The sequence below is a fragment of the Chamaea fasciata genome, unplaced genomic scaffold (genome assembly GCF_029207755.1).
Source record: "Chamaea fasciata isolate MVZ Bird 193981 ecotype frontalis unplaced genomic scaffold, bChaFas1.0.hap1 SCAF_6, whole genome shotgun sequence".
Classification (NCBI taxonomy): domain Eukaryota; kingdom Metazoa; phylum Chordata; class Aves; order Passeriformes; family Sylviidae; genus Chamaea; species Chamaea fasciata.
In genome coordinates, this window is record NW_027094091.1 from 32,234,485 (window position 1) to 32,305,987 (window position 71,503).

At 41.0% G+C, this 71,503-nt stretch overlaps 3 protein-coding genes across 3 annotated transcripts; 1 reads left to right on the forward strand and 2 right to left on the reverse strand.

The window, feature by feature from the left end:
- Window positions 1-10,619: 10,619 nt before the first annotated feature.
- Window positions 10,620-11,459, reverse strand: LOC136290771 (uncharacterized). Its single transcript, XM_066185078.1, has one exon. It carries the CDS (start codon window positions 11,457-11,459, stop codon window positions 10,620-10,622), a length of 840 nt encoding a protein of 279 aa, XP_066041175.1.
- Window positions 11,460-28,160: 16,701 nt separating this feature from the next.
- TRAPPC11 (trafficking protein particle complex subunit 11) lies at window positions 28,161-51,357 on the reverse strand. Its single transcript, XM_066185917.1, has 29 exons — window positions 51,054-51,357; window positions 49,909-50,078; window positions 49,430-49,500; window positions 48,455-48,569; window positions 45,988-46,087; window positions 45,177-45,250; window positions 44,857-44,953; window positions 43,921-44,054; window positions 43,578-43,725; window positions 43,038-43,131; window positions 42,617-42,696; window positions 42,442-42,520; window positions 42,305-42,359; window positions 41,091-41,236; window positions 40,001-40,062; window positions 39,766-39,898; window positions 39,033-39,163; window positions 38,363-38,518; window positions 37,680-37,867; window positions 37,330-37,478; window positions 35,663-35,784; window positions 34,881-35,000; window positions 34,453-34,518; window positions 34,197-34,353; window positions 32,506-32,614; window positions 32,170-32,261; window positions 31,147-31,280; window positions 30,601-30,768; window positions 28,161-29,129 (listed from the first exon to the last, which is right to left on the reverse strand). The coding sequence occupies exons 1-29, from the start codon at window positions 51,258-51,260 to the stop codon at window positions 29,085-29,087; spliced, it is 3,402 nt and encodes a 1,133-aa protein (XP_066042014.1). The 5' UTR covers window positions 51,261-51,357; the 3' UTR covers window positions 28,161-29,084.
- Window positions 51,358-51,641: 284 nt separating this feature from the next.
- RWDD4 (RWD domain containing 4) lies at window positions 51,642-59,402 on the forward strand. The gene is made up of 7 exons (XM_066185918.1): window positions 51,642-51,811; window positions 52,069-52,149; window positions 54,476-54,585; window positions 54,695-54,839; window positions 55,601-55,715; window positions 57,038-57,087; window positions 58,392-59,402. The coding sequence occupies exons 1-7, from the start codon at window positions 51,788-51,790 to the stop codon at window positions 58,422-58,424; spliced, it is 558 nt and encodes a 185-aa protein (XP_066042015.1). The 5' UTR covers window positions 51,642-51,787; the 3' UTR covers window positions 58,425-59,402.
- The last annotated feature ends 12,101 nt before the right edge of the window (window positions 59,403-71,503 follow it).

Consider the following 71,503-nt stretch of genomic DNA (forward strand, 5'->3'; position numbering starts at 1 on the left):
TCAAGAAACACTGCAAAGCTTCATTCCCCTATGAGCATTATGTTCTCCCATGCCCGCGTTGCAGACACGTCCCAATCTCCTTAAAGATGGAGATAACATTTAGCTAGACCTCCTAAGAAAATGCATTAAGTATAATTTAAGTCTCCACTTTTCATAAAAACAGAGCAGACCTGACACCTATCAACCCTGCCTCCCAACCACATGAAGCACTATGTCCAAGAATATCTGTTCATTTAAAAGGCTGGCTGGCTTCCCTTCTCTTTTGGTCTCCCACTCTTTCCAGACTTTCATACTCATAAAGGAGGATTCCCTACAAGGCTGACATCTTGTCTGAAAATAACTGTTTGAAAAACAAACTTTTTTCTAGAACATCTAAGATTGCAGAGATTTGGAGTTATTTTTCTTCTCTCTGTTTTTATCAACTGTCTAGCCCTTAATGACTTTTCTTCTCTGCAGCTTCTTGCAAAACTGTAATTTTTCCCTCAAGCTGCCTAGGATTTTTCAATTAGTAGCACCAATAAGATATTTCTTTTTATCCACAGGATAATTGTGATAAACCAGCATGATGGCAGCAAAGTTTAGAGTCCTCAAAGCTTTTTCCCTCCCCACGTCAGGGACAGTGGGTGAATGTGCTCCCTTTAAATTCTTTTTTCTATGATTAAACCAGGGGAAAAATTCCTTCCTCCTTTTATTTATTTTCAATAATCCCTTCTGCTAATAATGACTACTATGTTAGATACTGTATTTGCTTTAAAATAGATCCTAAAATCCTGGGTTTTAACTGGTTCAAACACCTTGTGTGCATGTGACTCATTAGGACATCCCTATAGCCCAGCTGAGTTGCTGACTTCCCACAGCCAGACCAGGGCCACTCAGGTGATATCAGGCACCTGTAAACATCTGTTCAGATTCATCCCGCTGTCCATACTTTTCTCCTCCTTTGAGCCAGAAAAACACTGAGTAAGGGGCAGTCCACCATGACCCTTTTCCTCTACTCTCCTTCCTGGTGCTGTTTCATTCAGCTGAACATTCCTGTGGATGTTCCACCCTCTGCTTTGCCTGGACCACCCCACTGGACTACTTGCAAAGCATTACCAGGAGTAGCAGGCACACCAAGTGGAAGGCAAACTTCACATGGGTGCTGACCTACTCCTGACTTCACAAGCCAGCTCATCTCAACAGCATCCTCAGACTTAGCAACGTGTACGTTACCCTGAGCAGAGACGGTGGAGACAAAGGAGGCCCTTCAGAGAAACCCAAAGAAAACACTCAGCTTTCTCTTAATGCCAGCTATTGTTATTTCATCTGTCAGTGAAAAGGGAACTTGTTTGGGCAGTAGCCCTGCAATATGCGCAAGCAGGAGAGCAAACATTTAATGCTGGTCTGCCAGAGTGGGAGTCAAGGACATGGTCCAGTTCCACACATGCCGAAGAGTGGCTGGAAGGCACAAGGGCAGGCTAAGGACTACTGGCACCCAAAAACCACATCATGAATCCTTTGAGTAAAACACCTCCCCTAAAAGAAAGCAATTTAAAAAAAAAACCAAAAAAAACCAAAAAAAAACCAAAAAAAACCCCCAACCCTCCCAAAAAGCCCAAGCCCCACCCCCGAAACTACAAAAAAGCCCCACCAAACACAATGAAGTTCACTGCAGCATCACATGGAGCTTACAGGACTTCAGTTACTTCTTTAGAATTCAAACACAATAAATTAACAGGCAATGATTGTACTAGTTTGAAATCAAACCAGTGGGAGATCATAAGTCAGAATTATAATTTTATAGAGAAAAAATTAAAAGAAATAAATAAATGCAGTAGTATAAGAACACTGACAAAGACAGAATACAACCTGACACCCTATGGTGGTAGCAGTCCAAGCAGAGTGGTTCTGTTGAAGCAGTGATCCTGTAGAAATAATGGGTCTGAAGATCCAGCAGTAGCTCTTGTCCTCTGGGAGTCCAGTAGGTAAGCACTGCTCTGGTGTTCAGAGTCTCAGCTTATATCCAGGTTGGAATGCTTGGTTCCTCCCTCTGGGTGGAGCATCTCACAATGGGATGGTGAGTCATGTGATAAGGCCTGATGGGCCCATTAACAGAAGATAATCCAGAGTGGGGGAGGCAGGGAGCACTGCCTCACCTGGTTTCAACAGTTCATGAAGATGGTGATAGAATATGCTTCAACCCAGGACAATGATAAACCTTATTTATGCCAAGCTGATGTCTTTGCAAAGGGACATAAATAATAAACTGTATGCACTGCTACTGGCACAGTAGCAGGACTCTGTAACCTCATGCATCCAAGGATCCTGTTAACACAAGGCAAGTAGACATGATATATTTATAGGCCATTACGCCTTTCTCCCAACAACCTGGAGAAAGGCTGCTGCATCTAGAAATCTATGTCTTCCATATTCCTTGCATATAGAAAGATATTCATGGATACTATGACCAAAGTGGAAAATACAACCATAATCTGAAAAAGCGAATATTAATTTTTCTTCTTTAGCTAAAAGTTTTCCTAGACATGCGATAGGGCTTCTTTAAAGAACAAAAAAATGTTTCCATTTTTTAGAAAAGAAATATTCATTTTACATCCCCTCAATAACACCTAAGACTCTGCTGCCAAATCTCAAATACACTGGCAGCACCCAGCTTGTTCTAATGCTAACAACACATTGCAAGTTTTACAGCTCCAGTGAAAACAGTCCTTGCAGTTTCACTCCTTCCCAGGAGCCTCTGAACACCCAGTGAGCGAAGGCATTGCAGCACATACAACTGCAAGGCAGCAGATAAGCAGAAGTTACTGGAGCTGCGGTTACTGACGAGGATGGACACAGCACTGCAACTGCCCTGCTACCAGTGAGGGAGCTGAGACACTTGCTCAGCCACAGACCAGCCCCAGCACATACCTTTATTCCCCTTCTGCTGGCACCAGAAGGAGGACACAGCCTGCCCCATGGGCAGCCCAGTTCTACAGGCCACTGTGGTTTAGGGCCATGTAATTGTGAAAGCCATTGCATCACCATGCAAGAGTCCAGTCTGCTCTCTCAGTGGCTTTCCCCATTCTGGGGCCAGCAACGGCTTCAGCATTCTCATCCTCCTTTAAGACATGCATGAGCCAGCATAGGTACCTTCTGAAGCACTAACAGATACCAAGAATTGCTTTAAAACTAAAGCTTCTGGAATATACCCAAACCAAACTCTTCAGGTAGAAGCATTTTACACAGTCACAGTATACTGATCCTGTAAAGAACCGATTTTGGAGTTGTTTCCCAGAGCTTAAATGAATTGGTTTGCACTCCTAAAAGAGCAATCTTTGATACACCTGCATGTTTCTTTGTTAATTATCTGATGGTGGAATTCAAGGTTAAGCTAAAAGGCTGCTGTGTTTTCCTCCAACTTCTGCTATTTTGGTACCCCATCCTGTCCTCATGTGCAAGAACAACAACAAAGTCTCATATTACATGGATTAGAATTATATCCAGAAAACCAGAAACACACTACAGAAGTGTGTCATTACTCCGTGCATTAATTTAGTGCACAGAATAGTAACTTGCTTCCATAGGAACACCAAATACAGCTTAATAAGTGCCGATGGTAATATCACACCATTGCTTTTCTGTTACAGGAAAAAAAAGTGCAACTAGAAGAATCCTTATTCAGGTTCCCTGGGTAGTTACTGACCTTTGAATGTGTGCTCAACTGCTACTGTGGCTCAGAACAGGGCCCCAATTTAAAAAGGAGGCATGAAGACCTGCTCAAATATCAACATGAAAACACTATATTTCATCAAAATATACATGTTTGTACATTCTTTACATTCAGATACTTCTCATCACAGGTCTCAGGTGAAATCCAGGTCATAAATAGAGGGATCAAGTACAGCAGACAGAAGAAAGCATGTTTACATATTAGGTGAAGGGATTTTATTCCAAGAATGTAATATCCTTAAAAATCTTTCCAGATCTGGCCCACCCAGGGAGTAGTTTCAATATCGGAAACCAGAAACTGCAATAACATTCCCAGCAGTCAACATCATTAGAAAATAATCAAAACATTTATGTTTTCGTATTTAAAACAAAGAAGAAAAAGTTTGAAGACAGATTGAATTTTCAGAACCCTGTTAAATTTCTGTTATTACAGAAAACTACTAAGAAGTTCCTTCCATCCTCACATTTCACAGCCTCAGTTTCTGCAGAGGAAACCACCATCTGGTTGCAGTTTTTATTTTCCCTGAACACTTCAGGCTTTCCTTGACTACTAAAAGAAAAGAGAAGCCTGCCTATCGTGTTTGCCATAGCCATGGGAAGGAGTGATGTTGCTTGGGAAGCAACTTTTGATGCCAGGAGTCTTGGAAGATGCCCAATCCACTTGGGTTGCACCTTTTTTGCTACATTCTCCAAAAGTGTGTCTAAAATGCAGACAAGAATGTGGTAATGCTTTGGCACATTCTGTTGAGGGACAAGCTGTGATTCTCCTGGCCTGCAGAAAGGAGATTTACCATCCAAAATCATGGCTTGAGGAAACAGCACCAGAATTGCCAGGAGAGAGCACCAACTTTGCTATCATTGCCTTTACAAAAGAGCTGGAACAAAAACCTGCCAGTCAAGCCCAGGGACAGCAATGTTTGCAGACATAGTCAATCCTTCCTAGAGCCTTTCTCTGCGCACTAAATGCACATTTCTCCTGGCTCAGGAGCTGGAGTACTTCTCTCATAGAGACAGACTGAGAAGACTCCAGGGAGGCCTCCTAGTACCTTCCAGTACTTAAAGGAGGCCTGCAAGAGAGCTGGAAAAGAGACTTTTCACAAGGGCACGTAGTGATAGGACAAGGGGATTGGCCTTAAATCGAGAGAGAGTAGGTTTGGCATCGATACTATGACAAATTTCTTTACTGTGAGGGTGGTGAGGTGCTGGAAAAGGTTGTCAAAAGAAGCTATGGGTGTCTGACCCTTGGAAGCACTTAAAGCCAGGTTGGATGGAGCTCTGAGCAACCTGGCCCAGTGGAAGGGGTTGGCATGAGATTATTGTTAAGGTCCCTTCCAACCCAAGCCATTCTTTGAATCAAAACTTATTAAAAGCAAAATTTTACACTGAGGCAACACACATAGAAGGTCTGTACTTTGTCAACTAAAATCATTATAGTTTGGTAAGTAAAGTATTTAACAACATGCCTCTTATTAGCAAATTATAAAGATGGACAAAAGGGGAAACACAACTGAGTTTTCAAGCCACAAAATGGTAAAAATGAGCAGGCAGGATGGAGGTGCCTGTGACTAGCAGCTCCATGGTTTTCCACTGCATGGCCCCTGGACACCTCATTCACCTCAGTCTTCTGAAATCCAAAAATGACCATGTAAAAAAGAAGAGTGGGACAGATGGAAAGGTGATTTAGTAACTGGTCTGGTGGCACATGATGCTGGCAGCCCTTAAGTGCTGGGAATAACACCTGACAAGGGCTTCATTCAGTGCACACCCACTGTGCTGCTCCCCAGCAAAGACAAGGGCCCTTTGAGGAAGGGACCAAGAGGCATTTAATTAAGGACCAGACCCTCATGCACAAAGAAAGAGATGAAGAGAGTGAGAGATCTCTTGCTTTGTCAAAGCCCCATGGCCAAGGGCTGCTCTGGCCACCACAGTTCCCTTACAGCATTGCTTTTCACATAGAGCGTGCACTTAACTTGCAAGGCTGTCTGACTTATTTGCCACCAAAAAAGATGCTTTCCTATACAATGGTGCGCCTTGTGGTGGCGAGGAAGGAGGTGGGGAGACAGTACTAGCTGGCTATTAACCTTATAAATCCTTCCCTTGAGTTGCACAATGAATACCACAGATCTGTGTATTTGACTTTGCTTGTTCAAGAGAAGCTGCTTTGAGTGAAAAAAAAATGAAATTAAATAGGCCATATCTTTCTTTCCTTTGTGTTCTTTTTACTTTCACAACACATTTTTGATGACTAGCACTAGCCTTGCGGGCCATCCACAGTTTTCTTTAAACAGCAGAAAGCAATTCTGACTCTAAGACTTCATTCCCACAACACAAGCACAAACCACATACTGAGAAATCAGGCACTTTATATGCAGTCCATACTCATTTAGCTCTTGTCTCTGTCTCCCCAGCCTCTGAAAGCTGCTTTTACAAATTACATTAAAGGCCCAACCCAACACTTTTGAGTAGTCAAGCTCTTTACTCAGAGTTGGGAGTAAATTCATAAGCACTTCAGCCTGGCCATAAGCTTAAGTTTACTCTTTTTTTTCCAGGCTGCAATAAACACCTCACAGATATAAAAGGTGCTTAGTGAATCCCTAACTGGCTCTAGGTTGGAGTGGTAGAGAAGAAGAAAAAAAAACTGTTGTTTAAATCCACTGAATTTCCCATGGTAATACCACTAGGCATACAAAAGTGCAGCTGAATGTGTGGTAAAGTCACGGGAGGTTTTATTACTATGAAATCTAATGGTCCCTTACTGAAGGGAAATTTTCATTAAATAAACGAGATAATTGGGAGGGGAAAAGGGAAATTATGATTTATAAATGTCTATAGATGAATAACATTAAACATCCAACAGTCTACACTTCACTATAATCATCCACTAATGATTGCAAAACTTTTGTGAAAATTACCGAACCTAAACTGGTAGGGTGTTAATTTAATTTTTTGGTGGCATGAGAGAATATGGCAGGGAGAGAAAAGAAAGGGAGCACTTAGCTCCAACTCCCAGCGTGGCAAAAAAAGTTTCCCCCCCTACGCTTGGCCAAGCAGGAACAATGACAACAGCCCGGCCCTGGCGACTTTACTGAATTATAACTCCTGCTAGTTAGTTTAATTATTGCACATACATTTCTTAAAAACTCCATCTAAACATCAGCTTCTAATTGGAGAAATTGCTCTGGGCATGGCCAAAGGGTTATTATAAAGTTTGGTCACTTCTTTTCAAGCAATCTTTACAAAAGGGCATGGCCCGTCTGTGAAGCGTATGAAAGCCTCTCAAAGATGCCCATTGTCCATGACACAGAAATCAAGAGCAAGAGACACAGAAGGAAGTCTCATCTGGGAACACAAAAGGTGGTGAAGACGTGAAAATGAGGTGGAACATCCTGCTTCACTGACAGCACCTAGCACAGAAGAGCTGAAAGGTTAAAAAAAAAATCAGCTTCCAGGATGACAAATATTAGTGAGTGCAAATAGAAGGTGTGTCAAAAAGAGAAATCTTATTAAAATACTAACGCTCATTAAAGACTTAAGTTGCAAAAGTCTTGCAAAGTTACAAGAGAGCTTCTGAAGACAACGAATTTCATCACTGGACCCATAGATTTGCATAAGGCTTCCTTGACCCCCTAAATCGACATACTAAGCAAGTGCTAGTTTGGGGATTCTGTTTATTCAAAGAATACTTATGTTTCTCAAAGTTTCCCATCTGCCAACTTGAAAACCTCAATGCACCCAACAGTTTCCTAATATCCAAATAACTTTGGTCACTGCAAAACTGGTCACTGAGCAAGCTTTCATGGTGTAACCATTTAGTTTAAGAAAACTGCCAGAGGAGTAAGTTTAAAAGTCACACGTGAACCACTTCATCCCCCATACCCTCCAGCCCTAAGATGTCAGTGCTATAAGCAAATTTCTCATGTGCTTCATATTCCTGCTGTATTTAATTCTAAGGTCTAAATGTATAATTCAAATCTTCAAACACTGCAATCTCATGTGGATTTTAATCCATTCACTTTGTGGCACAGGTACACCTGCACTGAGCACAATAGGACTGTCCAGTCCAGTTAACTACAGATTATACCTTCATGAACTTTTCATTATCAAGCCAGAACAACTTAAAGGTGGGAAGACTATTCAGCAGTGAGTCTCTCCTGGTTTACATTTTATAATTCCAGCAGCAGGAAATATGCTATGAACTAGAGGTTTAGTATTCCCTCCTCCTCACCAGCTACTTTTTCCTCCAGTTATTATCTCCACATCCACCATAACCCACCAGAGCCAAGGCTCTGGACCACAATGAAAAAGAAACACCAGCAACATCAGCCGAGGTTTGAAAATCAGGCTGCAGTTGTGATTTCTGTGTCTTGATAGCACTTAATATAGGGGAAGGGAAGTGTTGTCCAAGGCTCCCTACTACCTGTGCACGGAGGTTGTGCAGCTGAGGAGACCTTTCTGTCCCTTGCCCCATGCTGGACAGCAGCAGGAGGCTGGGATGCTCCTCCCACACCGACCTGGGATAGACAGCTGGTCATCCAGCTACTCCACCTCAGCTGGACACCTGGGGCAGGTGAGGCAGGAATCTGTCCCTTCCTGTCTGCAAAGAGACAGCCAGATGAGAAACGAGACAAGAACGAACTCCACAACTTATCACAGCATTTTCCAGGTATTCCAATGGCCCTGGGGTGCAGAGAAAGACCCCCTGGTCAGTCCCCCCAGGCACCCCCCTATGCCCAGGCATGGCAACCCCTATTCCCACCACAGCATGGGGACTACCAGCTGGACCAGAGCAAGAGAAAACAACATCACCTTCATCAAAAACACTCTGCCAATTTTTCCCCTTGACCCTACCAGTTATTTATTAACAGGAGTAAAATATTGCTATTCTGCAACTCCCAGCAGGCAAGTTTTCCTATCAGCCTAAGATACTAACCACATTTTTTAAAGCTGAAAAGCATTGCAACTTCTTCTTTTTGTCTATGTGTTATTTGCTGCTTTAATGAAACAAAGTAGATTATAAAGTGTGGGAGAGTTCCTCAATAAATCACAGCCATTTATACATTAGGTACCTAATTATGTTGAAAATACAATTACACGCATTTAAGCAGATGCTCATGCCCACAGGCCAAGCCCATTATTTTGACAATTCTTTAACTTTACAGTAAGTGCAAGTTGAGTCTACTTAGATACAATGCCTGATTTATCAGTCTGAGAGTGGAAAAAAAAAAAAGTGGGAAAAAAATAAAAGTCAATCAATTCCTCCCATCATATTTAGCATAGCTAAGGCACTACACAACGGGCAAGACTCCAAGAGGTCCCTGCTCTTCTGTCACAGCCTTTAAGCAAATGCTGAGAGGCATTTGCTATTTTTAAAGCCAAATGAAAAACTCTGGCTCCAATCTTTTGTAAATCTGCAGCAAAGATAACCCCCCAAAGGAATGCCTATTATTTGCACACCAGTGAGCTTACTTATTAACATGAACTTCTAGCATAAGTTTTGTTTCCGTATTTTAAGATAGGCCACAAAGACCTGTTTACATTCCTTGGGTGGCTTTAGTAAAGTCAAGGTCAGAATGTACCTTTCCACAGCCCTCCTGGGCAGCAGGCTGAGGAATGTCACCCAATGAGCAAGGTCCAGGAACACCCCAAAAACCAAGCACTGACCCTGATACTCCATCAGGTGACAGGGCCAATTCAAAAGCTCTTCATCCTCCAACCAACTGCAGCCAAAAAGCCTGGATAAGCTAGGCTGAGCAGCTAGCACTAACCACTGTCCAGCTTCTTCCCTTCCCCAAATAGTGGTGGACCACACAAAACCTTTCTCTCACCAGAACAGGATTAACCACTTGCTCTGCAACACAGTTTTGTCATCTGAGGTTCAAAGGAATACTGGCTATTATGAGGAAAAAAGGTCCATCAGGTCATTTTTAACAGGGCAACTTGCCTTGACCTTCCCAGCACAGAAAAAGATGGTAATATTCAAGTAAGTCTGATGGGGAAACAGTGAGTGACAAACAAGCGTCTGAAAACTCTGCAACGGACAAAACTGCTAATAACTAGAATTGATAAGAGTTTGCATCGCTTGTTCAAAAGGACAAAGGCAGCTAAAAACATTCAAATGCCAGATTAAAAACAGGAAACTGGGAAACCTTGCATATTCATGTTCCATTCTTTTCAGGAACCTTACTCAGCTAATTTTTTTGGAAAAGAAATGCACAGAAGCATCCTGTTTTAAGGGTCTGAAACTTTGAGCACAGAGAGAGAGCATCTCTGGCTTTGTGACCTGTTCACGGTGCCTGCTGCACAGGACATAGAAGATACAAATTGTACACGAGGAAAAGACAGTTTGCCTCACCATTGCTGCAGCGTGGCAAGTAATGAGACATGCAATAAAGCAAATTCTCACAATTTCCCTTCCCTCTACAAGAGAAGCTGCATGTTTCAAGCTGTGATGAATGTTGAGTTGCCTTAAATCCTAAGAATACGTTCCACTCTGCTGTTCTTCACAACTCTTCAGTATACCCACCAAATAGCCACAGCTTTATATCTTAGGGTTTGGGGGTGGTGTGGTGGTGGTGGAGGGGTTGGGTTGTTTTTTTGGCCATGTCTGTTGCTTTTTTCATGTCAAATTAAGTGCTGAAACATTTTTGCTCTCCATGCTAGGATTTTTTCATTTCCTAGAGAAAAAATCAGGATGAGGTGTGTTTTGTCCTAGGCCTCTGCACATTGACGGGATTCCCTTAGGGAATCACACTGTAACTTGAAACTTCAGCCTACCACGGCATAACAGACCTGCCGTTTACAACTCCAAAAGTCACCTGCCTTGCACCGCAAACAACCAGGTTACTCATCTCCTACTACTACTTCTCGCTATAATAGACACCTTCACAGCAACTCTGGGATACAAGTTTGATCTAGCACGCAGAGTCGAATATAAAGTAAAATATTGTTTTAGCACACCTGGAAATACTAACCAGAACTTTTAACTCCCGAACCAAGCAGCCCCGGGAGCACGCTGCGGGCGGAGCCGGCCCGCAGGAGGCCAGCGGGCATTTCATCCTGCAGGGGGTATATTCCGACTCTTCCAGTTTATGTTTTAACCCTCGCCCGCTGAAGGGAACGGGGGATCGCGCCTCTCCAACCGACCGTACAGCCGTGGCCGGCGTCTCTCCGGAGAACACCATTAGCCGCATCCCCGTAATGCCACCGCTCCCATCCCGGCTCACCCCTTTCGCGCACACCCACATTTGGGAGCTAAGGCCCCGCGGCGGGGAGGGTCCCCCCTTTCCGCCCTCGCTCCCTGACCCCGCCGGGCACCTGCGGCGGGTGCCCCGAGGCAGCTCCGCGGGCCCCGGCCCGGCCCGGCGGCACCTACCCAGGCACTTGATGTGGAAGCCGCTGGGGGGCTTGAGGGAGCGGCGCGCCCAGCCCTGCCGCAGCACCTCCAGGTGCTCCTCCTTGCCCTGCACCAGCAGCACCTGCTCGTCGATCCAGCCTAGGAAGAAGGTCTCGGCCACCGCCGCCGTGGCCCGCCGGTCCCAGAAGTGCTGCATGTTTTCCCGCTTGAAGTCCGCGAAGATCTCGTAGCCGATGCGGTGGCGGCCCAGCTCCGCCGCCGGCCCCGCACAGGCACCGGCCCCGGCCCCGGCCCCGCCGGCACCGTCGCCCCCCGGCCGCCCCCCGGCCGCCGCGTCCAGGACGATGGCCAGGGAGTGCGGGGCGATCTGCAGGCACCTCTCCGCCCTGCGCGGCATGGCCGCTCACCGCCCGCCGCCGGGCATGGGCACGGACATAGCTCCCGCGGCCGCGCTGCCTCCCGCGGGCGGCTGTCCGCGCTCCGCGCCGCTCCGCCCCCGCCGCGGCCCGGCCCGGCCCGCTCCGCCCCCGGCACACCCCCGGCGCGGTCCGGTGCCGCGGGCGAGGCGGGGACGGGATCCCGCCGCTCCCGGTCCCGCAGCGGGTGGCCGTCGCTGTCTCCCGGCCGGGAAGTCCGCACGCCCCGCAACCCACCGCTCCCCGCCTCACGCTTCCCTGTCCCAGCACGGGAGCACCATCCCTAGAAAGGAAACGAGCCCGGTCACTGTCCTGCCCGGTGGTTTATGCTTCCCGGCATCATCCCCTCCCCGCCTTCGGGAGATCCTCACCTTTCCCTTCCACAAGTGAAGCATTCCTCAGCCACATCCCTATTATCCCAGCAAGTCTTATAATTCCTTATGGTTTTGTTTCTTCCAGTGGCTACACATCTGTGACATACACAGTGAACGGCATTGACCCCGCCGTGTCCAAACGCCCCTCTCTTCACCCACTGTAATCCTGAGACACTTTCTGTCTTAGGGGTACTGAAATGTGGAACAAGTGTTAGGTTCATTCCTAACTTCTGTAGCTTTTTTCCAGCAATTTAATATTTTGTCTCCCCTGTCTTCTCAATCACCAGCTGCCCGTGAGGCTCAAGGGAGAGCTCAGCAAAACTGTGCAAGGTGCAAGCACAACTGGAGGGGTCCTCGCTGGCAGTGCAAGGCTGACAGCTGGGTTGTGCATCAAGGTTGTAGGTGACTGCTGTGCTGCAGGTTCTGGCAGCAAGGTGCTGGTCAGGCTTGTGAGAAGGCAGATTTAGGAACGTCACTCCTCCTTTTATAGGAGCCCTCAAACCCACAGCAAAACTGAGTCTCAATTCTGAAAACAGGGCTTGAGTTTCTGAATGGTCTGTAGCGGTTGGATACCTTGGTGGTGTGTGAACTGTGAACAGCAGCAACTCTCACTCTGCCCCAGGGAGCAGGGCACCATGGCACTTGGGCTATGGGCAGTGAAGCATGAGAATGCGCCGGAAAGACAAATGACGCAAAGAGGAAAACTACCGTAGAGAAGATGGGGCAAGAGTGGAGGCAGAAGAGAGACAAGTGAGAGGAGGGGAGCAGGCAGCAGCCACTCCGCCAGGCAGCAATATGAGAGCTGCTACAGCCGCGACACTCCATGCTGTGCACAAACGACAATGTTTTACTTGCTGCTTCTGAGCTCACTCACATTAACATCCCTTGACATATTTGTCCCCCATAAACTATTACCCATTTGGTTCTAATCTCAATCAAATCCTGTGCCACTTCCCAGCTGGCTTCATCCAGTTCCTTCTCTGGGTCTCATTGAGTGCTGTCACTGTACTGTGGAAGGTCAAATTTACCACTATCCCAAAGAGTTTTACAAGGAAACAAGTTGTATGAAACCCGTGTTTCCAAAGGGGAAATCAGAGGTTAAATAAATTATTCAGAAACACTGCGAGTCATTTTGAGCCAGGAGCAGAGAGTATTAATACTCAGTTTGCAAACCTCTATCCCTTCCCAAGTCTCCATCACAGCAAGATCTCAAGAGGCCCCTCACTGCAGCCAGGAATAGTTTTAATGTTGCTGCTGTCAGGATTTCAAAGGAGCTCTTTTATTAAGCTTTGCAAGAGGAGCCCCCTGGCACCCTCATTGTCCTTCAAAATGCTTCCCAAAGTTCAACCGAGCCACTGGTTTTCTGCTGAAAGACCTAGTCTTAGTGTGTTGAAACTACTGTCATGATCTTGTCATATTCATGTTATTCTTACCTTGTGCCTTCCTCCTCTGCATTATATCAGCCTTTTATCTTGCCCATCATACCTGCATTTCAGTTCTCTGGGCAGGGCTCACCTTTGTGTCGCTTTTATGTGGAGCATATCACATTGACATCTCAACTGCTGAGCAGAGTCACCAGGTAACTTCAAGGCTTGGATGAATTTTTATTTCTACCTGCAGAACAAAGGAGCCAAATTAAGCCCCTTAACTGTTTTTAGGCTTTTGCTCCAGATGCATCCTGAACACTTGGGTGTGGAGCCCTGCACTTTGCCTACAGCCCTCAAATCCCAAGTGCTAGCCAAATCTGTGATCCTTCTGCTGCCTCTGACATAAACCCATGTTCAGTGTGGCATGTCTCAGCCTTTGGTCGTGGCATCAGTATAGCTCTCTCCATTAGCTGAGCTCCTTTTCCCTTCAATACTGATTTCTGAAGCAATTGGTCTGGAGAAACGTGCCACACAGTCATTTTCTTCCTCCTTGCAGTAATGTTTGTGGACTGTCATTCTTCTCTACCCCTGGCTTGCTCTCCTGTAAAGGCTAGCCCCCAGCCTGCTATCCTCTTGCACCACACTTTCAACATTTTTTCCCTCATGCCACTTCAGGCCTCTGTGCTCACAGGCTGGACCTCCCTCCTCCCTCCCTCCCACCCTTCCTCCCACCCTTCCTCCCACCCTTCCTCTCCTTTTCAGCATGCTGCCCCTCTCTGCAGCTTGCACACATGTAGTTTCACACACAAGTGTGATGACAAGGCAATGAAAGAGGGCATGCAATAATTTGTCCAACACTTCTCAGATGAAGCTGTGACACAAACCAAAATACACTGTGTGCTAGGAGTTAGTGCTGTCTCCACAGAAGCCAGTGCCAGGATTGCCTAAGCAAGATCTTGAGAGCCTGGTTAAGAAATGCCCAGGACCAGGGAATAGACAACAAATATGTAACTGAGTAAACTGTTCATCATTCATTGCTTCCCTTTTTCCCCATCTCCTTATTGAGTCAAACATTTTTTATCCTCAGAATTTGGGGTGTTTGGTTTATTTTTGTTTATTTACATTTTTGTGCTTATGAGTTTGGTGTTGAGTAGCATCTCCTTCCTTTTCATTCACTCACTTCAAGGGACTTGTTCCAAGATATCAACATCTATAGCCAGACTAAAGCCCATCCAGTATCTCCCAGTAGAAACACAAGCAAGAAGACAGCCTACAATCTTCTTATAGCCAAATTATGAAAGCAAGTGAAGTGGAACTTCTAAGTGCCTCTGAAGCGTTTGGAAAGGGGGAAGTTTACATTGCTAGCAGGACAAAACCCCTGAAGATTTAGACATGTTTCTCTGAAATGCATCAGTGGTGCAGGAGGTGTGCAACAAACGGTATTGTTCATTCTGGGTGGGAGCAGAAAGTCAAACAAACCTGGCAGAGCTGTGTTCTCTGGCTGTCTGTACTGACCCATTGCTCAGGAGTGGCATCTCTGTCTCCTGCAAACATTGCCTCATTAAAAATTTTCTGGGAAAAGGGTATTTCCCCAGAATTCATCCAAGGCCACAGAATGGAAAAGCAAGGCTGAGGTGGAATATACAGTGATTGTGCATCCCAGAATTGTACATAAGGCAAATTACAGAATTTCACAGCCTATGCAGTATGTCAGCAAGTGATCTGCTTCAGATGCAGTACTCAGGCAGTACGTCGGCAAGTGCCTTCCAGGAGAGGTTTTGAAAGACTGTTCACTATCAGAAAATTATTTTTAAATCTCTCTAGTCATTTTATACAAGCAGAAATTATACCTTCCCTCCCACTGTCCATCCAGTGTTGCCACCTATCGAGACAGTCCTGGATACTTCCCAGCCCAGTTGTCTCACTCCCAGGACGAAGCTTCTCTTACCATTACATGGGTTGTCGGGGGATTGAAGCATGTTTGGCACAAAACTGCCAGCTATAGGATGGTCTTTTAAGATATTTCTGACAGGATATTTTTTTTTAACATATCTACATGAATTCCCATGTGGAAGGCTGACTGAAGCTTCAGACACTGGTGGTGCAGTCACACAGCTTAGTGCAACTGCTGTTGTCAGAAAGGGCACTGACTGCAACCCTAATGAGACCAGAGCATGCAGACCTCAATAATAAATTTTGAGAAGTTTTACGCCCTCCTCCTGCCCCATTTGAGACTTACATGAGCCTGACTAGACTTCCCTAGACATGGAGTCAATGTAAGCTGGGTCTGGCTTTGCTGCTGCAGGTGTGTAGGAGAGGGCCAGCAACAGGTGTGTGGGTAACACATGGGCTGGATGCTGCTCTTCTTGTCATACTGTGAGAAAAACCAGGAGCAATCTTAGAAGAGTGAATGCTGTAAAATAGCAGGTTATGAACAGTGGTGGGGACTCGCAGCTAAGGAAAGTAAAATGGTGGAATGGGCATACTAGTAGTTGTTCCTTAAAACTTCCCAGAAATGTGGCATCCCTTGTAGGTAAATATAGCTCTACATTCACCTAGTTTGCATCACATGATGACATTTATTTGCCACCAAGAATTCCTAAAACACTACCTTGTTTAGCTTCACCATTTTGTTTTGGTCACCAGTTTTTGCAACGCAGGGATAGTAATACTTCTCATATTTGTGAAGTCCCTTGAGGCCTGCTATTAAAAATCAGGAATGGCCATTTCACTGTCTCTGCTCTGGTAGGAGCCAAGTACATCTGTGCTCAGTCCTGTCCTGCCATCCTCCATCAAGAAGCTCTGCTCAGAAACCTTTGCTCAGACAGTGTTCCCAGTGAAGTCAATGGGAGTTTCCCGCGTGAAGAGTGATGAGCTGGGTCCAAACTAAACACCCAACTAATAAACAGAGCAGGAAATAGCTGACTGCATCATTTTTAAGCTCTGTGCTTTTACCTGACTCAGACACGCTGGCATCAAGAAGGATCCTGGGGGCAGGATGCGACCCAAGGGAGGAGAGGAGATCCCGGGTTATGGGCAGGCATGTCTATCTTCCTCTTCAGGAAAATCTTTGGCAACAGTGTTAAACACCTTTGCAGCTAGGTGAGTGCTGCTTGGATAGGTGAACTGGTAGGTAGACTATTACCTATTGTCTGCTTAACAATAGCCTACACATACTGGGGAAGTTACAACTGACTAGGAGGAAAATCACCTCCCAGCAGACACTGAAAACAAGTTCCCATTTTACTGACAGAACATGAGCATTACAGGGTACAGGTTTTTCACATTGAAACTCAGGTGCCTATGTTTAGACATGTAAATAACACAGCACTAAAACACCTGGATTGGAATGCCCTTTAATTTTATTTATGTATGAATTTGCAAAGAGGGAAACAAGACTTGCAGATGTTTTTGAAGCAAAAAAATGGTGTTCATCTGACAACAGCAGCGTGGATTAAAGGGGACAGAATAGATTTTCTGCACAGGAAATTCTTGACTGTAAAATAATAGAGGCAAGAGAAGGGTACGTTTGTACCTTGACTTTCTAAATTTTTTTCTAGAGATGTTTTTAATGTGCCTTCCAGCCTATATTTGTGTCTTACCTGCTATGGTATTGACAATTGCTTTTGGCCAGATTACAGTCAGACACTGAGGTGGGGGCTTAGATGATGTATTTGACCAAGACAGGATTTATTTCAAACTCTGAAATTGTACTCTACTGAAGCCATAAAGGACTCAATACTTGGAGAAAACATACAATTTTAATTATGGAAATGGCACACCAGTTTGCCTTCAAAAATATCTGCTTGTCACGTTGCCTTGCAAGAACTACTGAAAACACATTGAGGCACCTCAGGCACTGACACGCAAAAAGAACTAAGGTTTGTTTTCATGATTCCCCTACCCGTAATGGAAAGAGCTTGTGAATGAAATGGGCATTAATTTTCATGAGTGCTTTGGAAGAAAGAGCAATAAAATCTATTTCCCCACCATTTTTCATATTTGCTTTTACAGCCTGTGGCCTGAGCCAGCCTAGGAAAGGCGTGTGATCGATCCCTGGCAGATCTTGTATCTCCAAATTAATGACACCAAAGTCAGAGCAAGGAGGTCAGAAGTTCTTCCCCAGCCTTGGCATAATCTTAAATTTCTCTGCTTTGAATAGACTGCTTTTCTCCTACCCTTCCCATGTAGTGCAAGGCAAGTCCTGTAGGTGCTGGGAGTAGTGCAAAACTGCACTCAGGAGAACAAAATTCCAGTGTGACACAGTGAGATACCTATAGCCCTAAGAGTGTGCAAATGTAAATGGCTTACATAGGCAAAGTGAGTTAAAGGGAAATTCTCGTTCATGTAATATGCGCAGCCAAGAGCTCCAACCCATACTGGCTCAGTTCTCCTGTAGGGACCCCATTAGACTGTGGGCCAAAATGAGAAAATGATGGCCTGTGACTCTGTGACTCCACACTTTCATTTGGGAAGTACATTTTGTACCTAAGCAAGAAAGCAAGGTAGGCAGAGCTGACCACTTCTAAATGGACAATTAAATGAACTCTTCTACCTTCCAGAAGAATTTAATCAGGGGCTGCTATTACAATGCCCACCTGGGGTAAAAAAAAAAAAAAAAAAAATTAAAACATGATTCTGTGCCACAAGGCACTCCGCAGGCAGGCTGATCAGCACACAGGGTGAGAGAACCAGAGCTGGGCATGGCTTTGTAAGCAGCCTTTGCTCTGCTCTGGTGGCAGAGCTGTTCATGACAAGTAGACATTGCTCTGGGCTGAACAGCTCTGATGTGAGCTTGAAAATGGTAGGAATACCACATCTCTAACTCAAACTGCAGCGATAAAGAACTGCATTGGTGGGAACCACACAGTCCATCCCTGCAGGCAGAGCTGAACGACTTTCACTGGTGCCCACTAGCATGGGGGGAGCTGGCACGAGGTGCTTGAAAGACAAATTGGTGCATGTTGGCCTGTCTGAGAACCCCTTGGTGGCACAAATCATGGGAGGCATTCCCAGATCACAGGGTGGGAAACCTCTACGGTCATTTGTCTTGACAATTTTTGGATGGCAGCTTCTCTTTCTGACTGGGCAAAGGGAAAGCGACCTGTGTTGGTCGTTTCATGTGAAAACCCTTTGAGATTTAGCCCTGCTCTTCAGACAGGCAGACACCCCTACAGATGCGCAGCACAGGGATACAGTATATCAAGATACAAGGAGGCTCCACCCCTGCCACAGCTTTCTTGCTCTTCCTGCCTGGAAGCCCAGGCTGAATGATGGGCTTGCTCTCTGCTCCCAGCCTGTGACGTCTTTCCACTTTCTGTGCACTGATCCACCGACCATGACTGAGTTCAGAAAATGTGACCCAGGCTTAAAGCCTCCTTCTGGGCCCTCCTAAACCAAGGGCTTGTCTGTCCCACCCACAGAGCTTTGCAGGAAGAGGATTTCTACAATCAAGCACACGAGAATGCCTGTGGGAAGTGGAACTAACTCCTACCACAGGCTTTGCAGGTAGGGAAAGGCTGGAGGCAGCAAACAATGTTGGATAAAATACCCACTTTGGGTTTTGATTCTCTGCTCTTCTTGCTGCTTTTCCAGCCACTACCAACCCACCAGCATGCTTTTAACTCATCTATGCTTTTTCTTGATCAGGACACCAATTTTTGGTGTTTTCTCACTTAATACAGATGCCTCTGGGAAAGGACAAAGTATCCCTGGGAAATAAACTATCATAATGTTATTCCCCTTCTTTTTCTTTCACAGAAAATTTTTATTTATTTTAAATATTTATTTTAAAGTTTTCTCAATTCAACAACCTTCTTTTTTGCCACTTCAGGCCCTAAGTTGCTTGCCCTTGATGAACTAGTTCAGTCAAAGCCATGTTTGGTTTACAAATATGAGAGTAACAGGCACCTTACAGCTGACTACAATAAACAACTATTATTTTTGAAAACAGACCAATACCTGTTACATTGAAACAGGTGAAACATTCCCTTTTGCTCTTTTAACTGAAGGGTGGAAGGTGATGGAATAGCCCAGCAAATGCTCATGTGAGCAGAGAGGGAGGTAACCGACCCCTTCTCCAACAGGACCTGTCACAGCTCTTTCAGCACTGGTTTTGTGCCCATTGGGTCAGTGCCAAGAACTGGCACGTGTTCAGGGTGGGGAGTCACCCAGCCATCAGCTAGCTTCTTCACTGCTCCATCATTTTCATTTCACCCAGAGCAAAGAGACAAATATGAAGGCTGATGGGCTAGGTGCTCACCTTCAGGCCCCCTTTGGCAACAAGGAATTGGTGAACAGGGTGGTGGAGTGGATGTAAGAGAATTTATTCCTCGTTTAATAGCCTGTCATTATAGCTAAACCTTTTGCATAAACAGCAATTTGGCTCCCATCTCCTGAACATTGCTCCCTTGTATTAGACCTCCTATAATAGCTGTAATTACAGTTGCAAGTTCTGCTTTTATTTTATGGGAGCCGAGGTAAACTTGCCCAAAGTCCCAAGAGTTGATCCTCAAGTACAGCCATGTCTGTGAGGCAAGGGATCTAATGGGTGAGTCACAGCAAAGACCTGCCAGTTTCCTCACTAGCCCTGCCTGCTCTCAGGACTGATCTCTCCTACAGGTAGTATTAAGCAGCCACTCTCCTGGTAAGTGCTAAGTAGCTAAGTGCTACTCTCCTGCCTCTTCTCTTTGCCTTGGCTTGTCAGGATTAGACATTTTAACCAACGACCCTGGCTGTCATCAATCTCAATATTGAGTGCACCAAGATAATACAGGCACTTCTCTGTGAAGACAGGCATTTATGAACTATTTGTGAAACCATTTCAGCTAAAGAAGACAGACAGCTCTATTTTGTACCTAATATTGTCTGACAGATGTGGACACACCCTGGGATGACTTTCTTGTCATCCCAACTAGAAGGTCAAGAGACTACATTTGACAGAGAATCGCCTTTGGCACTCCAACAAAAAATGAAAACACATCAGCATCCAGAAAAAAAAACCAAAAAAAAAAAAAAAAAAAACCAAAAAAAAAACCCCAAAAAACCCCCACCTTTGTAAACCAGATGTGCCGGATTTAACATCTCCCAGAGCTTAATTCCTTTTAAATTTTTTAGCTCCTCTTTGAAGATTATCCATGGACCCCAACACCAGGCTAAACCAGATTAGCTTTTGTTCTTCTATCAGCCATTATCAGCTTACTGTTTCAAATATCTCAGGCATGGTGGGCAGTGTCTTTCCTTTCTCCTCTCCCCTCTCCCCTCCCTCCATTTTCATGCTTTCCCTAGGGACCTCTGTGCAATACCACCATGCGTTTCCCTGCTGTCTCCAGAATGCAGCTGAGATCCACTGTGGAAGAAGAGAGCAGGGACTGACCTCAATCGCCACAGCAGTGGTTCTGGGGAAAGATCCCAGTCCCACCAGGATAAGAAGGTCGAGTTCAGAAAGGAAAGTTCACCAAAAGATCAAGAGCTCAATAGGGGGACAGTAAGACATAAATCAGGTAAGCTCTCCTGGGTTATTTCTTTGGCAATGCACATTTCAGCAACTAAATCTGAGTCCACTCCATTGGCAAATGTCAGACACAGGAGAAAATACAGTTTCCTGCTAAGGTAATAAAGATGATGCCTATAAATGAATTTTATCTTGGTTTTGAAATGAGTTTTCCTGTTTGTATAAAAATGGACACATCACTGCTTCATATTTATGCAGAAGAGAGTTACATGTTAGTACCCAATAATCAGATCCTTTCTTTGCAAGGAAGAGGTGGGAGTGAGTAGTTTTTGCTGTGGGTTTTATGGGAAGAGCTTTGCCAGGGTATGTGTTAAATTTAGAAAAAAACTCCTTAGGCTTTTCCTTCTCTTTGCCATAGGAAATGCTGCAAGTTACAGACCCCAACAGTCACCTTTTGTACTAACTGCTTCCGCACACTGAAAGGGCACATTCAGAGATGCTGCAGCAACCAGCAGTGGTCAACCCATACTTGACTTTTTGACCCTTTTTGAGGCCAACCTACTACAGCTTTCAAAGGCTGGATGGTTTCCAGGAGGATCACTGGAGGAACACCAACCCAGGCGTTGGAAGGGGGGAAGGAGAGAAGAAATCTTAGAATTTCCTTGCTTCCTTTTTAGCTCACACTAACTCATTGTACAAAACACTTAAGGCAGTGTACCTGGAAAGGCCCCTGTGCAGAACAGAGCTGGAGGTAACCCTGCTCCAGCTGGCTGGTGGCTGTGGCAATCCTGCTTCAGCGGCTGCCACTGGATGGTGCTGTATGGAGGGGAGCAGGAATAGTTTGGTTTGCTGCTAATCTGAGCCTCAGCATCTTTTGTTTTCAAAATTGATCTTTTTGACATGCAGAGCAGTGTGCATGAAGTCCGTGGCCACCTGTGGGGCTCGGGCAGAGAGCACTGTGTCTTGCCCCTCATCACAGCTATGGAGCTGTGGCCAGCCTTGGGGGAAACCTGAAAGTGCAAAAGGATGCAGCTGACAGCAGAACATCAACAGGAGCACTCAGCAGGCACTGAAAACCAAGGATGGAAGAAGTTGCCAAGAATGTCCTGGCAGACCCACTGCTCTACCAGTGCTGGTTTAGGTAATCTAGGAGTTTGGCTTCCATTCATTAACTTCCTCTTCTCCATTGCCAAAGGATAAGAAGGGGAGGAGGGAGGTGGCATCCAAGCCAGGGTAAAGAGGGGATGGCTGGATCAGCCCTCTTCTTGAGGATCACAGCCCCAAGCAAGGCTTCTTCAGGCTCCAAAGCAGGCAAGAGTACTCCACAGTTGGCATCATCACTACCCCTGGTCTACAGTCCCACAGGATTCCTTGCCTAGTCCTCTTTCCATGGCCTGTTAGGTTTTTCTTTCATGCTGTTTAACCATTACAGATCCCAGCATTCAGATTTCTCTGCATTAATCTTTTGATCAAACCAGTTTTGCTTCCAGTCTGTGTGGATGAGGTAGAGGAAACTCCAAGAGATCCTGATTGTGGTTTTCAGGAGACAGTCATTGGTTTTACAGCCTAAGAAGGCAGGCTACTTCCAGTAAAGTAATGCAGCAGAGTTCAAACAGCCTGCATTTGTAGATCTCCTCACGTGGATAAAGTAAAAAAAAAACCCATCAAAGTAATTTACCTAGAAGTGGGACAGTAATCACAAGCCAAAGGTCACCACAATGATTTGCATTACAGTAACAAACACAAAGCTTAATCATAGCTGTACATCTCTATTTCCCTTCAGAAAATACTATGCCCTCTGCCCATCATGGATAGCTCATAACTGATCATGCATGTAACTAATGCTGGTTTTCTTCTAGCAGTGAAATCCCAGATAAATCCCATTTGCTCTGTTCAGCAGTGCACACTTCATCTCATGGAGTAACCATGGCACAAAGAACATTGTGACTGTTCTCCCCAGGTGCAAATGTGCACAGGTCCTTTCCAGTCAGTGGAGCAATATCAGGTTGCTCCTGCAAAAAGCATGACCTCTTAGGGAAAAGTAACTAATGCAAGAATTAGAAAAACATTTCTGTTAAAATTAGCTGATGTGCACAGTAGTACACGCTGAGGGGATAAGAGCATTCCTCTCTCACTACCTAAAAACTCCTTCACCGAATTCATCAATCATTCTTGACAGCATACCTTTTGTTTCTGGCCTATAAGAATACTTGAACTAAAAGTTTCTCAAGTCCAAATCCACTCTAAGTGATGAGTATCTTTGAGGTCATAAATTAATGCAAGCAATTGTTATGTTAGCCACATGAAAGTCTTCAGTGGAAGAGCAGTGACCCCAAGAGAGAGTGAGATTTTACTAAAGATAACTTTTGTCTGACCTCTCTGCAACCTCCTGGCTAGGTAAATATCTTATAAACATCTTATCTTATAAGGTAATTTTGTAGTAGATAGAGAATTGGCATTTTTTCTGTTAGGAGGAGGCTGGTGCTTGAAAACTGGATTAAAACAACTTTATTTTGCTTTATAATTTCCTAATGTTGGTGCACAGAGAAATCATTGTATGGAAAACCAAAGAGAGAGCATTCTGATACCTTTGAGGACATTTCTATTCTCCTTCCCTCTGTAATTATCATATATGTTTTGATATTTATTGTTGCAAGTGTAATAATAAATGTAAACTATTTTGAGAAAGCAATCCACTACTGAGCACATATGTCCCAGTAGCAAGCTGCCAGGAGAGGCTGAGGTGGGATTCCTTGATGTCAGTTACAAAACAGAGGATGTACATATCTATAAACCTGTATGTGTATGTATGTGCGTATGCCAGGCTTACAGCTGGTGACACTGGAGGGACAAAGTACTGGCTGCTGTAAAGCAGCTCCACGGTTTTGTTTACACTTTAGGGCTGGAGCAGGCACTTGGAATGCTCCGGCTGAGGGTGCAGGACAGCCACCTCCACCTCTACTGCTCATGAAAACAGGTGCCAAGAAGATTTTTATTATGGCATCATGAAACCTAACAGTGAAGAAAAATCAGGCTAAGTTCATCCCAAGCTGCAGGCTATTGGAATGCCTTCTTTGTGGGACAGGGAATTGAAATAGAAGGGGTTTTAGCCTCATTTGGGTATTCATTGTTGTTTTACTGGAATTTATTTATTTCACTGGCATACATAGGCATGAGTACATATACATGTGTGCATATATAAAAGCTACATAACAAGAACCAATTGGATTCAATACATTTCAGCTAATTACTTATTAGAATAGTTGGGGCAAATGAATAGTTTAAATACTGGTTAGCAAAAAAAACCAAAACAAAACCAAACAACAAAAAAACCAAAAAAACAAAACCAAAAGCAAACCCACAAAAAACCCCAAACAAACAAACAAAAACAAACAAAAAACCCCAAGTAAAAAAATAGCAACCTCAAGGTTTACCCTTACCTATGTGAAATATTAAAACCCCCACAGTAATTGCTAAAGAATACAGATAAGACAGAAAAGTTAAACTTTCGTATGCAAAATTATTTACGTGGGGAAATATGTGCTTGTTCTAAAGTAAAAATACTGTTGGAGGAGGAACAGTTAGACTTCCAGAAAGATTAACTGAAACTTCAGCCTTAAGGTCAGCTTTGAACAGCCCAACGGAAAAGCAGGCAAAAAAGTGTCACCTACAAGTTTTAATTTACTTTCCAAGTATAAATTTCTGACTCTCAGATCTTCCCATCCCACTGGCAAACTGAGATGATGGTAACCAACATGCACAGTTAACATAGTTTTGCATAGATACAACACATCCTACAAGAACAGCCATATGAACTTGATTGCCTTTGCACAGTAACATGTTCCACAGCAAATTATACAAATTGTCTGCCATGGAAAATTTGACATAGTTTTCTTGAAAATAACTAGAATAAAGTATTTACATTTTGTTCAGGTAAGGGAATTAATATTGAATAATAGTCATGAATAAATCTTTGGGATATTTTGAACCTTTATTCAAATACATAAATGCCTGGGTTTACTTCTCCAACACTTGCCATCTCTTTGGCAGAAAAACATTGAGACAGGTAGTTTTTGTTTCGTAAAATCTTGTTCATTCCTATTCTTATTTGCAACATTTATTCCTTATCTATTCCAAATTAAAGCTAAGCTTCACAAAGGCTGCTGTCCCCATACCTCATCCTGCTGCACTGCACAGTCACAGCATCCACCACCCTTTGTGGGGTAAATGAAGACAAGTCTCAGAGATGTATAAAGATTGAAAACTTCTCTGAGCCCTGCATCATGCCTAGGTATTCCTACAGCAAAAGGGTGCATATGCATGCTCCCACATGGGACAATGCCAAGCAGTGTTCACTCCTAGTCTGAGGCTGAAGGAGTTATCTTACAGAACATTTTAATCATGGAAATACACAGGCACAATCTCACAGGAGGTTCCAACGTGATCTGCTGCAGAAACAAAGTAAGAGGGTTTTTTTTCAGGAGTACTTTGCCCTGAACAAGCAGAAAGCTAAGGCATGTCTGGCATTCAAGGTGCCAGGGATGTTCCAGCCAGAGTTCTGGGGCCCTGGAAAGGCAGAGACCAGTTAGTTCCCTGACTAAATGCAGAAATCAGAGTTCATTCTAGAAGAAATTTGTAGAACTTTTTGAGAAAAAAGTGTGTCAAGAAACACAGTAACATATAGACTTAAAACAGAAGGCCCCAGTGCCCTCTGGAAGCCAGCACCTATTTGCATGGGCGGGCAAGCAAGCAAGCAGGAAGGCAACTGCCTGAGTGTGAAGGGAACCTTCAAGCAATTTTCCTGAAAAGCAGTGAGCACACTCCTGTTGAACCCTCTCTGGGAGCAAGCGGAAAGGCAGTGAGTGACTTGCACGGGTGACATTCTTGCCAGTAGAGAACACTGCTGACAACCAAAAGCAGAGAACAGCTGGGATGAGTTTTGACCAGCTTGCAGTAAGTTGGGATGAGCCTGTATCTGTGTCATCTGAAGTCAGCTCTGTGGATTTTTACAAGCACACAGATGTAGCCCAGCTACATGCTAACCCTTAAATTTAGCAGGATTAAACAGGTTCTAGGTGGCATGTAACACTTCTACTAGGTTTCTTCATCTCTCGGGTTTACTCCAGCAGAAAACTCAAAGCAGATGAAACTGCTTTTCCCCTTATCTAGTTCTATCAGACCACAGTACCCAGAAGCATCCCTGCAGAGAGCTCTAAAGAAACTACTCTGAAATTACTTTACACATTATATAAACTTATCTTCTGAACTTTCTTTAAGCATAATGATTAATTGGAATATACACTATTTTTTATTGACAACTCACTTTACAGCTACTCAGCAACCATATTCCTGGTGAGGTAAGAAGCGTTATAATCATGAACTATTTTACAAGCCAGTGTGCTACTTGGTGAGCAGCAGCTGCCTCAGTAGCCCATTAAGTCCCATGTCTGTCAGGGCACATCTGATACACTGAAAGCTGAGATGTGAAGCACTCTGCATGGGCATCCTGAACCTGAGAGCTAAACAGTCACATGTCCTGCACAGTTCCCTATCCTCCACTTCAGTTAACCAGGTGGCATGCCTAATCCTTGGAATATAGCAGAGATTGCTCCTCAGCCCTTGAAGTCTCTTGTCAAAACCATCCCTGGAGGAGGATTGGGAAGGTACTTTGGTGTAAGATAGCCATGTTGCTTTCCTTTAGTCTAACTTCTTCCCTGAAAAGACAGGAAGGAGTTTATTGTTTTTAGAAAATGAAGCAGCACAGGAGGTTTAAGGAAGGAGCTGCTTTTGAGATTTTTTTTTTCTTTTTTCCTGCTTTACACACAGTAACCTCAAACCTGAAGGAGAGTCCTAGCAGAAGTATTCTTACCCCCAAGGGGTTTCCAATCTTCCAGGTGAAGGCAGTGAAAGCATGAAGAGAAACAACTTGTTCATTAGGACATTCAAAAAGGAAGCTGAAAGAACCTCAAACTCCTCTATAAATCAACAATCTGAGAATACTTCATGCAAGACCCTAAAACTGAATCTAAAATTAAAATCTTTCTTTTAGACCTTCACTTTTCCTTAACTTCCTATAACTAGAGCTTAGTGGTTGGAAGCATCAAAGGAGGAACAGAGTACTTTCTCCACTCCAGACTTTGCTGTAGGCCAGATCAGAGATGATGGGAAATGTTCTTCCCCTCCCAAGCGCTAAGATGGGACAAGTTCTCCCCCTCTCATGCACCAAGTAGCATAAAAGGGGGAGGAAACAACAGTGCTAGGGCTAGGTCTCCAGCTCAGTAGCAGTTTGAACATGTACACCTCCATCTTTTTTCCCTGAAAGCTATTTTTAAACTAGTCTATAAGTAGCTTCTCTTTTCTTTGATACTTAATTAGTTCCAATTAAAATAGACTACATTTATGTAGTATACATTGAAGTGTGAATGGTGCTCATCAGAATACAGTAAGTAATAAACAAACTGCACTTACACTAAAATATATGTGAATATATCTCCTTAAGACTTCCAAAGGGATTTGGGTTATGAATCACAAACATTCCCCTCAGCATTAGAATCTTATGAGTCAGAAAGATAGTCATCATTAATCACTTCTCGAGCATTTTTAACAAGGTGGTTCCTGCTTGCTGCATGTTTTCATTCACGTCAGTCATTTACATAGCATAAAAGGTGTGCCTAGCACTTTAGAGACAATTAACAAAAAAATATTTGCTTTGTAGTGTTTACACCTATAGTAATATCATACAAAACAAGAAAAGATTCCCTTTGTGAATGAAAGAACAGGAATCGCAACTATGGCAAAGGGGCAAGCTTTTTCCATGGTGTGGGATTTCTGCATTTCTGTGTTATTCTTACTACTCACAATTTTATGTAGGAATGTATTTATACAATTCCCTTAAGACTTCAACATTATTGTAACCATGAAAGTATTTTATGCCATCCCCTATCTCAAAGGGATAAAAACCACTGTTAGACTGTTTTGGGGGTGGGGGAAGGAACCCAATTCTCCACCAAACACACTACTTGCATCAACACGTCTTTTAAGAAGTAGTAACAGAGGTGCCAGCATTGCTGCAACCTAAGTGGCTACTCAAGCCAAAAAAAAAAAAAAATCTGGAAAAGAAACACATTTTCCACTCTTTAAAAAAAAAAAGAGAGAAAGATAAGATACCGATTCCATGACTGCCACTTAGTTCAGTACATTTAAGCAAAGAATAAGGAAAGTTTAATTTGTTCTTCCCAGCACAGTTTGTCAGTCATCTTCTTATCCCCATCTACACATTAGAAAAACCCTCATTATACAACTACCTCTGCACTCCATGGAAAAAACGTATATCCTCACACATATTTTTTCAGCACTCCACTCATGCTCTCCAAGTATCACAGCTGTTATTTCGGACTTCAGTGCCAAAGAAGGATTCATCAGTCCACAAGGGAGATCAGTTACAAAAAAAAAGGGTGAAAGCAATGCAATTAGGGACAGTTTCAGAAGTAGTCTGTCACAAGCAGTTTATTAGAAGTTCACTTTGACAATAAATAAGGTATTTCCCAAGCAACCAAAATTTAATTATTTAGAAAGTTAAACAACGCAAATTTTCACAATGCAATTTTTAATATATACATATTTTACTGTACTTTACACACCAGTTCATCCAGAGCTGTACAAGAGTAGGATGTCTATTTTTTAATAGTCACACAGCACGAGACTACCAAGACATGTCTTTAATCTGGAAACTGTGTGTGTAAAAGCAACCCCAAACCACATCAGCTCCAGGTTGGATAGTCCAACTGGTATGACTGAAACTCTGTTCTTTAGACTAGATGCTGAATTCAAAATCAGATGTATGGCTTACCCAGGAGAAATAGTGCCTTTTGAGAGTTATGGTTTTAAAGGACTAGTAAGCTGCTCAATTGCAACAGTACGATGCAACCATTTGTAATTTACAGTGCTACTGCACAACCTGCTCTGTCTTCAACACAAAGTGGCACAGGACAAACTTCTGTAAAAAATTATAATTTCCAATGTTGTAAATCTTTAATAGTAAATACAAACTTTGCACTTAAACTGTTAACTGTGAAAATGTCTTTCAAGTTTGGTAAAATGAATTAGCAATTCTTCACTTAAATACTCAAGACATTTAATATGCCTCAATAATACTTTTAAGAGTTTGACATTCAAAATTAACTTCAAAAAATGCTCCCGTTAAATAAAGCACCAGGATTTCCCCACGAGTTTATTCCTTAAAGAAAGTCTATGAAACACTAGCTTTTTTTTAAACATTAGTTCTGCTAAGAGTTGTAATTCCAAAATAAAATTTAATTCTTATGGTTTGATCAAAGCCATGTTTCCAAAGTGAGCTTTACATATTCTGTGCAACATCCCATTTCTTTAAGTGCAGAGGTACAGGTCTCCAAGTTATGCAGCTGCAATCGAGTTGTCATCTGCTTGACGACCCTGAGGCTTTAAGAAAATAAAGACAGAGAATTAAAAAAAAAACCCAAACCAAGAGAAACAAAACAAGCCACCCAAACAACTCCCCTCAAGAAACGCAAACCCAACAAAAACACCCACACCTGGATAGAAAAGATAGACTAGTAGGAAACTAACTGCAATACACTGTGTTGCCAATGTAGCTTTGGTACCCAAGTGTAGTGTTAAGCTTATCCTACTTCTAAAGGTTTCCAGTAGTGGCACAAATAGAGGATAAACAACTGAAATTTCAGTTTGGCCCCACAAGTACTTGGAAGAGGCCTCTGCTCCTCAACTGCCCCATTAAATACCTTCTCCACACGCATCTGCACAGCTTAGCACAAGGCCTGGCTGATCAGAGCTCTGAGCATTTAGTGCAGTATAGAAAGCTGATCAATGTGTAAAACAGGAATGAGACTGACAGTTTCTTGGAGGAATTTTAAGCAACTTCACTAGAGATAGAAGACAGCAAGAAAGAAGTTTTAAAGAAGAAAAGGCATCCTTACAGTAAGGTTTTCTGAGGTTCTGACAACTCCAAAACAAAAGCAAAGAATTCTGAAGCTTGAGAGTCCACAGGAGTTTTATGAACACAGTGCTTTTGAGAAAAAAATACCTCTTCTATTTACTTAGAAGGACCCCCTGACAACCAATCTTGAAGAGCCAGTGACTGCCAGCATACTCAAAAAGTAAGTTCTGCCTATCTCTTTTGGTTAAAACAAAACTGAAATAACACCAGGCCCATTTCCTAGAAACACGATTACAGATGTCTGAACAAGTCCATCTCAAATCATATAAACAAGTCTTTGGGCTCCTGGCTTGTTAAGAATGTGAATAAAAAGTGAACAAAATATTCTGGAGACAGCAGCTGTGGATTGGGCAAATGGATTTAAATGATTCTTAAGAAGTCAAAAGATCTGTTTTTCATGGCATGATTGGACTGTTTTCCACCATAAGTTATACATATAACATAAGTTACATGTGAAAAAAAAAAATCTAGACAGATTCACCACGAGAATGTGCTTTTAGAAGTTATTTAGGGAGGTGTGGGAGGCTACAGTGTCTCTGAACCTAGTCATATGGGTTACTCAAACACTTTTTTCAGAAGTGCTATGAATTATGGTATTAAAAGTATTTCATTATTTAGCTCACTCTCATGCTCAAAATAGAGGCAATTTCAAAACTCATTTTACAGAGTGAGACATGGAACAGAACAACAGGGACACGACAAGCACATTCAGAGTTCATTCATCTAGTGGTAACCAAATACATACTGCACCAAAACAGATTTCCTAAAGATTTTGGCTGACATAAGGTTTTTCAAAGCAAGTTAACCCTGTTACAAGCTGGACATTTTAGTCTGCTTAGAGACACTCAGCTTTGAACACAGCTGAGGTGGTTGTCCCTAGAATGTGAGCAGCCTCAAGGGGAGCCTTTGAACACAAGTCACTCCTCCCAGCCTTACCTTTACAAAAATGTGTGTCGGTATGAACCGTCTGAGCAGCTGATTGGTGAAGTTTGGGAATCGCATCAGGTTGACGTGAAGAGAAGGTAACTGCTGATAGCCAGCCATCAGAGGATAGAAGTTATACAACATCTCCTGCTGGGTGCCAGGAAGGATTCTCAGTCGGATCTTAAGAAAAAAGGAAGAAAAGAAAGCCACAACCATGGGTAAGTTCTGCATCCAAAAGCTCTGTTTACTTTCTATTTATTCACTGGTACTTTCTGAAGCTGGAAAGAACGCAACTAATTTCCAATTCTAGTTAAACTATTGCTTCTATACTGGAACACCATGTCACCCATAAATGACACGGCAAACAGCTCCTGGACAGGCTTCCATCTAGCCCTTTTTAAAATGGAGTCTGCATTCATATATTCTTCCAGACAGAATTTACCATACTTTAAACACCTGAAAAACAGTAAGTTTGTCCTCTCTGTACATCAGTGTAAGTCTAATCAATTTTCACTACCAGATAAACCAGCAGGATCAGTGGATGTGACAATTCTGTACCTGTTTAAGGCCAGAGAACATGAAGGCATCACTGGGTTCCACGGACACCTCCACATCCTGGACTAAATTTGTCTTATTTTGCAGGTGATACCTGACAGGTAAGGACTCTCGGACTCGACCAAATGACGGCAGATCTTTGGAAACAAAATAAGCAATCTCAAATACAAATCATATCTTCAAGTTCCACTCAAAAAAAAAAAAAAAAGTCCATTGCAAAAAGCAGTGAAAATTTAAGAAAAAAAGATACAAGAACCAGGCATCTAAAGCACTTCTGACAAGTTTTTTTAGAAATAGATTAAACAATAGAACACAGCTTCATTACAGTTTTTCAGTACCATGTTTCAACATCTAATTACAAACCTCCCAGCTGCTAACACTGCTCAGGAATACTAACTAGGAAGTCACTTCCACTGCTGCTGACTATTTTCAGCTTAACAAAATCTAATCAGATACTCTCAGGAAGCTCCTTCAAACTGTAACAGGATAGGAAGATAGTGGAAGAATCCCAGTACAAATGAAACCAAGCCGAGGAAAGCATTGAAATTATGTGTGTTTGGTGGGCATTTCAATGCCCCTCTATTCTTGTGCAGGTGAAGTGCTAGAAGAGAAATATTTCACATGCCAACAAGCATCTCCAGCTCTCCAGTCTGTTTCTTCCTGGGATGCACCCAGAATGTGGGTGGATGGAACAACTGTTGCCATAGGCATCTAGAGAAACCTACTGGGAAGGCAGGATCAGCAGAGGTAACTTCAGTCTCTGTGCTGCCACATAACACAGGTCGAGTACTATGTCAGCTCCACTGACAGCTTTTAGGAGAAAACATTTGTGTAACTACCTATCTCCTCTTCCCTTCAAGTGGGGAAAGAAGAGCAAGCCTGAGGCAGTTTCTTTCTCTAGCTCCATAATACTCAGCACCACTATTCTGTATTTTGCTACAGTAAATTGAAATTCTGGGTACTGTAAAAATTTTGGCAGTCTTAAAAATTATAATTGGGACGTGTATGTTGCCAAATTAATGTTACCTGCATTAACATGAAGGGGAATGCTCTCTACAATCACATGTGGTAGAGTGATGACTGTGTTAACAACAGGTACGCTTTCCACAGGTGAACTTCTGCAGGAAAAAGTCAAATACAGACCATGTTGAATATTATACTACATATAGTATCAAGTAATTACACAAACTAAGTAGTAAATAGTAGGTCCAAAGTCTAGACAGTGCTTGTTACAGGAAAATACAAAAGTTTTTTGTTTTTGCACTCCTCCCCACTCCCCAAGAAAACAAAAGCCAACAACGCACTATCATTCCTAAAAACAAATCAGCTTACTTCTTCTTATCAAGGCCAAGAGATGCTTACCTCTTCCAGGAAATTACATAACATCCAGTTGCCACTCCACTAGCATTAGTAACTGGAGGACATCGAAGGCAAAAGCACTCACTGGCACTCTCACCTGTCTGTAAAACAACTATCAGCAAGATTTTGTTTAAAATCAAAGCATAGTAACAGCCTAAGCCACCAAGCCTAGAAATGCAATATATGTCACAAATACAAGCATTCAGGCAGAAAGGCCTTTGAAGTGCTTTGCAAAGTATACCTACATAATGTATAAATCCAATAGATTGGGAAGCATTCCAATACATGAAAGGGTAACTTACACAAATATATGTCACTTTACTTTCTGCATGGCATTATAATATCTTTAATGTACACATAGAATGAGTCATTGCAAATTTAGAGTTCATAAACACACACACAAATAGCAAAATAATGCCAATTCAAATTCTACACTTCTACAGCAGATTCCAAGACATCAGCATAAGATGCCTCTGATGCTTGAAAATTAAAATGAACATGGACACATCCCCTCTCCCTCTCAAAAGGATGAGAGCTGGGGAAGAGCAGGAATACAAGAAAAATCTACTGGCTTTTCAGTGAAACTGAGTTCTCACTTCTTTTTTTTTCTCCACTCAAACTAAAAAAATAGTGTCTTCTCATGTAGAGAGTGAGGTCAAAAAAGTACTAAGAAAATAGGTTTCAGTCTTTCAAAACTTATCATTAATATTTAAAAAAACCCCATCAACCAAAAGACAGACAGCTGAGTGGTTGATACCTACAGGGTTCATATGTCCTGGCACTTAGCTCTTTAGAAACATCAAGCAGAAGCCATGAAGCACAAGGTGCCAGAGCTGAAGATGAAATACCATCGTTTGAAGACTAAAGGACCTGGGAAACAATTGCTTTTTACCAGGCAGCCCTTGAATCAACAGAGCAAGTAGAGCCTTGCAAGTCCTTGATTACATGAGTGGACAGCTTCCCCACAGTCAGGCAACCACCCAGAATACCTCATTGGATCCAAAGTTTTGACAGAGCACCTAATTCACATCTCTGATGCCACAAATGCAAAGACAACGTTTTGTTGGATGATTTTGGATCAGCTCTGCTTTTAAGTACTCCACTTATTTAACTTGAAAGCTAACACACTGCAGTTTAAATGGCTGAGATCTTCAAGATAACTTTTAAAATGTAAGTAATAAGTTACTAAACTGTCGTAACGTTAAAAAAAAAAAAAGATGGTTACAACTGGTTGTTCTGTATAACCTACCCTTTCTAGCTTCACATTTTGCAGTTCTGTGACTGCAATCATGCACATTGATCACTGGCCTTTGGATACCGCTTCTATCACACGGTAAAGTATTTGCATTCCAGAAAGTATATATGGCCCAGAAACACTGGAAATATTTAGTACCTTTCCATAGCTAAGAAGTTGCATTTCAGAAGTACTTCAGGTGCTTTCCCTCATGTCTATTACATTTAGAATTTTGTTTACCATCCATTATCCAAGTTATTTAGTCGACCTAATGAAGCAGAACTACATTTTAAAGAACTACATTTTACAAGTTGTAATCTGGCAAGCAACTGGAGTACTAGGCAGCTTTCTTCTACTTACAGTTCAAGAAGCAAACACGATTTAAAGTGTCCCCCTTTATGACTCCCAATTTATGTAAAAAGTACCCTCCTGAGAGAGAACATCCTCTACATAAACTTACCATTCTCGACATAAGATTCCAGTTGATCTACTGGGGTCATAGAAGCTGAGAGCTGTAACTGGCTTGTTACAATAGTGAGAGGCCAAGGAGAGGCACTCAGGATGTCCGTCATCAGTAAAAATGGTATATCTGCAAATACTCTGTCCAAGTGCTCCAGCTGTCAAGACACACACAAGCACTGACTATTTCTAACTAAACAGAGTGCGACTCCAAAGGGTTGTAATTCCAAAACATGAACAACTTTTGAAACACATACCTTTGTGGAGACAAATTTGACAGCAACATCAAAAGGAAATACTGTGTCTATGGTTACAGTTTCATCCTTTAGAGGCAACAAAAGAGATGGGAAGAAGAGAGGAAAAAAAAATTATATTCAGCTTAAGGCCTGGCTATTGCTGTCTAAGATTATTAATGTAAAGTTACTTTTAATCATTATTTTAACCCAGTCCTCCCCAGGGAAGAGCATATCTTGAAAGATATTTACGAATAAATATAGAAAACTTCTCTTCTGCTAATAATTATGGAACTGCTCATGCTAAAAAGGGCTACCCTACTGCTGATTTGGCATTTATTCTACCTCCTGGAAAGGGTTCTGAGATACTCAAAATTACAGCTTTTAGAATATTTCTTGTATTTCACAAATTTATCTGTACAAAATGCAAATGTTGCATCTTTAAAACCTACCCGGTGACACCTGCAGAGGATTTCTTTGCCCTCAACAACAGTGTTGATTAAGTAAGAAATGTAAAACAGAAACATTCTTGTACCAACTGTTCCACAACGGATGTATATTGGTTTTTCCAGCTGCAAAACAAAGAAGACTGTATGAGCTATTTCTAAGCTATATTAATTAGGCCTAGAGCTGTCCAAAAGTCGTTAATCATCTGACTTGGTCCAACAGGGCAACAGTAGAATGGGCATTATTTTGACCATAATCTATCTCCTACAATGCACAATCTGGATCATGCAGCAAATGATTCTAACCAGAGCAGCACAACTCCAGCTGCATCACTAGATTTGTTTGTTCCAGATGCTTGTCTGTTACTTAACAATACAAAAAAAGAACCATAACTGTGTAATGTATGACATAACCAACTTGTAACTTACTAGTCACAACTTCAGTTTAGTGCACATTTGATCCTCTACCATCTTGAATCACACTTGCTGACTATTATCTACTGTCCATTAAGCAGTGCACTTCATCAGAAGTTGAAATTAGCCTCGTTATTTCATATCTCCCAGCTGTATCATCAAATCCAGAACATACCTTATTCTCCAATTTAGTTCAAAAGGTGATCTCAATAAAGGAATACAAACTACATGTAAACAGTACGCAAAATATACCATAAGCGTTTAATTTACTGGTAGAGATATCAGAAAGTAAATTGAAGTCTGTCTAAGAGTCTTTTATTAGCTGGTCCCTATTTTCCTGAGTGTGATATAGAAGTAAGGTTTCAAGCCTTGACCTTTTCCCCTGGTTGCAAGTCTCCTACAGGAATATCAGGAAGCAGCGCAGGAAAAGAATCATCACATGCATCTGTACCATGAAGAGTCACCTGAGTTTTCTGAGTCAGGTTGGCATCTTGCCCTAAGATTAAAAAAAGTGTTCATATCCACACAGGCTTACATCACTAAAGCATGAAAACAAAAAGAAAACAAACAAACAAACAAACAAACAACAACAAAAAAAATCAAACAGCAATGCATGAGGAATTAACACAGCTCATTTTCTCCTGAGAATCTTTCAAAATACCAGAGAAGACAGATTTGACAACACCTCAAAATTTTTCAAGTTGAAGCATTTGCTTCCTTGCAAGTTTATTGTTTTATCGTTTGGGTCAGGAAAAAAAAACAAACCTCAAAAAGAAATCATATCTAGATGTTCCCTACCATCTACGTAACACAACAGGACTATGTGATCCAAGTTTTTCTTGATACTCTATAAGGAAGTAGAAAGGAAGTTTCACTGTTCTGTGATTCTTTTGTTTTCAAGAACATGGTTTAATGATTTCACATATTTTTAAAACTTTTCTTTCAAGTCAGTGTTGAAAAAACATAAAAAGAAATGCATAGATGTTAAATGACACCATTCTTCAATCAGAGCTTAACTAGAATAATGGCATTACTGCAATTACATGGGATAATTTTCAAAGCAAAACAAGCCACATCTTGCCAAAGAGTTACGGCTGTGGAAAATACATCACCTTCCCTATAAATGAAACGTCAGATTTCAATTGTTCTTTTAATGTAATCAGCAAACCCACACTGACCTTGCATATCCCACGTGAAAGAGATTAGATCGAGCAAGGAAAAAAAAAAACCAACTAAGAAAAACCCAAACACCCAATCCAACAAGTTTCAAGAATACTCCACTGACTCTAATGAACCATACAACTCTACAGAAAACAAGGTTCTATTACAGAATACACAGAACATTTGGCATCCTATATGCTAGTGGCTTAAAAATACTTTTTTCTTTCAGGATAATTGCTACAAAGAGGCATACTGAGTATAACATTTGGGCTTCACACACTGAAAACTGTCAGCAATATCTACATACAGATAGCTAGGACTTGGATCTACAATATTCGCATTTTTTTCCTTTGCTTTCTAAGAAATACTGCTTCAGTGCTCCATTGATTTCTCAGATTTCAAGTGGTTTAAAAACCAAACCACATTGTCCAGGGCAGGAAAAGCAAAAAAACCAGGGGGGGTGTGAGAGAAAACCCACAAAGTATATATTTAGAAAACACGTATCTAGTACTGTCTAGTCCTTTCAGCTCAGCAAAAAAAGGATCTCTGTTTGGGGAAAAGAAAAATTTAGTTACAAGCAAATTGAATAAAAAGTTAGAAAAGAATACAAAAGCTTTCATGGTTTCTTTCAAACTTGTAAAGCTTTATATTCTGAAAATACCTATGTAAGTACCACAATCAAGTAGTGGTTAAAATAATCATAACTGAATGAGTCTGTTAGCTGTTGTTCTTACCAGTGGTATTTCACCATTCTCAATTTTCACTTTGGTTTGGCTTTTAATTACTGCAAGAAAACAGTTTAGTATATTTCTCTGCATTGCATCCACAAAAAGGAGTCAATTATGAGACTGTTGGATTGAAAGAAAATAACTCCAAATACCTGGCTTTAAACCTGCTGTAAGCTTGACATCTTTGGCCACTGTCTCCTCATGTGACTGGACTGTCACAATCAAACAATACATTTCATTCGTCAGGGCAGGAGGTTCATGACGGAGCTGCACAGAAATGTTTGGCACTCTAGAAATAATCCTTTGAGAGAAAAGACTCAGTTATTATATTTTTCTTAACTCCCTTTTCAGCCTAGTTTAAAGGAGGCTAAAACACCCTATTGTTTAAGAGAGTTTCCACAACTGGTGGCCTATTAAATTAAGAGATGTGAGAACTCCTGAAAAACAACATGATGGGAACAACTCAATAAAAAAAGACCAGTTTAGAAGCCCAGGTACTCACATGGTGCTTGCCTGAATAGTCAAAGTGTCCCAGTGCACTTCATTGTCTGGAAGCTTAGGTCTCCTCTTAAAGGACCGTGCTGCCTGCAATGCTTCTTGAGAGGAGGAAGCATCTCCCCCTCCTCCTCGCCAGTTCAGAATCACACAGCGGCCAGATTCACTGCCCAGGATCAAATCCACAGAAGTGATCTGACAGACACAAATTTAAACACCTACTGGTGAGTCTTCCCACCAGCCATTGTAGAAATACAGTTTTCCAACGTGCACAGACAAAATAAATACATATAGCATCAAAAAGCTTCTGACAGCTTGAGATTGAGAATCTCACCACCCCAGGATTTCAGTTAATGAAACAGCAGTGGAAAAAATATCCATGTTCAGGTGCAAACAGTGCAATAAGGTTGCAATTTCCTACCCTCCCATAGTACTATACCACCACTCAGTTTTTAAATACCGCACATATTTTAATAAAAAAAAGTTTTAAAAAATCTTGAAACAATTCTTTAATTTTTGTGGTTTAGTTTTTTGTCAGTCAATAGTTTCACCCACTTTTGACACTCAGTTTCAAGATTTCACACATTCAGAACTGCAGTGACTTTTTTAACTGCTGCCAGATTAGGGGCACATTGTAGTTTGAGTTCATTGTACGTAACAGTGAGAAGGGTACAAAACAAATGGACAAACCTCAATCTTCTTTCCTACATCTTCAGTTTTTGCAACAAATTTGAAAGAGAACTTTCTTGTTTTGCCAGGCACTAAGCACATTGTTCCTTGTGATGACTGCTCTAGAATATCACTTTTCTGATAGGCTTCCTCTACAACACAGTATTGGTTGTAATCCTACAATGGAAGAGTGGGGAAAAATGTTGATACATTCAGACTGAAGAAATCTTTAGAGAGCAATGGCAATATAGCAAAGATTAAGGCTCTGTGTTACTGGATCAAATTGTATGGGTTTTTCCTACTTTTCACAGTATCAAAGTTAGACAAGCAAGTAATTACACTGCAATTCTTTGACACAAGATATCAATTGTATTAATATAACTTCATGAATCAGAAGAAATAAGACAAAAATGATCCATCTAAAATTTTAGCAAGCTTTATAAGAAAACCTAGATGTGACAGATGCACTAATTAATTAAACTTCAGAGTCTTATTCCAGTATCAATATTCTTGTCAAAAGTGATAGATAATGCATTAAAAACCCAAACACCTTTCAGCTTAAGTTTTAACATAATTTTTGGAAAAAACTTTTCATCTTTTTTTTTTTTTTATGTTTAAAACCAATAAAATGTTATTCCATTCTTATTATCAGTTTTGATCACTAGGTCAGAAATAGTTAGAACAGAGGTACCTGATTATTGAAACTGATGCAGAGCTTAGAAAACCTGATAGGATGAGGACAATCAGCTCTCAAGTATACATCAAACTGCACAGGAACATCAACATGGAAACTAGGAGCAAGAAATTTTGCTTTGCACTGTACTGGAATTAAAAAAGAAAAGAAAAAGAAAAACCAAAAAGAAACAAGAGGTAAGTGTTAAACAAACTATAACAGTAAATTCCAGAAGCACACTCCTAAAATGATTGCAGCAAGAATTATTCTGTGTATACTCTTACAACTCTGTTTTGCAAGTGGACAAATTTGGCTACTAACACTGTCACATAAAGCCACTCTTCAGCACTTGGCCAAAACTTTTGCACAGGAGAGGAGATGCAGATGTCCAGCAGAAAATACATAGTTCTGTACACGTGGATGTCACTCATGCCTCCTTTTCAATGGCAAGTATTACTTTCAACACATTCTGCCCTCTTTCCTCAGAGTCCTACTTCAAAGCACACCAGAATATCAGAAGTCTTGCAAAAAGCAGGGAATTATTTAGTAATCCATATCAGGGATAAGGGATCACTGACTTCTCGCATTTCGTAATAAATAATTTCTTGTTGATTTAGACAAGGAACAGAGTAAGGCTGGAACACTGTTGTTAGTTTCAATACACCCTTCATATTTTCATACTAATCAGTTATTTTCAAGGTATAATTACATCCAGCTTTATGATCTGGTGCAAATTTGCTTTTATACTCACCAAATGGTATAAAATCTTGGACTTCTATTGTAAAAATATTACTGCCTGCCAAGGAAACACGGTCAGCCCACAATTTCTGTGATGCTTTCACAGCAGCAGTGTCACAATCAGGTTCAGGATCCGGGCTTTCATTCTGTATGCAGCCAAAGGATTACAAAGAACAATAAAAGAAGGTTGTCAGACACTGACCACTCTTAGGATTATTTAAGAGAGTAATAGGAGTTCTGCCCCTTACCATCAGAACTTTTATGAGATTTTTTTCTATTCGAGATTTCTGATCATCTTTAAGAGTAGATGCTAATAAAGAGAACAAAAAAAGATTACAAGACAGAAGCAAGGGTCTCTACTTGTTTTTTTTTAACCTTAACAGTAAATCTTTCCCTCAGATTGCATCTTTCAAATAACACATTCCAGAGAAAAAAAAAATTATAACATCCACCGACCAGTAACAAAGGATATTCCCATTTTAAATGTTTCCTCTTACTTTCACTGGAACCAAGTAAAATATTTTTTGATTAGACAAGCATTTTTTAATTTATTGGAGCAAAGACTCCAAAGAGTAATGTTTATACCTCCTTTTTGTTTATGTTTAAAAACAGAAAAAAGCATAGACAAGTCTGGAATATGCAAAGAGGCCAGCTCAGATAATACTAGAAAAAAACAACTACAAAAGGTGACAGGAAGAAACAAGAACTACATAAAATAAGCATTCTTTTCTTGAAGAAAGGTGGTTTTGCATTATTTTCTATTCTTCAATACAAAGCAGAGTAGCCTGGCTAGCTCTAAGAAGATGCAAACCCATTTTTACCACACTTGCACTAATAGCAGTATTAGCAATTTAGGGCCCAAAAGGCATTACACAGACCAGAGTGCATGGATTGTTACTGTGGAGCCACCCCGTGCCACATTTTTTCCCTAAAACATCCCACATACATGTTTCATCAGCAGAGTTCTATTAAAGAGTCTGGGAAAAGCATACTTGGGATATTAAAGTGCAGGAAAATTGTGTTAGCTTTCTTACTAGGAAAAATGTTTCTCTTTTAGCTGTACTACAGTTCTTTCCCATCCCAAAGCTCAGGAAGTTCCTGTCACATTATTTGAACAGTCTCAAATGAAGCTCTGTGTCTCAGATATCCTGACAGTCTACTTGAATGCAATGAATGCTATAATACAAGAGAAAGACAACTCAACTCCCAGTGTAGCACAGAAAGTAGTAAAAATCCAGCACAAGTACACAGTTATTTTGTAGTCAAATAATTTAAAGTACTGTAAGCACTGCGTCTGACAATGATTTGTCATATTTCAAAACAGTCTTAAAAGAGTACCTCTGCCCAGTAGCTCTAAAGAGTATGCTATATAATCTTTCAGCTGGGCCATCAGATATGAACATTTGAGTGCTGTTGTCAATATGGAAGTGAGAAGGGTCCACCATCCTTCGCTGCGATATTCACACATAACATAATCCAAGAGCCTGCAACACAGCAAAGTCGAGAGGAAACAAGTTATGCTCACCAATATTTTTAGAAGCTTGCATTTATTTGGTGTCATTAGCACAAAATTCATCTTCACTAATACAAAAGCTAGATTAAAGTCTATTGTTTGTACAAGGCAATGACTTATCGAAAACAGCATCAAACTATGATAAAGAAACATTTATTCTCTGAATTTTCTATTTCGACCTAGGAAAATTTTTACAAGAGAACAGCAAGAAAACTCACCTGTCTTGACATTAAGCATTAGCAAAACAGCAACTGGACAGAAGTGTCTTAGTCCAATATTGCATTAAAAATATGCCTTACTATTGAAAATGCAGTAAGTATTTAGAAAAACAAACCAAACCCCCACAATAAAGTCCCCTTCCAAACTGAAGAAATTTTAAGTTCTTTAAGCCAAGATGTTTCTCTCTTCCCCAATTTCCTATCCCTTTTCCATCTCCCTTCAAAGATCCACAACATATGCATCAATCTTTATGAGGCAAAACCACACACCTTAATATGTTCCTAATACTGATCACTGTTTGCTGCTACTAGCAAAGCAGAGCAGTGATTTTTTTAAACTCTTCTCAACTATTTAAGACAAGAGTTTCTGTCTACTTCAAAAAATCTACTTAACATAAACAAAAAACGTTTTTTCATAGAACAATCAGGCTTGACACAAATTGATCTGCTTATCTTAGCCTATCTTCTCTTCCATGTAAAGTCTAGTCAGCTACCAACAGATAAATACATCTCTCCTACTTCAAACAAGCGAGACAGACAGACAGCACTCAATCAGTGAGCTAGAAATCGATAATATTTGCCCAATATGGCAAATTGCCACAACAGCTCAGAGCAGGAAGTTTTTATGCTCTAATAACTGACACAACTATTTTACTTTCTTTAATATAAGTGCGGTCCACAGACTCAATAGCCTGTGCTTCCATCAGAGTCAGATACAAGGAGCATCTCACACAAGCTTCCAACATTATTCTACAGCAATAAGACATGGGGTCTTAGTGAGAAGATTGCACGTAAAAGAAGCAATCATGAATGATACTCACTTCAAAGCTTTGGCATAATCTTTAGCATAGTAATATTCTTCTCCCATTTGGACCACTGAAAAAAAACATTCCAGATCACTACTGAAAGCCTGTGCAAAATTTAATTTAAAAAAATGCATCTGATTATCTATACTCACTCAAATGACTTTTCATTCTTGGACATTTGTATTTCTTGAACTGTGCGACAGCATTACTCAACAAAGTGATTATTAGCTCCTAGCAGATAAAACCATTACTGATATCATTATATATGCAAACATCGGGGTCATGTTTAAAAAACAGGTTGGTTTTTTTTTTAAGAATAAAACTTACCGAGTGAAGAACATTTTTCTCTTTTAACTGTAGGGATAAAATCCCCATCTTCTCCTTTTCAGGATCAGAAAGATCAAAGCCTGTGTAAGACAATGAAAAAATCCATGAAACTGGAATTCTGTCCAGACCCAAAGAGAACAATTTATACTGTGCGCAATATGCAATGCAAGCCTCAATTCAAACACACTCACACATTCTTTTACCTCACAGGCAGCCATATCTCCCTAGAAGGAAAATTTTAGAACACAACTCTCTTTCCTCTTGTTGTAAAGAAAATCAGCAAATTACAGTAAAATCACCTCGTCCTTATACTGCATCTTTTAACATTTAAAATGCGTATGTTAAAGCAAATTAGCCCTTTTCTAATCGGTTCTCAAATAAGGATTCAAGCTTCTATTTCTGTAGCAGTAGAGAAACATACTCAATATTCCTTGCCGCCATGGTCTTTGCCCATAGAAGTCAAGCACTCCAGTTTGTGTTTCCAGAGGATCCGGGTTGGGATATGTCACAGAGGACTGTAAATTCAAACACAGTATTTAAAAGGTTTCCTGTTTCGTTTTCTGCCAGGCAAATGTTAGAAAAATACTAAAACAATACCCCCCTACATCCTAGTACTATTGCTCCTGTTTCTCTGCTTCCCGTAAGTCACCAGATATAGTGCATTTATAAATATATGGAAAAACAAAGTGAGTTTTCAGATACCCAGAGATGTAAAAGTATATTTAAAAAAATAATTAAAACCATGTCAGAATTATTTGTAAATAAATACTAATGCATTTGTTCTGGGGCAAATGCATACATAATGAATACATGTAATGTCAACAAGCATCACAAAGGCACATATCCATTCCTTAGATTTCATTTACCATGTATTACAGATTGTTCCACTTCCATTTGAGACTACATTAGGGAATTTACTATCTGGTTAATTACAAAGCATTTTTTTCCCCTCCCAACTTACATCATGGTTACAAAGCATACTTGCTAGTTGTTTCCGTTCCTGTGCATAGTAGGCTGCCTGCTGGTAATAGAAACCTGGATTCTGAGTTTGAATTGCTGTCAATCCCAGCTTAATTGCTTCATCAAATAAGTCACCAAAAGCCTGAAACCTGTTGAAAAAACATTCATAACCAAGATTATGTACAGAACAGCAATATGAACTGAAAAATACCCTACAAATAAAAGTTCTGCGTATTTTATGTTCTTATGTATCTCTTAGAGAACTAAGAATTTGTACCTTGTCTAGACAAGTAAACCTTTTGAAGTTCACTGTTTATCTAAAACACTACTAAGCAAAAACATACTGTTTAGACATCCAGGCAGCATGCTCAAAAGCCAGTTCTGCACTTCCTATTTTTTTCTTGCATAGGTCAATATGCTTCCTGAACTGTGCAATAGCATCCAGTGGAGTATTATGCTGAAAACAGAGGCGACAGATCTAGGAAAAGATAAAAATAAGATGAAAAAGCACTGTTAGGCTGCTAAGGATTAGCATTCAACCCCGCCATTCCTCCAACTAATTTTACACATTTCTGAAGGGCAAAAATAGCATAAAAAACAAAGGAAGAAAAGTGGATGTTGACCGTAACGTACGACACCTGAAACCATGTGGTTCTCTATTTCTTTAATACTATTTATCATCCCCCTCTTGCCCAAGACATAACAGAAGAGTGCATAACTCACTGCCAAACATAACAGGGAACTTCAGAGCCTCTAGAAAGATCATTACTTTGAAGCATGCAGTCTGCAAATGGGATTTGATGGAATACAACTCCAAGATTCTTGTAAGTGGTGGGATAGTTTCACCTTATCTAAAAGCCCTAAAAATACCACAAAAGCATGGACTGATTCTGAGTTACTTTCTTCCCTCTAACAAGAAGTAACTGAACTATATTGGCCTAAGCTTTGCAAGAAGACAAAAACATTCAAGGAACAAGCAGCCCTGGTGTTCTTTCTCCCTGCACAGAATGATAGTTAAGAATCTAGTCTTTCAGAAGAGTGCACCTCAAATGAACTCAAATCCTTCAAGATAATCCCGAACTTCAGCTAAGGATCTTGCTTTTGTGTGGAATACAGAAGTCTCTGCAAGTCTGAGCATAATTGGTGTTCCAGTGATAAATTTCTAATCCATCGCTGTAAAAGCAACATAAAACTGAACTCTACAACCTTTCCCCATTAAAGGTGCATCAATTTTTTCTTCTAAGTAACAGTTGTCAAAGACTAGAAGGTACTGTTGTTACCTTATAATTTATAAATCCTGCCATGGTCTTGATTTCCAGCATGTTTGTTTCATGAGCCCTCAATTCATGCACAAGATTATATGCAGTTCTGTAATTCCTAAGCAGGAATAATTAGAGTTAAATCACACAGGATAATAAAGTTCCAGAACAGGACTGCCAATAGTGAAAAACAGTCTTCCAAGGAGAGCATTCTTCCCAGTGAAGAGTTTGCCCACTACATACATGTTTAAATAATATTGCATTCAGGAAAATATTTGTCACAGTTTATGGCTTAGCAGTAATTTGGGGTAGAGAGGGTGGGGGAAGATAATGAGTCTTACTTGAGAGCGTTCTGCGTATCCTGTTTCAGCTCACTGAAGAAGGCGATTTTAAACTGGTGTCTAACAAACAAAAGCTGCAAAACACAACCAGTGTACATCATTCACTAACACCCAAATATACCTTGTTACCTACGAAGAGATAGAGGTGATTACTTCAGAGGTTCACATAATGCAGCACTTGACTTGAAAAACTGACCGTGCAACTGTTTCCTAATAGTTCTGTTTGCCACCGTGACACAGCAGTGATCTTTCAATAGATTGAATCTATTCAAAGCCTGTTACCCTGGCACAAGGGAGAGGCTTTGGAACACCCCAAAATCTCTATGCCAACAGAGCTGATTGCGGTTGGGAGCTCACCACTTGGATTCTAGCTTCCAAGAGAGTGAAGTTGGCAATTGCAACAGAACATAATGTGTCTGAGTGGATTTGAAAAGCAAAAGTTAAAAACTGAAATCAAGTGCAACTCTGAGTACAAAATATCTAAGGGAAGCACATCCCACAACTTAAGATAGTACACTCAAATAGGTTAAACCATGTAGATAAAAGAGAATGTTTTCCCTTTTTAATCTGAGAATGTAATTTTGCCCTGCAGCTCTTATAAGGAAGATGTGAGAAAGACAAAAGTAAGAACAAAACCAATCAAAATAAAAGTTTAAATTGCGGAAAATAGAACCAGATTTGCTTCCTGTACTAAGAGAGGACATCTCAAATTGGAAGGGGGGAATAAAAACATTTAAGCAACAAACCCTTATTTTCATGTTTTGAAATGTAATATAACTTACACAGTATTTCAAAAATAGGGTAACATTACCTGATGAGTGGTTTTGTTCAAGAACTCCTTATGAGATTTAACTCTTCTTATTTCCGTATAATAGTACGTCTGGGCATGCTCATAGAAAGCATTTTCCAACCTGCAACAAAGTTGCTCGTAAGTTTCACAAAGCTTCTCCCACATCCAAAGAAATTCTGAAGTTCTTCAAAATAAGTTACTTTTAATCATGTTTATTTTAGTGTTGGCAAAGGACCTTGTGGCATTACTAAACTCCTCTTTAAGTCACCACACAGGGTAAGAGTCTGCAGACAAAAACGCTTCACAAAAGGGGTAGTAATAAGTAGAACAAGTAAGTTTGAGAGCTTTATATAATAACTTCTCATACAACAAACTTTAGCATTTAATTTAAGATAGTCTCAGGATAAGCTGTTCAGATTTTGCAAGGCAATAGAAAGTTGAGAGATGCTGCTAAGTCAAAACAAGAAAACCCTGCTGAAGTTTCACAGAATGAGTCTGAGCAGCATCTTATTTGCTGGACTGTGGGGGAATGGGAAGGAAAAAATAGCAGCAAATAAAATTATGAGGGCAAAGACTAGATTTCATCATTCTGTCCAAACATCAACAGCTACCTCGGTTGCAGAGGTAAGAGCGGAACTTGTCTGCAAGAGAAATAGCCCAAGGCAACCCACAGGTGGAGAGGACAAAGAAGACAAGAACACCAAATGCAATAGGAGACTGAGGAGGATCTAAGGAGCATATGTTGTATGATCAAGCTGTAAGGAGTAAAATTAACCAGAACAAGATCAGAATCCAGGAGAGGAATACATGCAACAGCACTGGCACATGCAGGAAATAAAGGCTGAAGTGCCAGATCTGTTACCATAATCTCAAATTAGCACCAAAAAATATGAAAAGCTAGAAGTAATGGCTATTTAATTTTGATCAATTCCAGTGGCAGTTTGTGAGCAGCATGGATACAATAACAGCACTAATTTATGTTGAGAATTATACTGTTTATATATAAATATGAGGGAGAGAGAAGAGTTAGTCTCAGACAGTGACCCCTCCTCTCCCTGAGAATATATGGAAAAATTAAAACTAATTATAGTAAAACATGCCTTGCCTTGGTTTGAGCCCCTTTTTATAGATCTACACAGAAATGTCTACCTTTCCTCAATCTGCTTTTGAAAGGCCTTCCTAAATTATTTGAAGTTGTAGTCCATGTAAGTATCAAAACAGAAGACAAAAGAAATGTATAAAATGACAAAAGACATAATACTTGCAACCAGATAGATGCCACTTAGTGTAAAGAGGAGAGAACTACAGGGCCAGGAAGTGGAATGGGGAAAAAACCAAAAGCCTGCTAAGAGTTGAACCTAAAAACATATCTGTATGGAAAATCATTTAGAACCAGCAGGGCCAAAACCACTGTAGAAGTAGAAAAGCCCACTTTACCTCTGCCTGGGAATATCTTGGGATATCTAATAATATTTCTTTAACAGCAACATCTCTGACTGTCATTACTCAGCCTCACAGAGAAATGAAATGGTGTGGAATTCATCAGAATAACCTGAAGAATTTCAGCAAACAGGTAAAACATTCACTGCTGGTCTACAATAAGTATGCCACATAGCATTCATCTCAACCTATGACCTCTCAAATTCTCTGTTAGAATCATGGAATTGTTTAGGTGGGAAAAGACCTTTAAGATCATCAAATGCAACTGTCAACCTGTGTAGTGGTGTCACAAACCTGTTACCAAGTCCACCACTAGGCTCATCCTACTGTCCCTAAGCACAGTACCTACATGTCTTTTAAATACATCTTCAATGGTGACCCAACCTCTTCCCTTGGCAGCCTGTTCCAATGCTTGATTACCCCTTTGGTGAAGAAATTTTTCCTAATATCCAATCTAAATCTCTCCTGATGCAACTTAAGCCATTTCTTCTTGTCCTATGGCTCGAAGGGAAGCCCTGGGGAAGAGACCAACCTGCACTTCACTACAGCCTCCTTTCAGGGAGCTGTAGAGAGCAATAAGGTCTTCCTCAAGCCTTCTTTTCTCCAGACTAAAGAACCCCCAGCTCCCTCAGCTGCTCCTCATAAGACCTTTGCTCCAGACCCTTCACCAGCACTGTTGCCCTTCTCTGGACACACTCTAGCACCTCAAGGTCTTCCTTGCACTGAGGTGCCCATAACTGAACACAGCACTGCATGGATTTTCATCCACTACCTCCACTGAGCCAGCAGAATGAAGGCCCTCAGTAGCACACCAATAGTCCAACACTGGCATGCTGATCCCAGGCTTCTTTTTCATGAAACTAGTTTTATCCCTTTCCCACTTTAAACCTAGTTTAAAGCCCCTTCAGTATGCTCTCCTAACTCTTGTGTACAGATTCATATTTCCCCCTGAGACAAGTGTACACTATCTGCTGCCAGCAGGCCTGGTGCTGTGTAAGCCAACCCACGGGCAGCAAACAGAGCAAGACAGGGGATTACAGTCACTTACCTTATAATATAGCCAACAAGATGATCAGTGTGTGGAAGTACAAAGAGCGATTTTCCAGAAAGGTCACAAGCATTACATAAAGCTGCAGCCCTCTCTGATGCAATAACATCTTCCCCTAGTGAAGTCAAGGAAAGCACAAGTAAGTGGTATGTGGTGCTGCAATGTCAAAACAGTTCTAAAAGCTTAAAGGTCAGGTTATGAAATTAGGTAGACCAAAAGGTCTAAACAGCATTGAAAAATCTAATAAAGATAAAACCAAGAGCACATTCATTCTTACTTCCTTCAGAGCATTATGTGCTTCCTCCAGCAGAACACATTGCAGAAACTTTCTACCAGTTTTTGGCAAAAAATTACGAGCATGACGTAAGTTTTGTCATCTCTCACAGAATTAAATATCCCGTGTCTTGAGAAATGCAATAACGTCCAGGAAAGACAAACACATATAGCAGGTAGACCAAAAACCAAAAAATGGTTTTCCAGACACTAGAAAGCATGCAGTACTCTACAGAAACATAAAGTTAAAGTGTATCACATTTCACAGTATCACATGGCTCCAAAATTTTATTGATTAAAAGCAAGTTAAGACAAAAGACCTCTGTATGTACCAAATACCCTTCCTCTAAGTTCTCAATGCTTTAACTGGTTTTCCTGATCTCAAGCAATGTTTAAAATACAACTAGCTTACAAAAAGGGAGGCCAGATGTATCACTAAATAAACAATCTCTGATACTGTGTATCAAAAAGTGCACTTGGACTAAAGAGGGAGAACTCAGGATAAAAGTATCAAATGTTTAGGGTCAATGGTCCTGAATGCTCTTTCTATCCTTACACCTTCCTGCAGCCACAGGGCATTTAATGAATGTAGGTGACATCCAATGAAGAACCACGGATAATGTGACAAACCAAAGTCAGCCTAGCTGACTGGGCCTTCCGAAAAATGAGAACTTCACAACCGTGCATAGCGTTTTCAAGTACCTGGAGGCAATGGTGTTTTTTTCTGAATCAAAACCACAGCAACTTTGGTATTTCTTCCCTGCAAACTTTGCCTAAAATAAAGACAACAAAGCACAGTGTCAAGGTTTCACTTCTTATTTCTGAATAACCAGAAAAAAATAAGATTTCAGTCTAGATGGAAGAATGTTACAAAGGTGAAAAAGCCTAACAACACAATATGCTCCATCACTCAGAGAATGCTGTCTTCCCTCTTTTGGGACAGAACAACTGTGCTCAGTTCAGCAAGTAAAATTTCAGGGGCTGTTTTCACTTAAGTAACTTCTACAAATAAACCATTACAAAAGTTCTTTACTGTGAGTTGTACATTAAAAAGCAAGGTTCAAGTTTCCCTTAATTTCTGTTTAAGAAAAAAAGTTATATGTTCTAGAATGCAAACAGATTCTGCAATTCACACTTGTATTAGCTTACAGTAAATTATGAACCAAGTGAAAAAAATCTACCTGACAATTTCAACTCGAGTAGCACATTCCAACTGTTTTTCCTTCCACTGTGGCTCATCCCAGTCTAGTTCATAGAATACCACCACAAGTGCTGGAACCAAGTTCAGGTGTTTGTTCATCCAACCAGTCTTCAAGATTCCTTTTGGAATATACCACTCATAGGATGTCCTCTGAAAATATTGAGGATATTGAAGAGAGCTACAAAATCCATTTACAAACATTTATAGCAGGAGAAAGGGCATAGCCTCTATAATCTTGTCACTTAATATGTTTGTCATCTTTCCTTTAACATTGTTCCCCTGAAGCCTTTGCTTCCTATTAAGCCATATCCCTCAATAGCCCAGGCATCAAGGCCTGATGTCTAAGATATTAGCAGCAAAGAACAGATTCCAGGAAGACTGGAGAAGAGGGTCATGTTCAGGAGCACGTCCCATACACTGCCATGAAATACTAAGCTCAGTTGAAAATAGTGGCCTCAAAACAGTCACAGCAGTTTAGATTCTCTGTCTTTGCCAGCAACATGGAATTATGCCATTTTCCTATAGTTAAACTCATTGACGCTGCTTCTTAACTTGCTATTGCAAAGCAGAGAGAATAGCAGAGATGTTCCTTCTGCTGTGTTTCACTCAGTTAAAGTAAAACGTTTTGTTAAAAAAAGCTTTATAAGTTACGTTAGGGTTTTTATCAGATTACATTAAGTATCTAGTTTCTCCAAAGTTAATTTGGGTTTCATTAAAGCTCAAATTTACAAGGTACCTTAACGCTATGCAGACGAGTACCAAATACTTTAAAAAGTAAACCATACGGGCTTTCTCTGCTTCTGGCTCATGAGCTACGGTACCTCTGGGTTTCCTAGCACCCACAGCGCTCCATCACAAAGCCCTCGGCTTCCCCTTCGCCCTCACAATTTCCCGATTTGAAGCTCTCACACTTCCCCTCCAGCACCGGGGGAAGAGGCAGCCGAGGTCGGGCAGAGCGCGGTGCGGGCCGGCTGCACCCCCGGCAGACCGAGCACAGCCCTTCCCCGCACGGAGCCCCCAAGTCCCGCATCCCCGCTCCCGGGGCCGCCGGCGGCTCCTGCTGCTGGGGCAGCGGGCTGGGACCCCCCAGGACGGGGCGCAGCCGGGCCCGGCGCCGCTCGCTACCTTCGTCCTGCACTTGGGGTACTCGTGGTCGCCGGGCAGCACTTTAAAGGAGATGGGGACGCGGTCGGCTCTGCGGTTGGCGCAGAAGGCGTCCCACACGGCGCGGTGCACGGCGTTGTACACCACGTCCAGGCCGGTGAGCGTGACGAACGCCATGGGCCGGCAGCACAGCTCCACCGGGAAGTCCCAGTGAGTCGGAGGGCTCATCCTGCCCCCGGGACGGCGGCCTGCGAGGCCGCAGGACAACGGCGGGAGGGCGGCCCAGGCCGGCCGCAAGAGCGCCCCGCTGTCCCGGGCCCGTGCTCCCCGTAGCGCCGCTCACTGCGGCGGGATGGAGCCGGGAAGTGCCGGGAAGCGCCAGCTGGGAGCGGCCGCGGGTCACGGGAGGCGGCGCGGGCGGGCCGCCGCCTCAGGAAGCGAGCGCCGGGCAGCGTCGGAAGGGCAACGGGAGCGGCCAATCCGCGCCTCCGCTGCGCCCCACGGACCAATCAGAAGCGCTACCGCGGGGACGTCACTGCGGAGGAGCCAGTGAGCGGAAGGAGGAAGCGCGGGGGGACGCGCAGCCGGCCAATGGCAGGGCAGGGGGCGGTTCCCGCGGCTGCCCCGCGCTGCCCCCGGGAAAGGCGCGTCCGTGCGAGTCCGGCGGGGCCGCGCCAGCCAGGCCCGCCCAGCCCCGGCGGCGGCGGGGCCGGGCCGGGACGGGGCGGAGGGAGCGGGAGCGGCGCGCTCCGGCCATGGCGGCCAACGAGGACCAGGAGGTGAGTTCCGGGCCCCGCTGCCTGAGGGAGAGCGGAACCAGGGCTGGGAGGCTGGAGTAGAGCCCTGCGGGGAGAGGGGGCGGGAGGGAAGCGGCGGGCGCTGGAGCGGGCCGGGGTGCGTGGGGAGGGAGCCGGGGTGCGTGGGGAGGGAGCCGGGCGGCGGCGGGGCCGGGCAGGGCGTCGCGCAGGGAGCGCGGCAGGTGCGAGCGCCGTGCCGGGGCTGCGGTCGGTAACCCCTGCTCTGGCCCTGGCTGCAGATGGAACTGGAAGCGCTGCGCTCCATCTACGAGGGAGACCTGTGCTTCAGGGAGCTCAGCCCGGTGTCCTTCCAGTACAGGGTAAGGAGAAGTTGCACCTTGAAGTTACTTTGCTGTCTTGTAGTTGCCATACTGGGGGGTTCTAAGCCGAAGAGATATCCGATATGCAGTAAAGGATAGATATAGAAAAGATAGCGTTTTTTCAGGATGTTTGGTACAACGATGCTTCATAGACAGGATGTCGTGTGTATGAACCTGCTGCCAGCATGGATTTATTATAGAACCAGAGAACGGGTGAGGTTGGAAGGGGCCACAGTGGGTCATCTGCTCCAATCTCCCTGCTCAAGCAGGGTCATCCCAGAGCACATGGCACAGGATTGTGGCCAGTCGGTTCTTGAAAATCCACAGTGAGGGAGACTGCACAACCTCTCTGGACAACCTGTTCCAGAGCTTGGTCACTGCACAGTAAAGAAGTCATTCCTTATACTTAGATGGAACTTCCATTGCCTCTTGTCCCATTGCTCGGTACCACAAGCCAGTTATCCCTGAGCCGGGCATCCCTTGCATATCCCTGCCCCGCCTAGCCAGAATTGTCAAGCCCTCTGAAGGAGCCAGCCCGCTGTGTAATATTTACCCTTACTGGTCAGAAATTGAGAGATTTATAGAGATGTTTCTATGTAAGATTTGGATCCTGTGTTAACTGCTCAGTTACAAGGTTCCAGTCTCTTGCCCAAAGACTGTTGATCATCTCTTGTTTACCTGCTAAAGAGAAAACCCACAAAATGCTTTGGGTGTGTGCACTGATACGGTCTGGTCAGAAGAGACATACAGGGAGTGCTGAGTTCAAGGTACACAACTAGATTCTGGCATGAAATTCTCACCAGCTTTCCCAAATTTAAAAACCTGGAAGTCCTTCTGGGCACAGACTGAGGCAGATGGCCAGAGAACTTGACTGATGAAATCTTAGGCACCCATGGGACAGAAGGGAGACTTCTGAAAATGCCATGCACCTGTTTTAGGGAGAAACCGTCTAAGATTACCTTTCTGAAACTTCTCAAGTAACTTAAGAATAATGTCACTAATTGTAATGAGATACAGCTCAATTAATTAATAGTACTTGGAATCCCAGCCGTGTAAGAGCAGCCTTTCTTCATTGATTGAATCATTCTTAATAAATTTAATTCCTTTGAAAGGGGAAATATGACAGGCCTACAAGCTTAAAGTGTGTCATTTTACGTTTCACTAGCTTTGGTTGTTGCTGATTTTTATTAGACAAAAAATAATTGTCAAAAGTGAGGATAACTCAAATACAATAAAGCTTATTGTCACACAAAGGCAAAAATACATCTTTCCCATGAAAAAGTTGTACTGTGAGAAGTCATAATGCAAGTCAGTGCACGGGAAGATAGAAAGGATTCATGCGGCTTTGCAGGACTTGCACTGCATACAGACCGTACTTTCCTGAGAGAACCCTGTGAACCTTGCAGCCACTTCTGCTCTTGGTAGCAGTGGGGAATGAACTGTAAACGCTGCCTCGAAAAATGTTGCAGATTCTTGATTTAAAGTCTTATTTATTTCACCACTAAACAAGTGGTTTTCAGTGTCAGTTAGTCCAGTCTGCTGAAACAGATATTGTAAATAAGAAAGCAGCAATACCATAGCCTTGCCTTGATTAGGTCTTCTCTTGTGAACACACTTTATTCTACATAATTAGATGAAGACTGATTTTTATAATGAGGCAAATAAGGAAGAATTTGGGGTGGTTTTAGAAACTTTATTGTGCTAGTCTTCCAAATCCTTGTGTGAAACAGTTATTTCTGATTGTTTGTCTGCATTTTTTTTTAATGCAGACTCATTCTACTGTCTTCTTAAGTCTCTTACTGCTCATTCTTTTGTACAGGGAAATAAACTATCTATAGGTATGAGAAGTAAATATTGACACTCTTGCCATTATTTTTGCTATCTTAGGTTACTAGTTTATTATCATCCTTATTTCAACCCTATCTTGTGGCTTGTTTTCATATTGCTCTGTGCTTAAATGTGTGGAGGGGAGAAAAGGCTTCATATTTTCTGTTCTCCTATGTGTTAGTATAATATTTGGCTTGAAGATACAACAAAATAGCTTTTAAAACAAAGGAATTAAAAAAACCTAACTGTAAAAAGAGATTTGACAGTTTCTGCTGCTTCTTCTAGAATGAAAACTGCAGGGTAAATGTTGATATTGATGTCCAAAATTTAACGCTCTTTCTAGATCACAGTTTTATTTTCTAACTGATAACTGTCAAAATGGTTGTCTCAAGGAATTGTGATGGTCTAAAAGAAGTAATAGACTTCTGTATTGGCTTTATAATCCTCAGAAAGTGACTGGAAACTGTTGATTTATAAAGTTGGGGTTTTTTCTCTTCAGATAGGTGAAAGTGGAGATCCCAAAGCCTTTCTAATAGAAGTTTCTTGGCCAGAAACATATCCACAAACAGCACCAGTCATATCGATGGATGCTTTCTTCAACAACACAATGTAAGTATTTGTGACAGCTTCACTCCCTGACCTTGGGGTGGGGGCTCTTTGTTTGAAGAGCTTTTTATCATCTGTCTAGTTTACAGTTGAGTTTAATGATTTCTTTTAGATCTTCAGCTATTAAGCAAAGTATATTGGATAAGTTAATGGTAGAAGTTGAAGCAAATCTTGGAACTGCAATGACGTACACACTTTTTGAATATGCCAAAGACAATAAGGAGGTGTTCATGGAAAATCAACCTGTAAACACTGTGGTAAGTAGATAAATTCTGATTTTAATTTTGTGCTTTTAAAAATGAAAAAAAAAATTGATTATTATAACCTGAATACTTCAGAGTTCTCTCTAAGTTGTAAATCAGTTCATTGGTTATACATATTAGTGGCTGAAAGTGACACATAAAGTCTGGTACCACAATGCTCTGTGGTCATAATTTTCTATTTGATAGTTATTTTGCTGTTATACCAAAATGTGTGCAGCCTGCTGTTATGTCCCACAGGATAACATTAAAATGGAGACTTTGAGCAGAAGCAAAACTAAAGGAAGCTGAAACAGAGATGTGTCTGCTGAGGACTGGAGGGATGGCAATTTACTGCAGCCTTCCTGGGATTGCATAAGTGCACCTCCAGGGTCTTAAAGTAGTCAGGCTGGGTCAATTTGTGGCTTTTGGTTGTGTAAACACATTGTTTGCCATGATGGTGCAGCAGATCTGCTTTGAGGAGGAAGGAATGTTTGAGAAGTCTGAATCCATTCAGACTAAGCCACATGCCATGATTAAATTGTAAAAGTGAAAAAGATGCCCTTTGCAACTAGAAGAGAATAATTCCAGTCCCTAACACATCTTTTTTAAAAGTGCAACCCTGATTATGTGTTGATTGAAAGCAGCAGGCTGCTGACAGCATTCCTTCTTTCTGACAGTCAAGGTATTTCAGTATGTCAGGATCAGTAATCACATCACACAGAGATAGCCATGGAACTAATATATAAAATGTTTGCAACGACTTTTATCCTCCTCAGACTTCAGTAAGCAATAACATTTCAACTGGAACTCCTGATGTGCCACCCAGTAAGAAAAAAGAGAAGAAGGAGCAGTTATCCAAAACCCAGAAACGAAAACTAGCTGATAAAACAGGTTTGTTCTCTGTAATCATCTTTGCTTTGATCAGTATGAAAATCCAAATTTTATAGCAAGGACACCTTGCTAGAGAAAGATCAACTTGTAATTTGTTAATAAGACGAACTACTTTAAGTATGTTGTCTCCATTTTATTTGTTTTAGGTGAATTATTCTTGCCTGAGATGTTAGTTGTAGTCACAGCGATTTTCTATAAAGTCATGGTTTAATGACACATGAAGTTTAGTTTAGTTTAGTTTAGTTTAGTTTAGTTTAGTTTAGTTTAGTTTAGTTTAGTTTAGTTTAGTTTAGTTTAGTTTAGTTTAGTTGGTGACAGAAATGAAATTTTCAAAAAACACTTGTGGAAGGAGAGGATTTGGGACCTCTAAAAATTCACTTTCAGCAAAAAATGCAGTTTGTTGATGGGCCCTCATAAATAATTCACATTATTAAAAATACGATTTCTAAACAGAAGTATTTCTCTTGGAACCCAAGGTAAAACATGTAATTTAGTTTGCATTCTAGAAATAGAAGTGCTTCTGCAGATACTGAATGCTTTCAATGAAATAGAAGGATTTTGATTGGAAGTATTGATTAGTTCAGTTAATTTTGCTGATGGCTCTTTCGTGTTCACCTTCAGTTTTCAATCATGATCTGCATAAGACTACCCTATTGTAGCAATAAGCTGTACCCTGTGATAGTGATTTCCACCTATAATCTACCTAACCTATCTGTAATTGGGAACCTTAATGTTAACTGTATAGAGGAAAAGCTGCATAAAATTCAGTTCTTTGACAGAATTCATCATTGCTGGTCAGCCCAGCTCCTATTGGAGTACCTTCTAAACTAAGTTTCAGGTGGACTGAAGTGGTTTTCTTTAAACTTTTAATTACTTTTAGTCATATAATCAGAGAATTTCCGAGGTTGGAAGAGACCTTCAAGTTCATATATCCAACTGTCAAACCATTGCCACCATAATCACTCCTAAGCCTATCGCCAGGTGCCACATCCAGACACCTCTGGAACCAGAGACACTGACTCCACCACCTCCCTAGGCCACTTATTCCAATACCTAACTACTCTTTTAGTGAATAGTGTTCTTTTTGAAGTCTAATCTGAACCTCCCCTGGCACAGCTTAAGGCCATTTCATCTCCTCCTTTCACTTTGAGGTTGGTTGAACAGCACACTGTGTTTAAGACATTAAAATCTGTTTCTGTCCTCATGGCTTCAGAGTGCAGAAATTGAGGGGTTTGGATATTTAGAGTTTTGTGGGTTGATTTTGAAGGAAGATAAATATTCCCCTTAGCTTTGTGTGTTGAAATGAAAACCTTTTTCTGCAGATAACAAAGGGGAGCTCCCGCGAGGATGGAACTGGGTTGATGTAATTAAGGTAAAGTGAGTGTATTATACACAGTACTGTGAACATGCTGTGTAGGTAAATTAAAAATTATTTGTACTTATACCTGAAGAAAACTGATCTGATACATTTTTTTCTTGCTTTTCTTCCTAACTATGTTTGGATTTGACTATGATGTCTGATTAATTTCTATATGTGTCCAGCATGTAAGTATTTTCAAGTTCTCTTTTTTTACTGTTAGAAAGATTTGTAAGAAAGAGTAAGAACTGCTGCTTATTTTGGATTCTAATTACAAATTTCTCAAAAACTTTAAAGTGCTAGTTCTTCTGAGTATTAGTCTGAAGGACTTCACTCTTTGAACTTCATTGGTTTCTGTTTTTATTTACTGAGCATTTAAATTTTCATTTTATGATGAGAGGGCTTTGCTAACCAAATGCATTGCAAATATTCTGTCTTCATCTGACAAGAAGACTTAAAGTTAGTAGTGCTGCCAGGTTCTGGAGGGCAGTGGCTAAGTAAGAAAAAAAAGGAAGATCTCCCAAGTGGGAGCACCTTGCTGTCTCCTACAAGCCTCATTCTCCATTGCAACTCCTCCAGTGAATAATTCTTTTTCACTTGTGCCCTCAGTATTGATTTCTTCCACCCTCTTGTCTTTGCTGATTCAGGGAAAATCACTGCTTAACAATTTTGAAAGCAAACTATTATATTTTACACAGTTGAAGTAATTTTCACTGTAAGACCTAACACTATTTCCATTTGTTAAATAAGAGCAAGTAAATGATGAAGGTTGTTTTGGGCAGAGTCCTTCTGATTTAAAAGTGGCTATATATAGTGGATATCTTGGTTTTCAGATCGATTTCATGATAGGCATGGAATCTACTTTTAATAATTCTAAGCCTAACTTTAAAAGGTGAGAAATACTAAGCTAACATTGATGTCTATTTTTATATTGTCCAAATTTCTATATGGGAATTCTCTCAGACGTGTGAAGATACTTCATTTTTTTTTTTTTCTTTTTGGAGGGCTGGTGATAGAGCCTTCAAATTAAATAGCAACAGTGCCCTGAGGTTTTTCTGGAGTTGGTTGTCATTCGTTTTTTTCTGTTTTTTTTTTTTTTTAATTCAACTTCCATGATCAGAAAATAAGCTCATTTAGTATTTAAGCTTAAGAATAAATTTTTGATGCTTTTCAGTCTCTTGGTACAGTAGCATGATCAGTCTGTATTGTTAATTAAGTATACACGTGTTCAGTGTGAGATGGAAATAATGTGCTTGTTTCCTAATAAATGGAATGGCAGTCTAAACTTTGAATACTTTCTTTTTGTGTCTCTTTTATAGTTAAGCAAAACTGGTTCTAAAGATGATGAATAAAGGACTTTGGTACAAGGAAACTCCACCTTTTAATACAGTGCAATTCTGAGTCACCATCTCTCTCTTAATAAATTTCATATTTGTTGAAGTAAACATTTTATAAAGCTCGATTTCCTAACTTGTAAATCTAGTCACACAAGTTTATCTAGAGACCATCTTCAGAAAAATCAACCAACAAACTTGCCTTAAATGAAGGTTAGAACGTGACAAAGGATATAGAGAGCCAGTGTGGTGAAGTGAGTAGTGCTGAAGTGTTTATTAATTTATATTTAGTCTGTAGTAAAATCCTGTTATAGTGAACCCAATGATACTGTAAACATTTCCTGGTGTTCTTATTCCAATTGAAGAAAAAAGCACTATAACAGTGATTGGTTGCTTGACAGCTTAATTCATCAAAATAAATTATTCCATGGAAATAAGACCTTTGTCATTTGTTTATCTAGTATGAACTAGAAGGAGAACATACAAATTGTTGCTCTGCAAAGCAGGCTAGAGCTTGTGGTCTTGCTTTCACCAGTTACTGGCTGAAATAGTAAATATTAGTGAAAGCAAGGCCAAATATTCTAGTCTGCTCAAAATGAATGGTTATAGCAGGAGTGCAGCTTCTTTATTCTCCAAGATATCCTGTCTTGGTCTTTCTCCAGACATCCCACTGTCTGAGGAGGGGCAAAAGTGCTTTCTTGCAGCAATGTGTCTCAATGAGTGTTGGGATTTTGTAGCTGCTTCATTGGAGAAATAGGCATTCATTCTTTTGAGGGATTTGCTGACTAAGTGGTGGGACAGTGGAAGTCAGTAATCCATCAAATGTATTGGGAGAACTTCTTCACGAGAGCTCTTTTCTTTTTTTTCCCTAATCTGCTCTCTTGTATAAGAAGTCATCTTTACTGTATGAACTGTAATTGAAAACAAGATGCCTTAATGTCCTTTATTATTTTTGTTTGTTTTGAGATGAACTTTAATAAATGCCTATTTATCTGCTGTGGTATGTGTTTATTGTTTTAAATTCTGTATTGCCTACTGCACTTTTCACTTTGCAAATTTGAAATGGAAAGGACTCTGTTACAAAGAAAACATTCTTTAAAATTGCTGGAAGAATTCTATCTTCCCTCTTGGGGGATCATATGTTTGCATGATCTTCAGGGTGGCTGTGTTTGTTATTGATAGGAGTGTCAGTCACTTGACCAGGAGCATAGGACAGTATCCATTGTGTTCAGTGCACACAGAACAAATCCAGTGTCTCTTTTGAAGAGTGTGCTCCACTGTGTATAGCATCCATCATTTCAGAAAGTCTGGTTTCTTTTTGAACTCTACTCTCATGCACTAAAACATTGTAAAGTACAAAAGGGAGTTTTTCTGAATGTTGCAGCCTTGCCTTTAACATACACTGGAGGCTCATGGCTGGAGCCTGAGCAAGAGCACCGGGCACGGAGTGCCAGTGCCAGGAGAAGTTGCTCTGGCAGTACACAGTGAACCTGTAGCAGAGAAGGGCATTTAGCTTTAGTCCCTGCCAGCACCAGGACAGGCAGGACTATTCATGAGTTCTCCAAAGGCAATTGGCATGTCTTTGCTGGCATCCTTGGTACATAACTCAAGTTGCTATGACAATTTATCTGAATAGATTAGTTAGGGAGGGTGGGGGAAGGACAAATAAGAACCAAATCTCTTCCTTTTTATAGTGTTACTGTGTGTAATTTATTGTCCTTGTGAAATGCATGGTTTTTCATCTCCTAGTCTGCCTGTAAATCACATGTTCTCATCAAGATACCTGAGAGTCTCCTCTGGTTCTGTATTTACTTTGAATGCTACTTTTGCAGGAAATATTTTGTATTGGAAATCTTTATACCAGTTTTTAGCATCTGTCTAAATTGTGAAAGGTAATTTGTGTCATTTGAACTATTTTCTGATACGCTATGATGGCTGAAACAGGATCATTTAAAGAATCTGGGTACTTGCTATTATGGAGAGGCCTGAGCAGTGATAAATGAGGGGAAGGAAAAACGTAATGATTCTTACCAAGCAAGGCACAATTGTAAATAAGAGATCATGACTCCTGAAGGAACTCTAAACACTGTTGAAAAATCCACTGCCACCTTCTTTTTTTTTTTCTTTTATAAAGACTTCCTGGCAGTGGAAAATCAGTGATTACTCAGTAGGACGTGAGTCTCTTGATTGTAGGGCTACACGACCTGTTTAAAGTCGTGAGTTTTGCAGTAGAGCTTTGTTTGGCCTGAGAAGACAAGTGCCAATACTAGTAGCACTAAATTAGAGGTAGCAAATGTCCAGAATGCTGTCAGTACCATGACCAAAGATGTCCCATTGCATTCTAATGTGTCAAATTCCAGGAAGTAATGCAGACTGCTTTTAAGTATGTTGAACAGAGAGGTGACAGCTGTGATTAGTCAGCAGTGTGTGCCTACCATATCCTGCTCACCTCCTTGGTCAGCCTGGTACAGATGCACTAAAATCAAGGCTGATAATTTCTGCAGTCCTGCTTTGACTGTTAGTATGTGGGGTGGATGGATAAAGATTGCCCAGCTGATGAGCAATTACATTTTGGTGAGTAAAAGACCAGTAGGAAAAAAGCCAGCATTTCTCCATAGAGGACCTGTGGTAAAAGTGCAAATGTAAGGATATTATCCTCCTCTCATCTGAGGCAATACAAATGATTTTGGGTTATACTGTGAAATTTGTGCTGTGAAAATCCTTGAACTGGTCTGAACCAGAAATAATTTCCCTTTGGAAATTGTTCCCTTCAATAGTATGGCACTCTAAGCTCTTGCTGTTAATAGCAGAATGAAGTGGGGAGGAGATGTTCATTCAACAGAGAAAATACAGAAGTATGAGAATTCTGGGTGGATTGGAGGAGGAAGAGAATGGGGGAAAACGTCCTCATATACAAAACTAGAAGGGCATAGGGGATAAATTTTCATTGCTGCAGTACAATACAACAAAACAAAAGCTAAATTCTGGCATGAGTTTGGGTTATGGTAAAGGACTAGATTTTCTTTCTGTTGCTCTGGTTCCTTTCACCAACACGGATTTGACTTCATCTCAGAATGGGTCTGTTCTGTGGTTGTGAGAAGAATTTCTGTTTACCTGACTGTTATGTTTCCTGTTATTCTCTTTGTGAGCCTGTGTAAGCAGCCTCTGAAAGCCTGGTGTACTCTCACCATAAGACAAAACGTATTGACTAGGCACTGGAAAGTCATTAACTTTGTCCTCTCCTTCATTCAGAGCAAAGTGAGGAGTGACTCCAAATGGCTTAATTACACAAGTCATATGAAAATCTACATCCAGGCACTGGTGTCCTGTGTCAGACTGAAAATGTTACATAGCTGTCCCTCGCTACTGTGTCTGAGCATTCATGCCTGTGGTTCCTACAGATGTTGTGTTTAAAGTATTCATGTTAAAAGTAGGGCAGAAATTTGAAAACTCTTATTGTGTTTAGCTACTACAAGCTGTTTATGTTGTGAGATGGGATAAGGTCATAGGGATGAGAGGGAAAGCCAAGCTGTAACTTCAGAGCCTTACTGGAGAGGAATGAGGTTGTGTGGGTGTCTCTGAGGGCAGTGTTTCTTCTGCGGTATCTGTATTACTGCTAATGATCAGAAAGGGAAAATTAACCTCATCTGGGTTTGGAAGATATCATTCAAGAAGCGATACAGAAGGAAGAAATCTTTTTCTCAATCATCCGCTAGAATGGCATTGAAAGACAATAAACCTGGCCTTGGATGAATTTGCTCTTCAGAGCAGAATCTTACTTTAAATCAAGTATCTGTCAGTAATGTATGTTATGATTTCCTGCAGGTAAAACAAATGTGAAGAAAGCATTGTTACGTGAAGAGCAGCTGTTCAGCTGTAGAGAACAATTTGATCTCTACCTATAGGGAAAATGATGCTTCAATTGACCTTGAAGACACAGATTTTATAATAGCTCAGGGAAAAGGTAGAGGCCCATCAATAAAAAGTACACAGCTTCTGTAGATGGCTAACAAAATTTGCCCAGCATTATCAGTTTTATATTTTTCTGTGAAGATCTGCACTAGAGTATTACCAGGTTTTAGTTAACTAGCATATTGCATAATTATGATTTTCCTTTCCCCTCCTCATGCCATATGTCTTTAAATTATAAAAGTACAGGATGTCATATAGAAATTTACTTCCAAAATTAAAATAGTGCTAAAGGAAAGGAAATAATCTTACTCAGAAGTTAGGATGTGCCAAAATTAAAGCTGCCTATGTCATGTTTATATGAAAAAGAATTCATAGGAAGATTTTCTTTTTGTGACTACATGGTTTTTTGGGTTTGTTTGTAGGTTGGTTTTTTTTCCCCAGTAGAGTCCAAGCAGATGATTAGTGCTTTTCTTCCTAGTGTCCCTTCTAGTGGGAAAGCAATTCAAAAACTGGCTTTTAGTACTCTCCTAAGGCTGAAAAGAGAAAAAGGTTTTCACTTATTCAAAGCTTCTGCCATCAAACAGCAGAAAAATCAAAAGTCCTATGATTTTTTTTTTTAATTACAACAACCTGATCTCATTACGCTTATTTGTGCTAGAATCAGAGGCAGAAAGAAATGCATTAATGGAAGAATGCTATCCTCTATTATGCAACTACTGTAAAGAAAGAGGTTGTAACTCCAGCAAATGGACCTGAGGTGGGGGCTTTCAGGTGGTGTCAGAAATTATCACCATCGTGTTTCACTGCATCTGGAAATTTTGAGGAAGGATCAGAGATGAGATATCAAAGATTTGTTGTAATGTTTTCCAGATATGTGGTTTTAATTTTGGAATTCTATTGAATTTATACTCTTAGGGTACAGTAAGTGCATTATTGGTTTTGGTATGTAAAAAAGGGCATATTGTAAATCTAGAATGCAAAAGAGGAAGGGACAGGAATACAAAGTCTTGACTGATGTACACCATAAGAAACCTGGTAGGTTTGTGCTGTATGTAGATTAGGTTTGTATTTGTGTCCTCGAGTATGTGGGTTTTCATTGTTTCAGGTTTTATGGGGAAAAAGCCTGATAATCCCATCATCTCAGGAATATTATGAAAGAAAATCTTATAATTACTTAAAGGTATATTTGGAAGAATTAAGGTAACTGAAATAATGCAAAAGGAGACACTTGTGTTTCACCTCATGGGATATCAAAAGAAATAGTTCTGACCAAAAAAGCAGTGCAGACTGATGGTAATCAGGCAGGTGTTACTCAACACTTTTTCAGAGCAAATCATCAAAAGTGTAAATGGAGTTCATTCTAACAGAGAATTGGACTCAAACATTTCAGATGAGCGGGATCTGTTTAATGTGTCATCTTCATCCCTCAATAGAAGGATGCTGAAATGGGAGGAAATCAGATTTGACAAGCAGGACCTCCCTCTCATGAAGCTATGCTGGCTGGGACTGATGGCTGCATTGTCCTCCAGGTGTTTTTCAGTATCTCCCAGAATAGTCTTTTCCATGATTTTACCAGGCACTGAAATGAGACCGACAGGCCTGTAGCTTCCACAGTCATCCCTCTTGCCTTTCTTGAAAATCAGGACAATGTCACCCAGCTTCCAGTCCACTGGGATCCCTCTGGATTCCCAAAACCAAATTCAAAAATCAAAAGAGGTTTTGCGATGACGTCCTTGAGGATTCTCAGATGAATCTCATCAGGCCCCATAGATTTTTAGGGATCCAGCTGAAGCAGCAGGCTTGCATAATTTCAGGGTCAGCTGGGAGTTGAACATTCTTGAGATGAGCCCTGGTCTTCCATCTCATAGCACTGAAACCCCTCTGTCCATCATCTGTGTTGAAGACAGAGGCAAAGAATGTGTTAAACACCTCTGGCTGGCCCTGTCCCTGTTTGTGAGGTCACCATCCTCAACCTGTAACAGGCCAATGTTATTTTTCAATGCCTACTGCCATTAGTATATTTGACAAAAGCCTTTTATTGTCCCCCACAGTTCTGGCCAACTTCATCTCCAGCTGAGCTTTGGGTGCACAATTTTCTCCCTACAGTGGCAAGAAGCATCTCTGTTCTCTTCCCATGTCACCTGACCTTGCTTCCACTGGGCATTTTTCACCTTATTTCCAAGAGAAGGTCCCTATTCAGCCAAACTAGCCTTCTGCCTTGTCTGACTTCCAACATTTGGGAATAGTTGCTCTTGTGCTCTTAGGAGGTGATGTTTAAAAAGTGACCAGCATTGATGGACCCCAGCACCTGCAAAATACATTTTCCCAGGAGACTTTGCTTACTAGTTTCCTGAGTAACCTGAAATCTGCTCTTCTCATGTCCATTTTGTTGCAAGCACTTACAAACTGCAGCCTACCAGGTGAGTGCTGAATTCCTTCTGTTCAGAAGTTGTTGGGTAAAAGAATAAATATGCATTTCTTTCCAATCTGTTAAGGAGATTAATTTATTCTTCATTAATCTGAAGGTGATTCACTTCTTTAATCAATGGAAATCTAATTGCTAAGCCCTCACATGAAAAAATACTGAGTCTGAAGTTACCTTCAACATTTTATCATGCAAATGAATTGTATATTTAAATGAGCAGCAGTGCTTTTCTCACTATAGCATGAAGTAGAACATTGGAACCTATTATCTGAAGGAAAACATTCCCTGAGCCTTTATCGATGATGCCGGTTACACTGTCATCAAATTGGCATATGAGGTTTTATCCCTATCTTAGAGATGGTGTGTAACTTTCCCAGTTAAGATAAATACTTGTTAAAAAAGGGGTAATAAGTCTCAAACCCATATCTGTCCAAACTGTGCAGCAATTTGGTAGGCTAGAGCTGCACCTACCTGAAATAATGGTGTTCTTTAATCATGTTTTATGATTAGAGCAGCTTCTTAACTTTCCAGTATGTTCTCACAGCCTATCTTTTAGTCATGTTTGTAACACATTTTTCAGGGATATTTTCAGCAGACATCTACGCACGGACAGGAAGCTAAGAGCAAATGGCTGAGCACTTTCCAGAAACTGCGTATCATATTTCAAGAGTATGCTCCACTTGCTCTCAGGGAGGAAGCATCCACGGAGCTTCTGGAGGCAGGTGAGACTAGAAACCCCAAATTAGGAGAAGGGCATTCAGCCAGAATGATCAGCAATACATTATTTCCTAAAAGAAGGGGACAGGTTAGTTTTGGTAATAAAATAAGTTAGAAGACATCATCGGTTTTGGCACTCCTCAGAATCTTGTGGTAGGACAAGCAATACTTTAGTGAGAATGTTACCACTGTAATAAATATGTAAAATAGACATTACTTCTCCATAACCATAAATGCCTTTTCCTGTTCAATGTGCGTTTTAATCCACTTAAACATATGTAACTCTTTTTACAGTCTGCAGGCAACTCTTTAGGCTCTACTAGAGGACCAGAAAACCTGGAGTTTGGCCAAACAAAATAAAACACATGCTGTGAAATGCTGTTTAACTGCAGAGAGTAAAATGACTACTGCAGAGTAGTCTTAATAACACAATAATAATTTAACAGCAAAGCCACAGATTTCGTCAGCTTCTTACAAACAGATCTTTTCTGGGTTTTATATTAAGAGCAAAGGAAAATCAGATATTTTCTCTGAGGTTCAAAGTGGTTGTACATCAGAGCTAATGAAGTCACTTAGTACTTCTTTCTTAGCACAGAACAATGAGTATTGTAAGCAGGTTCATACAAATGTGCTCTGTCTGTCCCAGTACGTTTTACATGAGCAGGAGGATTCAGAAATTTCTGGATTAATTAGCCAGCAGAGACCACATGGAGGACTCAGTCCTACATGTCTACAAACATGTCTGTCTGTACTGTATATGACTTGCACGTAAGCCCCTCACCTCATAAAAACCTTATGTTACTTAATGTAAGTGCAAACATATGAAGCAGCATAAGGGGAGAAGAGCTAATTAAAATAATTCTGGAAGAGGTTTCTAGGGTATTTTATCCATTGCTTAAAATTCCAATTAAAATTTATATCTTGTGAAGAACTTCTGATATTAGGTTCTTATTTGTAACTGAAAGTTGGATGGTTTCCTTTTTTAAAAGGAGAAAAATATTCCTAAGAAAGAAATGTCTTTTGTAAGTTCTACAGTTTCTTTCAGAATGAAAGTTGTGATGTAAAACACATGCCTGCAGCTTAGTTATCAAGGAATCATAAAATGATTGGAAGGGACCTTTAAGTGTCATCTAGTCTAACTCCCCTGCAATGACATCTTCAACAGAGCCCCATTCAATCTTACCTTGAACGTGGGACTGGACATCCACCACTTCTCTGGGCAATTTGTTTCTGTGTTTCACCACCCCCATCATAAACATCTTCTTCCTTCTATTCAGTCTGAATCTATGCTCTTTATATTTAAAACCATTATCCCCTGTCCTAGGACAACAGGCCCTGCTAAAATATTTGTCCCCATCTTTATTAGATGCCTCCTCTAAGTAGTGACAGGCCACAATCCAGTCTCCACAGAATTTTCGCTTCTCTAGGCTGAATGACCCCAACCCTTTGTCTTTCTTCATAGGAGGTGTGCTCCAGCCCTCTGAGCATTTTTGTGGCCCTCCCCTACACTTGCTCCAGCAGGCCCATGTCTCTCTTGTCCTGGGGACCTCAGAGCTGGATGCAGCATCCCAGGTGAGGTCTCATGAGAGCAGAGCAGAGGGGCAGAACCCCCTTCCTTGCCCTGCTGCCCACACTGCTTTGGATGCAGCCCAGGACATGTTTGGCTTTCTGGGCTGCCAGCACACATTGCCAGGTCATGTCCAGCCTCTCATCCACTGAGTTGTCTTTAAATGTAATGTAATTCCATAAGCAATTTAATGAATAGGCTGTATAGTTGCTGAAGTTGGTCCTCAGCCTGAACAATATGGTCATGGTCCATAGGAGAACATGAATTTATGTGATCATTCTTATCCCAAATGTTCTCTTACTCAATTACAGCTTTCTGATGTGAACATTGGGGTTCTTTTTCCAAAACAGCATGTGAATCAGTATGTGATTCAGACCAACAAGCAAGCTTCTGAATGAAATAAAAAGCCAACACAGGGATGCAAGAACTGAAATTTGATTTACTGGTGCCACTTGTGAGAGCAGAAAAGTACAATTCATTCAAAGCCTCCTCTATCAGATTGCTGATGTTTGCAACATTTCCATGCATTTTTATGAGGTAATCAAAATTTAAGTGCTATTTTGTAGAGGAGAGATTACTGATTTTATTTTAACATAAGAGTTACCACAAGTTGCCATTATCATAACTGATGTATTTGGAATACTGACATACAGTCTGCACATTGTTCTTGTGGAAGGACATAGATTTGTGCCCAAGTATATAAATTATAAAATATGCTTTAAGTTTCAGTTTTTTCAGCAGATAAATATGTGGGCATACATGTTTTGTAGGTAAGATATCACAGATTTAAAAGCAGAGTTTTCTTTTTCACTGAAACTAAATTCCTTTTAACAAACAAAGAATCTCTGGGATGTGAGACTGGCCAAATAATTAATATTTTCTAAATCCTGCCCACAAAATGCTTTTTAGAAAGGGCATCCAACTTCAGTTTTGCAGTGCTTTAATCCCAGCCAGCAACTAAGTATCACACGAATGCTCCATCACTCCACCCATTCCCCATGGTGAGGAGGAGAATCACGAAAAAAACCCAAAAACTCCTAGGCTGAGATAAGAACAGTTGATGAATTGAAAAAGAATGAAATATACTACTAGTAATAATAGTAATAATGAAAATAATTGTAGTGAAAAAGTTACAATAAAAATAATTGTAGTGAAAAGGAGAGAGAGTAATAAACCCCAAGAAGGACAAGAGGTGCACAGTCCAATTGCTCACCACCTGCTGACCAATGCCCAGCCTGTCCCTGACCAGCCATCAGTGGCCCTTGACCAACTTTCCCCGAGTTCATGTCCTGAGCATGACATTCCATGGTATGGAATATCCCTTTGGCCAGTTCAGGTCAGCTCACTGAAAAGTCCTGGACTTGAGGTAAGCACTGCTGGGTAACAGCCAAACATCAGTGTGTTATCAACATCATTCTCATACTGAATCCAAAACACAGCACCACACCAGCTACCAGGAAACAAATTAACTCCATCCCAGCTGAAACCAGGACAGTTCAAAGTATCTGTCAAGAACAGAAATCCAAGTGAATGTTCTCATAAAAACAAATACTGTTTAACTAGTTCTTCATTTTAACCAGTGTTAGATGTTGAAAATCAGTTTCTGCCTGGACTGAAACCCCCATCTCTTCTCTGAATTCAGAGGGAGTTCTGTTATGACAGGAACTTTGCATCTTCTACTTTTCAGCACAGATGTGTGAAGTTGCAGCTTTAACTCTGATCCCAGCTGTAATCATTGCTCATCCTGTGTATTTATGTGCATTTTAAGAAAAACATAACAACCTGTAGGTTCTTTCATTTTTTTGGTAGTTACCTTTATCTGTAATTGCTGGTCTCTGGAGTGTGCATTACCCACCAGAGGGAGCTGAAGCAAAGAGCAGTCTGATTTTCATAGGCTCATACCATCATTTGGGTTGGAAAAGACCTGTAAGATCACAGAGTCCAACCATTAACCCAAGTCCATCATTAAGCCATACCCCTAGGTGCTGCCACAGCTACATGTCTTTAAAATAACTCCAGGGATGGTGACTCAACCTCTTCCCTGGGTTGCCTGTTCCAATTCTTGGCAACCCTTTTGGTGAAGGAATTTTTCCTAAAATCCAATCTGCCGTCTTCTGGAGCAAATTTCAATACCCAGGAGGTTACCAGGTGAAAGTCATCTCTTACACTTCACATAGCTTTGGATTTGGGCATTTGTCCTCAAGTTAGCTTGGGAGCAGATGGTGACCGGCTAGGAAATAAGTTTCCCTCTCTGTGCTGTTATTACCTCTTTTGGGAACCCTCACTTCAGTGTCAAAGCAGACAAAGCAAAACCTTGATGCACATGTCATCATTCTTTGGTTTTTATGTATGCTCTTCTTCTTGTAACATGAATAAAGACACCAGAATTGTACAAAACAGGAATGACTGAGAATAAACTAGTCATCCCTAAGAAAATTAGGCAAAGTAAAAGTAAGTGTGAGTAGGTTCTCTGAGTCTTTAAAGGGAAATCTCTCAAAATTCTTGACTACAGACCATATGCCAGTATTGACATGGGCAATGAAGGAGGAACTCCTCGGGGTGTTTATTTTTGGTAAACAATTGGTCAAGGTGAAAGGGGATTTCTTGTTCTAGTTCCAGTTTGTTAAATCATAAGATCAATTTGCATTTCATTAAAAAAAAATAATCTTCCTTTGACTTAGAAAATGGGAGGAGTGCAGGTCCTTGTGGACAAATGAGCTTATTTCTACACATTTCCTTTTGCACTTGGAAGAAGTCATCCACAGAGAAATAAGCAGATGTTGAGACATAGAGATTAACAGCTGAGAGGGGGTCAAGAACAGCTTCTTACACCATTTCTGAGTTGTAGTTGACCATACAAACAAAAACAGTCTTTAGTACAAGGTGGAGTTGACTTCTTTATACTACAAAAGGCAGAAAAGCTCACACAGCTAATTATAGCTGAGGAATTATATACAAAGGTGGTCCCTGCTGCCTCTATGCTACTTGCTCATGTAATTTGTAATTTTCAGTGCCATGGCATCCTGTGACTTCTGCAAAATGGTCAATCTATTGGTCATGAGAATTGTGACTGACAGGAGACAGAAACTTCCCTAGGTAGTAGTTAAATTTGCTTTCTACACCACCAATTATGGCTTAACAGCCTCTTAGACTTCCAAAGACTTTTTTTTTTCAGTTTCAAAATCCTGTCGTGCAGAAATGGTAAGTCTCATCAAGTAACCTCAGTTTCAGCTGTTTCCTTGACAGTATTTTGTCACGTCCTTCAAAGAAAGGTACAAGATAGTTTAAATCAAATTGCTTCTAATGGACTTTGCTTAATGGCTTCCTCAGTTACAGGTTGCATGAGGTTTTAATATCTTTTTTAAAAATGTCTAACTTATGAAGAGCTCATTATCCATTTTTCCCCAGCATTTCAGAGAGGAGGACTTATTACTTTATTTGTTTTGCTTATGAATTTAGTTAATAATAGGATAACTTGTCAGGACTTTTAATAGGCATTTTCCAACATTTCAATGGGAATGAATCTGTCTAATGCAGAAAATAAAAAGAGAAAGGTAAAAATTTTAAAAATATTAGTAGGCAATTCATTAATTTCAAAATAGAAACAAACCTTAAATTATGCAGCTTACAATTGCGTCTCTCAGCAGTGGCCATTGGATAAATCACGCACACTTTGTATGTCCACTTAAGGGTTTTCCTAATTAAAGAAAATAGAACGGGAGAAAAATCCACAACTCCTTTGGAAGACGAGATATGATATAACTTCTTTCAGAAATTATTTAGCTATAAAATGACCCTTCACTTTGCTTTTTTGGGGTTTTCCTATTCCTTTTTATGCTCCTCCTAATTACTTCTGACAGCTCTTTACTCCTCTCTCTGCACTTCATTCCTGCTGTCATTTCAATCTCTGTTTCAATTCTCTCTCGTTTGGATTTATTTTTTTCTTTTGCTTTGTGTGTGGGTTGTATTTTCACATTCTCTGTTTTCTTATTTGACTTTCCCTTAGATTTTTATTGCCTCATACTTCATTCTGAGGTCAGGAAAGGAATACATGCCAGCTACAAACTCAGGAAATATACTCAGCTCTGTATCTTTTTCTTTATTATTTCAAGGTTTTGATCTGATGGACACATGCCGGTTGCTGCATGAAATACTCATTTCTTCAGCAGATACTACCATACACAGGAATTCCTCCATACTTACATCAGGGAATTCAGTGAAAGATTATATTCTATGTGTTTCTAGCCTCGTATAAAGTATTTTTCACCATTGAGAATTCAGGATTAAAAAGTTCCTCTTCATAACTCAACTGAATATCAGCCTTCCATCATTATCTTTTTGAGAAGTCAGGTCTGTTAATAATTTCTTTATATTTACTTCATTGCTGTATAATTGATATATTGTCATTATATAAACCAAATCCAAATTTATAAGGGATTCCAGGGATGAATTTTATAGGTTTGAGTTCTCTCATCT

What these genes read in the sequence shown, in the direction of transcription:
- LOC136290771 (XM_066185078.1), bottom strand. Translation starts at nt 11,459, where the DNA reads ATGCCGCGCAGGGCGGAGAGGTGCCTGCAGATCGCCCCGCACTCCCTG.
- RWDD4 (XM_066185918.1), top strand. Translation starts at nt 51,788, where the DNA reads ATGGCGGCCAACGAGGACCAGGAG. An exon ending in CGGCCAACGAGGACCAGGAG is followed by an intron (nt 51,812 to 52,068) that starts GTGAGTTCCGGG and finishes CCCTGGCTGCAG; the next exon opens with ATGGAACTGGAAGCGCTGCG. An exon ending in AAAACTAGCTGATAAAACAG is followed by an intron (nt 55,716 to 57,037) that starts GTTTGTTCTCTG and finishes CTTTTTCTGCAG; the next exon opens with ATAACAAAGGGGAGCTCCCG.
- TRAPPC11 (XM_066185917.1), bottom strand. Translation starts at nt 51,260, where the DNA reads ATGAGCCCTCCGACTCACTGGGACTTCCCGGTGGAGCTGTGCTGCCGG. An exon ending in AAAAACACCATTGCCTCCAG is followed by an intron (nt 48,570 to 49,429) that starts GTACTTGAAAAC and finishes TGACTTCACTAG; the next exon opens with GGGAAGATGTTATTGCATCA. An exon ending in GTATGCTTTGTAACCATGAT is followed by an intron (nt 43,132 to 43,577) that starts GTAAGTTGGGAG and finishes TTGAATTTACAG; the next exon opens with TCCTCTGTGACATATCCCAA.